At 37.3% G+C, this 72,089-nt stretch overlaps 1 long non-coding RNA gene across 1 annotated transcript; it reads left to right on the top strand.

Annotated features, from left to right (window-relative positions):
• Positions 1-51,057: 51,057 nt before the first annotated feature.
• Positions 51,058-66,959, top strand: LOC109494321. Its single transcript, XR_002149087.3, has 2 exons — positions 51,058-51,201; positions 65,822-66,959. It is a non-coding gene; the product is annotated as an uncharacterized LOC109494321 (long non-coding RNA).
• The last annotated feature ends 5,130 nt before the right edge of the window (positions 66,960-72,089 follow it).

Here is a 72,089-nt window from a genome sequence, read left to right as displayed (position 1 = left end):
CCTGCTGATAAGCAGAGCTGGGATTTTTGCTTACCTTCAGTAAAGGAAGCAAAGACAGAATCTTAGTTCTGTCTAGAAGTGTAGATGGGGGAAAGACAAGACATTTACAAGATTCAGGTCTGCCTTCCATTGTGAGGACTGATGTGAATGGTGCAATTACGTGATAAAACAGTTTAGAATTGGTAGACCCAGCCAGGGCAGCTTTTGGAAACAAGTCTTAAAGAGTAGAAGTTGTTTGATAAACCTAGTTGAACTACCTGTCCTTCTCAAGAGTGATTATTTACTCTGATAAGAGCTTGATGAATAAATAGTCTATTATTTGGTTAATGGATTTGTAGTAAGTTCCTGAAGCAAACAATAAAGTTATTTTCATCTTTATCTTCCTAGGCAAAATTCTCCTGGGTTAGTAAAATCCTATTACTATACAGTTAGCTTTGTCCTTGCAGATGGCTTCTGTTCTCAGATGGCCCTGTAGTTACTCTTTGGGCTAAACTGAATAATACACCATTAAATAGAGAACAAGAGTAAGTGAAATTTCACTGCTATGTGAATTGTCATGACTGCACATGAAGTTTTAGTAGATGGCCATTTCAACTTCTAAGAAGTATTAGATTTTCCCATACTCATGTGTTGGATCATTGGGTGAGACAGTGACTGGGGGACAGCATTATGCTTCAGTGTTTAAGACTGGAGATCAGAGAATGGAGCATAGCAAACAAATACTAAGAGAAGGATTATGGTCAGACTCTGTATGTAGTACAGTTCTCAACGAGGAGACAAGAATGCTCAAGTATGCCAAGAGTATATCCTGGCCCCAGTTTGAAGAAACCACAGCCCAGAAATGGGGTTATTAGCCATATTCCATAATTATATGTGTGATTTCTCTAGTATTTGCTTCTTGGGGCATTTTCATGATATTAAAGATCCCAGAGAGGTCACAAGAGATATAAGCATAATATTCTTCCTTTAAAATGGCATATGTTCCTCCATGAGAGGCTAAATTATTTCCAATGAGGTTCTGTTCTAAACTACCATCTGTCAAATTTGATGAACCTCTCTAGTGAGGAGGTTTATAGTCTTGGGAGCATTGTCTTGTTCATCACCTACTCTTTAAAACTTGTACATAGAAGTCCCCCACATTTTGGGCCATTTATAAAGCATGAAGTAATAAAAAAAGCTTGATGGCAGAAGAAAGCTATCCAAAATTCTCCTTTGCTGGCTAGTATTTCAGTCTTCAAAATAAGGCTCTTGGGGCACCTGGGTGGCTCAGTCGGTTGGGCGTCCGACTTTGGCTCAGGTCATGATCTTGCGGTTTGTGAGTTCAAGCCCCACGATGGGCTCTGGGCTGACAGCTCAGAGCCTGGAGCCTGCTTTGAATTCTGTGTCTCCTTCTCTCTCTGGCCCTCCTCACTTGTGCTCTGTCTCTGTCTCTCAAAAATGAATAAATGTAAAAAAAAAAATTAAAAAAAACAAAAACAAAATAAGGCTCAGCTTACTCCCCCCACCCTAACCCAGCCTTTTTGAATTAAGAATCTAATTATCTCCTCTTCAGCAAAGGGCAACTGAAGGATCAAAAAGAAACCTGGATGCAAACCATGAAAGAGAGAAAGAGAAGAAAGGTTCAGGGAAAAACTACCAACAAAACAAAACAAAACACAAAACAAGTAGCAAAATGTCAATAAATACATGTCTGTCAATAATTACTTTGAATTTAAATGTATTAAAGGCTCCAATCAAAAGACATAGGGTGACAGACCAGGGAAAAAAACAAGACCCATCTATATGTTGCCTATAAGAGATTCATTTCAGTCCTAAAGACACCTGTAGGTTGAAAGTGAAAGGATGGAATAACATTTATCACACAAATGGATGTCAAAAGAAAGTCAGAGTAGCCATACTTTTATCAGACAAAATAGACTTTAAAACAAAGACTGTAACAAGAAACAAAGAAGGAAACTAATAATAATAAAAGGAACAATCCCACAAGAAGATCTAACAATTGTACATTGTAAAGGAAAACTCCCAAATACATTCTGTAAGGCCAGCATTACCCTGATACCAAAACCAGATAAAGATGCTACTAAAAGAGAGAACTACAGGCCAGCATCTCTGATGAATGTAGAATCAAAAACCCTCAACAAAATACTAGCAAACCAAATCCAACAATACATTAAAAAAATCATCACCATGATCAGGTGGGATTTATTCCCAGGATGCAAGCGTGGTTCAATATTTGCAAAACAATCAATGTGATACATCACATCAATAAGAGAAAGGATAAAAACCATATGCTCAGTTCAACAGATGTGGAAAAAGCATTTGACAAAGTATAATATCCATTTATGATAAAAAAAAAAACTCAACAAACTAGGATTAGAAGGAACACAGCTCAACATAATAACGACCATACATGAAAAACCCACAGCAAGCATCATACTCAGTAGTAAAAACTGACAGCTTTCCCACTAAGATCAGGAACAAGATAAGGATATCCACTCTCACCACTTTTCTTCAACATAGTACTGAAAGTCCTTACCACAGCGATCAGACAACAAAATAATAAAAGGCTCCCAAATTGGTATAGAAGAAGGAAAACATTCACTATTTGCAAATGACATGATACTTGATATAAAAAACTTTAAAGACTTCACCAAACAAGTACTAGAACTGATAAATGAACTCAGTAAAATCGCAAGATTCTAAATCAATGCACAGAAATCTGTTGCATTTCTATACACTAATAATAAAGCAGCACAAAGAGAAAATAAGAAAATAATCTCATTTACAACTGCACCAAGAATAATAAAATACCGAGGAATAAATTTAACCAGAGGTGAAAAGCCTCTGAAAATGATAAAACAATGAAATAAATTGCAGATGACACAAAGAAATTAAAGACATTCCATGATCATGGGTTAGAAAAAAATTGTTAAAATGTCTATACTACTCAAAGCAATCTACATACTTAATACAATCCTTATAAAAATACCACCAACATTTTTCAATAAATTATAATAAACAACCCCTAAAATTTGAATGGGACTATAAAAGATCCCAAGTGGCCAAAAAAATCTTGAAAAAAGAAAAATAAAACTAGAGGTATCACAATTCCAGACTTCAAGTTATATTAGAAAGCTTGAGTTACCAAACCAGTATGGTACTGGCACAAAAACAGACACATAGATCAATAGAACAGAACAGAAAACCCAGAAATAAACTCAAAATTATGAGGTCAATTAATCTTTGACAAAAGAGGAAAGAATATGCAACGGGAAAAAGACAGTTTCTTCAACAAACAGTGTTGGGAAGACTGGAGAGCTACGTATAAAAGAATGAAACTGGACCACTTACTTATACCACACACAAAAATAAACTCAAAATGGATTAAGGAACTAAATGTAAGACCCAAAACCATAAAAATCCTAGAAGAAAGCACAGGCAGCCATTTCTCTGACATCAGCTATGGCAACATTTTTCTAGATAGGTCTTCTGAGGCAAGGGAAAAATAAAAGCAAAAATACACTATTGTGACTACATCAAAATAAAAAGTTTCTGCACAGTGAAGGAAACATCAACAAAACTAAAAGATAATCTAGTGAATGGAAGAAGATATTTGCAAATGACATATCCTGATAAAGGGTTAGTATCAAAAATATATAAAAACCTTATATAACTCAACACCCCAAAACCAAATAATCCAATTAAAAGTGAGCAGGAGATATAAACAGACATTTCTCCAAAGACGAAATACAGATGGCCAACGGACACATGAAAAGATGCTCAATATCATTCATCATCAGGGAAATGCAAATCAAAACTACAATGCGGTATCACTTCACACCTGTCAGAATGGCTAAAATAAAAAAACACAAGGAATATCAGGAGCTGGTGAGGTTGTGGAGAAAAAGGAACCTTCTCGCTGTTGGTGGGAATCCAAACTGATGTGTCCATTGTGAAAAACAGTAGGAAGGGTCCTCAAAACATTTAAAATAGAACTACCCTATGATCCAGTAATTGCACTACTGGGTATTTACCCAAAGAATACAAAAGCACTATTTCTAAACGATATATATAACTCTATGTTTATTGCAGTATTATCTATAATAGACAAATTACGGAAGCAGCCCAAGTGTCCAATGGTAGATGAATGGATAAAGAAGATGTGGCACATATATATACACACGCAATATTACTCAGCCGTAAAAAAAAAAAAAAAAAAAAAAAGAACAAAATGGTGCCATTTACAACAACATGGATGGAGCTAGAGAATACATTGCTAAGTGGAATAAGTCAGAGAAAGACAAATACCAATTGATATAACTCATATGTGAAATTTAAGAAACAAAACAAACTAGCAAAGAGAAAGGGAAAGAGACAGAGAAACTAAGAAACAAACTCTTAACTAGAAAGAACTGAGGGTTACCAGAGGGGAAGTGGGTGGAGGATGGGTGAAATAGGTGAAGGGGATTAAGAGCACACTTATCATGATGAGTACTGGGTGAAGGATAGAACTGTTAAATCACTGTATCATATACCTGAAACTAATATAACACTGGATGTTAACAATACTGGAATTGAAATAAAAAACTAAGAAAAAAAAAAAGCACCTGGGTAATATTAGGGACTATCCTGAAGGCAGATAGTTTCTAAGCTTACAAAACCATTTTTGTTTGCAGGTAATTATAGCCAGTTGACTTCTGTGCCACAATCGAATGTCATCTAAGGTCAACTAAGAAGCTATTTCTCACCAAAATATACATATAAGCCTGCCAAATAGTTTTGCATGAAGTTTATCATGAAGAGATTAGATAAATCTAAATCAAAAGAACTTGGAGTTGAATTTAACCAATATGTCTGACTCCTGAGGTCCATGGAAGTAACCTCCAAAATAGGTAACTTCTATTCCCTAATTATTTTCCAAGTCCTATGCTTGCAAAAGTTCAAAAAAAGTACAAAGTTCAAAAAAGGTACAAAAGCTATCTTCCATGACAAGCCCCGTGTTGTTGGTAGAAACAGGGACCTCTTTCTGTAGGCATGAAAATTTTAGATTTCTAAATTTTACATCTCTGTCTGGTCTGTTGTGTATGCAATCTAAAAACCCACGTAATGGCCAAGTCCAGTGATTCAGGAAACCAACAGATTCATATCAAGAAAGTGATAGAAAGGGAAGGAAGCTAAATGGCTCCCAAAGGAAAATGTATACAAACCCAAGCACGGGTTAATTTCATTCTTTTATCAACAGAGAATTAAAATGTAGTCGGGTATTATACTGACAGCAAACATGACTAAAGATGCAAAAACCAACATTAAGAATAGGAGCCTTATAGATAATATAACTGAAACTGTTCTCATTAAAGCAGAACAACTTGGAGTCCACATTGTCATCGGATTTTGTCCCATGAATTTGGGTTGGAAGATTCAGTCTACCCTTATTACTTGCAGATTTCATTTTTGCAAATCTGCCTATTCACTAACATTTATTTGTAACTTCTAAATCAATATCCACAGTGCTTTTGTGGTCACTGGGGACATGACCAGTGCAGTTTTCCAATATGCACCTTCCCAGCTGTGGTTGGGCAAGATGACACTCTGCCTTCCTGTTTCAACTCGCATACTGTAAACAATGGTCTTTCTTGTGTTCTATTCAGTGCCATTTTTGTTTTTGTTTGCATTTTTGTGTTTTTTGTTGGCAAATCTGCTATTTAAGATGGCACAGTGCTCAAGTGCTAGAGTTCCTAAATCCAAGAAGGTTTTACATGTGTCTTATGAAGAAAATGCATACATTAGATAAGACAGATGTCAGAGCACTGCTGACCTCGAGTTCAATGTTTATGAATCAACAATATATATTAAATAAGGTTTATTGACATAGAAACACATACAAAACCAATTTATGCATTGATAAATTGACAAAACTAGGATCAGAGACTGGCAGGAACTTAATCCTATATTTCAATATCGGAGCAATGGTTTAGTATCAATTAATTCAGTACTTACGGCAACTTTATAGAACTTAATTACCACAAAGTATGAAAATCTACTATATAAACATAACATACCACCATCTATTTGTTCAAAAGGTCGCAGATAAAAGTTGTCTTCCTTCAAAGACTGATTCTTAAAAATATGCTTGGGACTTCTGACTCAAAGGAAATCAAATAAACACAGTATCATTTGTTTAAAGTCTTTCCATTGCTAGAAAACTTTTAGTCAACAACAATTTATAATGCTATTTAAACCTCAAGGTACATCAACTATTTGGATAGGATTTTTGCTGTACTTAATTCACAGGATTTATAAAAATGATACCACTGTTTATTTATTACCATGATTCCTTCTCCTCAAAAGTCTATCCTCTCCGGCATCTGTTTGTTGCCTGCCTTAATGAACAAGAAAATCTATCCAATTCATTTTGATATGCTCCTTCATAAATTGAAATAACAACTTTCCTAAAATCCCATTAAGTTATGTTCCCTTCCAAACAATAATAGACATATGTGAAATTCAGTATTTCTACTATTTGCAAATCCTTTATTTTTTAATTAAGACTTACTAAATTATGCTAGGCATTGTCAGAATGGTTAAACTGAGTTTATTTTTCTACTAAGAGGCAGTAATTTTTAATAAAACTTGCATTCTGCTAAATTTAATGGAACCCTTTCATTCCTCTGTTTCCTTAATAGTTAGTAGCACTTGGCATCACTGATCACTCCCAGATTTTTAAAAAATATTTTCAATGCATTGCTTTTACCATAAAGCTAATATATGCTATTATATGGAAATGCAAGTACCTTAGAAATATAGAAGATAAAAATAAAATTCCTATTAACTACTCTATTTTCATTCCTCAGAGGAAATGCACGCATGGTGAAGTTTTGAGAATGAATATATCCACTTCATCTATCAATAAGCAGAAAGCATGTGTTTGTGTATATGTTCATGTAAGTTTAGACTTCCCTTGGATGGGAATCCTCCTATAAAGTTGTGTTTCCTTGATATATACTTCTAATTCCTTTCCAAACTTGTACATTAAAAAACTGTCTTCTTTTTTGTAATAAATATCCTCACCTTTGTACTAAATATCCCTCTGAATGAATGTGCCATGATTCAATGGTTATTGTTTATATATCCCGTAAGACCACAACCTTAGGGTAAAAATGTTCTTATTTTCCAGTGAATCACTAGCCATCATTGCCCATCTTGATAGGAAATCTCTATCTTGATAGGAAATCTCCCTCTTGAAGTTTCCCCACTGAAATATCTAAGAACCCAGGTAGGTTTATTTAGAAATATGTTTTCCCTTAAGACGCCAAGTGGAGGTAAACTAAAGAGTACAATCAGCCCCCTCCAGGCATTGTTTTTGCTTCATCAGCATGCCATTTTTGTCAAAAGCTGGTCCAACTGATGTGTATCTACCAGTTGTACAACACTTGCTCAGGCTCCAAGTAAAACCTCAAAACTGGGTTCCACATTTATATTTACCTCAGTTGTTCCCAAATCAGGCTACTCTGGTCTGATTACTGGGTCATCTTAGGGTTTTTAGTCTTAGCTCCTTGGTTTACTGGAAGCAGACTTAAAGAGACTCTAGTCTAGACCCTGGTGTCACCCTGACCTCTGTTCTAGACCCTTTCTCAAAGTTATACCCACACTGAGCTGGACTGTGATCTCCAGCCAGAATTTACATGAATCTGATGCCATCAGCAAGCTCTAATAGATCTATGCTTCAAAAGGAAAAAATTTGGGATCTCAGTATAATTGGGGTCCTCCCAAGAGGTTACATGACTGCTATGGAAATGTACCCAGCTTCTTCCCATAAAGCAGTCTTCAGGATGGAGTAGTCAGGGAACCCTTTGCCAAGTTATAAGTCTTGCTCTGGGGTGCCTGGGTGGCTCAGTCAGTTAAGGGTCTGACTTCGGCTCCAGTCATGATCTCGTGATTCTTGAGTTCGAACCCCACATTGGGCTCTGTACTGACAGCTCAGAGCCTGGAGCCTGCTTCAGGTTCTGTGTCTCCTTCTCTCTGTGCCCCTCCCCCGCTGGTGCTCTGTCTCTGCCTCTCTCAAAAATAAACAAACATTAAAGAAAATTAAAAAAAAAAAAAAGATTAAAAAAAAAAGAGTCCTGCTACAGATTTATTCAGGGGTAAAGAGTACTTGCTTAATATGGGTAACCAAGGGGGAGGGTCCTCCTCTTAAGTGTTTCAAGAAGACGTTAAAAAAAGCATATTTCAAAAGTCCATCTGCCATTTCCATTAGATAAGAACAAGAAATGAGATATGAATAGTGGCAAAGAAGAAGTGAAACTTTTATTTGCAGCTGATAAAACCAAGGAGAATTTATTTAAAACAATTTAGAAACAAGCCACATGGAATGACCACATGGAAGAACAAGGAAGTATTCTAGTTGGTACTTCCAGCTTATTTCTCAGCCAGGAATCAGTGCCAGCCTCCAGTCATACAATGAACCGTCCCAGACACTGTAGCTTAAATTAAGCCCCCAGATGAATGCAGTACCAAATGACATCACTTCAAGCAGAAGAACTACACAGCTGATCCCAGTCAGCCTACATAATCATAAAAGATAACTGAATGGATGATCTCACTCATGTGGAATTTAAGAAACAAAACAAGCAAAGGAGAAAATAAAAAGAGAAACCAAGGAAGGGACTCTTAACTATAAAGAACAAACTGATGGTTACCAAAGGGGAATTGGGTGAGGGAATGGGTCAAATAAGTGATGGTGATAAAGGTATACACTTATCATGATTTAAAAAAATCAATTCTTTAAAAGATAACTGAATGGCTATTTTAAACCATTAAATTATGGATTGGTTTGTAATATACAAATTATCAAAACAATCATGTTTACAGAAATAGAGTATAAGTATTTAAGAAAGTATTCAACATAATATTGGAAGTCCTAGCCAGAACAATTAGGAAATAAAATAAATTTAAAGTATCCAAATTTTTAAGGAAAAAGTAAAATTATCTGTTTGCAGATATTTTATATGAAAGCAACCATCAAGACTCCACACAAGTAAACAAACAAAAACTGTTAGAATAAACTCAGCAAAGCTTTATGATACAAAATCAAACACAAAAATCAGTTGCATTTTCATACACTAACAACGACCAATCCAAAAAGGAAATTAAGAAACCAATTCTATTTATAATAATAACAAAAATAATAAAATACTTATGAAGAAGCTAAACCAAGAATGTTAAGACTTATATATTGAAAATTACAAAATACTGCTGAAAGTAGATAAGACAGAAATAAATGGGAAGACATCCCATGTTCATGGAGTGGAATACATTATTATTAAGGTACCAATATTACCCATAGCAATCTATAGATTCAATGCAATCTCTATCAAAATCCCCAATTTTTTTTTTCTTTTTTGCTGGAAAAGAGAAATCCATCCTAAAATCCATATGAAATTCCAAATAGCCCAAACAATCTTGAAAAAGAACAAAGTTAGGGGTTTCATGCTTTCTGATTTCAAAACTTAATTCAAAGCTAAAATAATCAAAACAAGTTTGGTAATGACATAAAGACAGACATACAGACCAATGGTATAAAGTAGAAAGCTCAAAAAATACCTTATACATAGTCAAATGCCTTTTCCAGTGGCTATCAAGATCATACAAAAATTAAGTTGGATCCCTACCTTACACCATACACAAAAATTAACTCTAAATGGATCAGAGACCTAAATATAAGAGCCCAAACTAAAAATTCTCAGAAGAAAACACAGGAGAAAAGCTTCATGATATTGTATTTGGTGATGACTTCTAAATATAGCACCAAAAGCACAGGCAACAAAAGAAAAAATAGATAAATTAGACTACATCAAACTTTAAAAATTCTGTGCAGCAAAGGACACAATCAACAGAGTGAAAAAAGAAACTCTGGGATGGGAGGAACTATTTGCAAATCTGGTAAGGGGTCAATATCCAGAATATACAAAGAACTCCTAAAGCCTAACAACACAAATCAAACAATTTTATTTTTTTTAACTTTGTTTTAAATGTTTGTCTATTTTTCAGAAAGAGAGAGAGAGAGAGAACACAGAACATGAGTTGGAGAAGGGAAGACAGAAAGGGAGACATGGAATCCAAAGCAGGCCCCAGGCTCTGAGCTGTCAGCAGACAGCTCGACATGGGGCTCAAACCCACAAACCGTGAGATCATGACCTAAGCCAAAGTCAGATGCTTAACCAACTGAGCCACCCAGGCACCCCACAAATCAAACAATTTAAAAACAGACAAAAGATATGAATAGTCCAGAAGAGAGTAATATTTTTAAAGTGCTGAAAGAAAAAAAAAAAAAAAAAAAACCTGCCCATGACGAAACCTATACTCAGCAAAATTATCCATGAAAAGTGAAGGGGAAATTATAAAGCATCTCTAAGTAAACAAAAGCTGAGAGAAGTCATCACTAGTGGACTAGAGAAGTCATCACTAGGATAAATACTAATAGAAGTCCTCTAGGCTGAAATAAAAGAACACTACACAGTGACTCAAACTCACATGAAGAAATAAAGAACTCCAGTAAAGGTAACTCTACAAGTAAATATAAAAGCCAGTATTATTATACTTCATATTCACAACTCCTCCTTTTATTTCCTACATGATTTTTTTTTTAATTTTTTTTTCAACGTTTATTTATTTTTGGGACAGAGAGAGACAGAGCATGAATGGGGGAGGGGCAGAGAGAGAGGGAGACACAGAATCGGAAACAGGCTCCAGGCTCTGAGCCATCAGCCCAGAGCCCGACGCGGGGCTCGAACTCACGGACCGCAAGATCGTGACCTGGCTGAAGTCGGACGCTTAACCGACTGCGCCACCCAGGCGCCCCTTCCTACATGATTTAAAAGACAAATGTGCAAAATAATTATGTCTAGATTAATAAGCATACAATGTATAAAGATGTAATTTGTGATAATAAACAGTATTAAAAGAGGAATAGAGCTGTAAATTTTTTATATGCTATTGAAGCAAAGATAGTATCAATTCAAAAAAAATTGTTATAAATTTAGTATGTTAAATGCAACCACTGAGAGAATAACTAAAATATGTACATAGGAGAATGAATCAAAGTGGAACACACAAAGTATCAATTAAACACAAAAGGAGACAGTAATGGAGGAAATGAAAGTCCAGTAAGCTATGACGTACTGGAAACAAATACCAAAATGGCAGAAGTGTGTCCTTCCTGTAATTAAAAGCAAATGGATTAAATCCTCCAATCAAATGTCAGATTAGTAGGATGGATTTAAGAAAAAAAAAAAATCATCCAATTACATGTTGTTTTTAAGAGACTCATTTTAGATCCAATGATGCAAGTAGATTGAAAGTAAAAGTGGAAAAAGCTATTCCAAGCAAACTCTAAACAAGACAGCTGGGTGACTGGCTATACTAATATCAGACAAATTAGACTTTAAGTCAAAAATCGTTATGAAAGACAAAGAAGGACATTATATACTGAAGGACATTACATTACATTCAGTTCATTAAGAAGACAGAATAATTATAAACATAAGTCCCAAACAACAGGGCTCCAAAATATATGAAGCAAACATGACAGAACTGAAGGAAGAAATACAGTTTTACATTAAAAGATGGAGAGTTCATTACCCCTTTCCAAAAATGGAATCATAAGAAAGACCAAAGATCAATAAGAAAATAGAGTACTAGAACAACATTATAAACCAACTACACCTCACAGACATATGTAGACTACTCCACCCAATAGTAGCAGAATGTATATTCTTCTCAAGGGCAAAATGTTTGAAAAGTTCTGTGTCAGATTTTTAAAAATTTTCTTAGTGTTGCTATTTATGACCAATTAGGCTGAGACTTGCCATTAATAACAACTGGTAATGAAGTTTTGGAAGCTGCTTTTATCTACCATGTCTAACTACTTTGGAAGCTACTTTTCTGCAATAAAAAGAAGCAAACTCTCTTAGGTCAGTTTATAACAGGTCAGACAGTAGTTTATCTATCTTTCCATGCAAATAACCAGATTTTAGATTTAGTTATTTGTTTTTTCCTCTTCTTTTTTTTTTTTGTTTTCTATCTCATTTACTTCTTTTTCTTTATTTCCTCTTTCAGTTTTCCTTAAGTTTAAAAATAATTTCCCAACTCAGGTTTTAGTTAATACTTAATTCTTTTTAGGGGCGCCTGGGTGGTGCAGTCGGTTAAGCGTCCGACTTCAGCCAGGTCACGATCTCGTGGTCCGTGAGTTCGAGCCCCGCGTCAGGCTCTGGGCTGATGGCTCAGAGCCTGGAGCCTGTTTCCGATTCTGTGTCTCCCTCTCTCTCTGCCCCTCCCCCGTTCATGCTCTGTCTCTCTCTGTCCCAAAAATAAATAAACGTTGAAAAAAAATTTTATAAATAAAAAAAAAATACTTAATTCTTTTTAGAATATTTAGTGACACAACAAATGCCTAAGCAATGAATTTCTCTGAGTACAATTTTAACAACATATATTGTCATATATATGTTTTATTATATTTACTTTTTAGAGTATTTTAATTCACATTTTAACTGAATGTCACTTAGTTTATTTTGTGTGCCTTCTAAGTAGTTGTTTTTGCGTTGCTTTTTCTATTTTTATTAGTAATTTCTAGTTTCAATACCCTCAGCTTGGAGAAGGTGACCTTTATGATGACAACTTTTGGAAATTATTATGTATTTTAGGATATAGATGTCTATGTATATCCTAAAGAGAACAATGAGTTACATATACATATATGTATATAGAGAGAAATATGCATGATCTTTCAAAACAGCAAAATACTTGTGTATGTGTGCTTCTGTATGCACTCACACACTCTGGAGTTGATTAAATTGGAAGGGCAATTGTTAGCAAGTCAGTCTGGAATATAGATATATATGATAAACATTTATCCTCCTTAATTGTATTTGTTTTTATTTTTATTTTTGTCTGTGTTTGTCTTTGTTTTATGTCACTGCTGAGAGATAGGTCTATGTCAATTTCTCTATTTTCTTTCTTCTATTTTTGCTTTATGTAGTGTGTTGGTATTTTAGTAGCTATATAAAGACTTATGACACTCATATGTTCCTTGTGGATTATATCTTTTTTCCATCAGAAAGTGCCCCAGTTTGTCTCCTTTCAAGCTATACCTTGCATTCAGTCTTGTTTGAAGCTAACATTTCAATCCCTGATTATCTCTGACCACATTTGGCTTTTATCTTTTTAATGTCAACTCTTGTGAATGTGGGGCAGTTCACACTTGTCTTTGTGATCATGACCCTCAATTCTCCACACTACCACACAAAGATACACAGGTGCATCCGATTTGAGCAGCTATTCAGCTATTTGACAGTAAACAAATGAGTTTATAATGTCAGAAAAGAAAATGAAAAACAAACACTAGAGAGTGGTTATCACTGTCCTTGGGAAAAGGGAAACTCCAGGATAAAAAGTAAAACTCAGTATTGTGCCCTCTGACCAACATTTCTCAACTCCTCTGGATAAACCCCCCTTTCACACGCCTGCATCCAACCTCAGGATACTTCTTTCCACCGCAAATCTGAGAAACCCCACATTCTTTCCTCCTTTCATTTTTGCCTCCCTACACAATCTGATCCATTCTATTTTCCATGCCATCTACATGCGTGTGGTCCCCAAATGTATCTCTCCAGACCCCAAGTGGCCTCTGAGCTCTAGACTCATCGATGTGAATTCTTGTTTCCCACTCCTCAAATCTGTTTCCCTTCTGTCTTCCTCATTTCAGCAACTGGCCCAGAAACCTAAGATTCACTCCTCACTTCTACTGAATCACCAAATCCAGACAGGCCCACTCCTAAAGAGCTCAAAACCCACCCACCTCTTTACTTTGCTGCTGCCATTCCCTTTGGGAAATCATTAATCTTTTCCGAGGCAATTAAAGGGATCTTTTTAAATGCAAATCTTGTCATGCCTACCATTTCCCTTCGCCCCACTACACACACACACACACACACACACACACACACACACACACACACGTGCTTAAAATTATTCAATGGTTTTGGATCAAATAACATGGTTCCTTGATTTCTGGTAACTCCTCAGTTTTATCTGATTTTATGCAGTTAAATATATTTTATGCAGATATAAATATCTGACTATTTTATGCAGTTACCCTGGACATTTCTGTGATCTGGAATAAGGGAAGTTCTCTCCTGCCTCAGGAAAAATGCTGCAAGTTTCTCTTCCTTTCTCTCCAGCCTCTGCTCTTCATTCCTTGAAACTTTAGTAAAATTTAATTTTTCAAGGAAGTTTTCATAGACCAACCTAGATGGCAGCCATCATTGTGTGTCTTTCTTATCCTTTAAGCTCCAAGAAGACAGAGAGAAACCCTGACCTGGACATTACTATGTTCCCAGCACCTGTCACACTTCCTGGGATGTAACAGGTCATAATAAATACTTACTAACTACACAGATTGTACATATACTTATGTATTGTTTCTATTTTAAAATTAATGAAAAGGTTATTTACCCCAACACACAGAAACCCATTTGCTCACATCATGAAAATAATCTCATCTACTCTAAATTGGAGAATTACTGCAAATGTCAGAAGCACCTATAATTATAAGCTCTTTTTTCCTTGGCTCCTTCTTTTCTATCAAACAATCTGATAGACTCCTAGAATGCTGGCAAGTAATTGTGTCATGTTGTCTAATGATTTCTAACGATTTCACACTTATGTATGTTTCTGGTTGACATGCTTTGGGTCTTACAAGAGATCTGCACCCTTCACAGCTGTATAAAATTAAACATATTTTTAAATAGACACCTTAATGACAAATAGCTTTTTCAAAGAGACAGAGTTATACTTTAAACAATTTTAATGGGTATAGAAATTAAATAGCAACATTTCCACCCATTTTTTATCTAGAAATTAAAAAAGAAGCTGATATTTAGATGATATATAAAAGAGCAAACTCCGCTGATGGATTTTTTTTTATTCTTATTAAGTGAAGGAAGTGCACACAAATGTGAGATGAGCTTATTTATAGAAATGTCAAAAATAACTTTCAACACATGCTGAAAACCCTTTTCTTTGCAACTACTTGAGCTGGCTTTATACTGTGGTTTGACACTTTCCCCTGAAGCTTTCTCTATTTTGGATATAAAGGGAGTAGAAGAGAATTAGATATTCTTTTTAAAAAATAGATAGCATATAAAGTTTTTGTCACTGGCCATGTCTGTGGACTTAATTTAAAGGTTTAATACTCTTCAATAGTTTCCAAGCTTTCCAGAATTCTAGGAATGTGTGTTGCCAAACTCTAGCACTCAACTAGGCTAAAAATGGCAAAGTCATTAAATAACAAAAACTAAGTTTATTTTTAAAGTATAAGCACTTTAATATTTGTTAGGTTTGAGAATTCTAGGAGGCTAAGCTGCCATCTTCACCTAGCCAAAAATCCTTTGCTGATAATAGCTGTGGCTTTCAAATAAGTCTCTCAATCTTAGAATTCTACAGACCTATTCCAACAGCTGGCACAGGTGAAGAGGGGGGTCAGGACTTCGATACATGAATTTCAGGGGCCACATTCAGTCTATAACATCTATCTTCATAGGGATAGTTGGATATACAAATCTGATGTCTGGAGGAAAGGTATGAACTAGAAATACAAATTTAGGAGTCATGGATATGTAGATAATATTAAAAGCCAAGAAAATAAGTGAAATTAAGTGGTGAGTATAGAAAGAAAAAGAAGTTGGGAATGCAAACTGGTATAGCCACTCTGGAAAACAGTATGGAGTTTCCTCAAAAAATTAAAAATAGAACTACCCTACAACCCAGCAACTGCACTACTAGGTATTTACTCAAAGGATACAAAAATACTGATTTGAAGGGGCACATGCACCCCAAGGTTTATAGCACTGCTATCGACAATAGCCAAAGTATGGAAAGAGTCCAAATGTCCATCGACAGATGAATGGATAAAGAAGATGTGGTATACACACACACACACACAAATGGAGTATTACTCAGAAGTCAAAAAGAATGAAATCTTGCCTTTTGCAACAATGTGGATGGAACTAGAGTTCATTATTCTAGGCAAAAGAAGTCAGAGAAAAACAAATATATGATTTCACTCATATGTAGAACTTAAGATATAAAACAGATGAACACAAGGGAAGGAAGCAAAAAATATATAAAAACAGAGGGAGACAAAACCGTAAGACACTCTTAAATATAGAGAACAAACTGAGGGGTGCTGGTGGGGTGTTGGGTAGGGGGGAAGGGCTAAAGAGATAAGAGGGATTAAGGAAGACACCGGTTGGGATGAGCACTGGGTGTGATATGTAAGTGATGAATCACTAACTTCTATTCCTGAAAAAAAATCTATATATTTTGATTAAAAAATGAAAAAAAGAAAAGGTTTACCTGAAATACTGGTTTTGTATATTAAAGAAAGGAGAAAAATAAAAATTAAACATAAAGTTGTAAAACCATTTAAAAAAGAAAAAGATCCTTTTTGCCCACGTTAATCTAATTATTCTGTAAAAAAGCAACAACTCCTGAATAATGGAGAACTTTTCTACTAGTATTAGTCTGTTATTTAGATAGCTAGAATAAAATAGACAAGTTTTTAAAATACTTTTTTTTTCCGACTGAATTTTTCACTCTGAAAAAAGCATAAAATAAAGAAAAAGAAGAGATCTGAAGATTATAGCTCTGGACACTATAATAGAGAACAAAGAAATTAACTGAAACTGGTAAGGGAGACTAAAAAGGAATGGCCAAAGGGTGTGCAGAAGTAGAGAAATTGTCCTTGACTAGGAATGTGGAGTAGTCATCTGCCAGGACAGAAGAGGCAGAGGATATGACGCAGGCGGCTGAGCTGTGGTGGTGGAAGCTTGGTCATTTCTCTTCTGAATACTTCTATTTTCTCAGTCAAGTATGATACAAGGTCTTTAGCTGAGAGTAAGAATGTATCAAAAGCTCTGGGGGGATTTGAGGAGAGAATGAATAAAAGGTGTTTCAGGCAGCAGGGGACTGAATAGATCAAGGAAAAATAGTCTGACAGATAGGCAGCATTAAGTGCCCACATGAGATCACAATCATGAATTTCAAGGAAGACCATTAGAATGGGTGTGTGCTTCCTCCAGATGGGTTCCACCCTGTTCAGGGGCAGAGTACATGGCGACTTGGGGTTCATGAGGTTTAGGACGGGAGCGACTACAATGTTTGGGTAAGAATATGCCTTGCATATGTGAGTACTGAAGCAGGGTGAGAGATGGTGAAGAGACAGATGACTCATGGATTTTAGGCATGAGTAAAGGTTGTTAGGGATGGGGCACTAGAGGGGATGAGCTAAAAAGATAATAGGTGGTAACAGAGGAGTGTAATGTTTAAAGTAAGGTACGAAGGGATCTCTATTATTGGTACTGACAAGGCTAGCAAATGGTTATAGAAAGGACTGGTTTAGAGCACCAGAGAAGAATCCAGAAACTGAGAAGTGAGGATCTTAATCGTTCCTTACAACGTTGCTGTTGTGGAGACAACAAGGACCAGTACATGACTGTGGGAATTAGTGGGACAGTGTGAAAGACCAGGTCACTGTGGTCATGAGACCTGGTCTTGAGGTTTGAGAAGAAAAGGGTCCTTTGTGGATTTGGCAGTCACTCCGGTTGCTTGTGGAGGATGCATAATGAGGTGAAGAGGAGATCCATTGAAAAGGCAAGGAGAGTATGGCAACAGTCCAGGAAAACTATGAGAACTGCTTGATCTGAGATGGTTTCCATGAAGGTTATGGCAAGTAGTCAGATTTGGATATCGTGCCAGATATAGTCCTTTTACCTCTCCTGATGGGCCTCCACCATTTGCCTCTTTGATGACAGACTTGTTTGAACTGCCTCTACTCATTACACCCTAGTAGCGGGTTGAAAGGGGAGAGGAGGTGATGTTGAGCTATCTATTCCCCCTGGTTCCCTCCCTGGCCAACTACTGCATCCATCCACCAAAAGTGCTTCTAAAGCCCCCTCCCCCAAACATCTCCTCCTAGGTGTCAGGAACTGTTCCTTCCCTGCCTCTTCAATGCTGGGGTTGGTGTTCATCCCAAGGTGCTGCACTATCTCTGTGGTTTCACAAACAACCTGCCCACACCCTTGTAAAAAAGCCTTTTTATTAAATACTCTCTCAAAACATTGTGATCTAAATGCCCTGTGTCCTTGGAAGACCACAACTGATATACATATTTAGCACAGAAAGCCACAGGATTTAGTGATAGATTTGAATGGAGTATGAGAGAAAGAAATCAAGCAAATACCCACCTACCTGCTACTTTACCTGCATTTTCATAAAGAAAGGGGTCTACTATCATATAATAACTATCAGATTATTTTCTATGATCTTTAAAATTATGTATATTTATATATTATATATATAGAATTTTTAAAAATTGTGATCATTAGAATCTCATACACTAGAAAAGCAATTAAACTTGATACACTGGAAGCTAAAAAAACACAGGGTCCCCCAAAATGTTATGAAGTGTCATTGAGGCAATATTTTTATGAATATTAGCCCACTTAGCTGCAGAATTAAAGCACAGAAATAAATTCAACTCTCCAAAAATTATTATCATACTGAAGCTATTAATAACACTTGCAGGGGTGCCTGGGTGGCTCAGTCTGTTAAAACGTCTGACTTCAGCTCAGGTCATGATCTCACAGTTCTTGAGTCCAGTGCTGCGTCTGGCTCTGTGCTGACATCTCAGAACCTGAAGCCTGCTTTGGATTCTGTGTCTCCCTCTCTCTCTGCACCTCCCCCACTCGTACTCTGTCTCCCCTCTCTCTCAAAAGTAAATAAACATTAAAAAATAACACTTGCAAAGGATGGCATTTACACTAAATGCAAACATGCTGAGTGCAAGGGATGATCAAGTTAACCATAGGCAGAATTAAGAATTAAACTGAGAAATCTTTAGAAGAATGTGATCTAGTTTTTGGAAATGGTGAACAGTATAAAATGGTAGAAATGAAAGTGAGGAACTAGTGTCTCTATGAATATAAAAATTAATGGTGATTCCTAGAAGGCTCCATAAACCTTCAAAGTAAAACCAACTAATGGGAAGGAGAGGAAATCTATGAACATAGAACATACCGCATATGTTCACAGGGCGTGAGTTCTGTTTCCCATCCAACGAGAATCCTATAACTTTTCAAATTTATTACTTAATATCTCTAACCTTTCAATGCATCCTTAATAATGTTCATGCTATTTAATTCAGAACTATTTTGAGAACTAAAAGATAGAGGGATTTTATAGCACTGAGAAAGTTCAAACAAGTCAGACTGTGTCTTCTATGCGTGTAACTATTACTAAAATTATTTCTACAGTTTGCGTTTATACATCTTTCCAGGGTATCATCATTTCCTGGGACACATCTCTGTTGAGCACCCTGAGCCAACAGTTTGGTGGAATCACTTATCAATCAAAACTTAACTCTTACATTCTTCATAGCATAGATTTGCCCTTCTTATATTCCCCTAGGACATCTCTACACGTCCCAGGGGACAAAACAGACTCTGGTGATGAGGCAGAAAAGGGATTACGAGAAGGATGGTAGGTAGCCCACATGACGGTCAAGAGGACTGGAGAATCCAATTCCTAGCTAAGCTGCCAAGAATAAAGGCTGAAACCTTACTGCAGAACTGGCTCCACTGCCCTTGTTCTCCCCCCAGTTCCAGATGCTACAGTTTGCACTGCCAGTTGGGAACAGAATTTACTATCAACACAACTGCTAACAGCATCAATGCCACTTTTGTGCCAAGAACTTGACCTTACACCCACCACCTCTGTAAAAGTTGTGTCCCTCTCCCCACTCATACAAAACAAATTCTGTATGGAGAGCAGGTTGCTCATTTCCAAACAGAAGAACGGGGCAGCGTATTAGTCCGCTCGGTCTGCCATATAGTTGACCATGGTATAGCTAAATATCACAGACTGTGTGTCCTAAACAAAAGAAACTTATTTTCCCACAGTTCTGGAGACTAGACAGATCAAGATTCTGCCAAGGTTCAGTTTCTGGTGAGAGCATTCTTCTGGCTTCTTGTATATGGCTTCTTTTTACTATGTGCTCAAATGCCCTTTCTACATACTTGCAGAAAGCAGGAGGGAGAGACAGGACACTTAGGTTGGTGAGAAATGCAGGTAAATTTTCTTCCTCATAATAAAAGTTTTTTGCCAAAAAATTTAGAAGGGATTTTGTAAGCAGTGTTGAATGGCAAGATGTAATGGGGTCCTTTTATATTCCATATAAATCTTTTTTCAAGTGATTTTTCTTAATTAGAAAATATGTGAACTCAGGCATAAAACACATGCAATATTTTTTTAACGTAGATCTCAAAGCTCAATTTTGATTTCTCCATTTTCAAAGTTCCAGATGAAAGAAATTCATCAGTGCAATGAATAAAACTTTAAATTATCACCTGAAACCAGCAAAAGAACACAGCTATGTGTCTGAAAATTTATACGTTTCAGCAGGAAGTAATTTGTCCCAGAGCAAAGTGAGAACCCTAATGCTGGCATTCATGGACTGTGCCATTCAGGAAATGTGCCAGTGCATACTGCCTGCAGTAAAGAGGAACTAACACAGTGTTCCAGGGATCATCCTTCAGCTATCTCACTGGATCACTGTGAACTGCTCTCTCTTGAAAATGAACCAATAGCAAACCACTGGACATCTGAAAAGACCCAGGAGTTCAAGCACAGACCACTGTGAGGATGGAGAGCAATGGCACCTTGTAGAACAGATCCTGTGGGAAACTGACACACCCACCTCGTGTTTCCATACCAGAGACAGATGGCAAATGTTAGCCGATAATTCAATTGACAAGTATCGCAGTGTGTGTGATTGGCTTAATTTTCTGTGCCTGGCATATTTCAAACATGAAATCAAAACATGTTGATTGTATTTTTTCCAGTATTCCCAGGGGCAAAACAAAACTATCCTAATTTAGTTGAGGCCACTTTTAACCTTTCTATTTCAGATCACAGCAGGAAATAAAATAAGAGCTGAGCTTTTCTACCCTTTTGGCATAATGGAAATCGTGAAACCATTTCGATCTCATTTTTATCAGTTAGATTGGTAACCTCTATTAACTTTTCCAGTTTTCTGTAATCTACGCTTCTAGTCTCCATCCTACCCACCCTTCATAAAGGGGCTACACAACCTTGGGGCATGTACCTGGAAGCAAATAAAGGTGTTTGCCTGCTCAAAGTGAGTGGTGGTGAAGGACTGAAGGGTGTTGCTGAGAAGTCACTTTGCATTCTCTGGGGCCTGAGCTTCCCTACCACCAGATATCCAAATTTTTTTTAAATATATGAAATTTATTGTCAAATTGGTTTCCATACAACACCCAGTGCTCATCCCAAAAGATGCCTTCTTCAATACCCATCCCAGATATCCAAATTAACGTGACTGTATTTTAATATGGATGAAGACATGGCTGCCATTAGACAACACAAACTCACCTGAGCCAAAGAGCTTAATCTAATTCCTAAATCTTTCCCCATGTGGGTTTTGGCGGTTTTTGACTCTAGAGTTTGGCAGTGGTTGTTTTGTTTTCCAATCTCTATGCTACGTCCTTGCTACTCAAAGTATGGACCAAGAACCAGAAGCTTTGGCATCACTCAGGAGCTCGTTAAAATGCAGCCAGGATCTGGGGTCTCAATCAAGACTAATAAATCAGAATCTGTGTTTTTAACGTTTATTTATTATTGAGAGACAGAGCATGAGCATGGGAGGGTCAGACAGAGGTAGAGAAACAGAATCCAAAGCAAGTTCCAGGCTCTGAGCTGTCAGCACAGAGCCCGACACAGGGCTCAAACTCATGAACTGAGAAATCATGACCTGAGCCGAAGTCGGTCAGTCAACCAACTGAGCCACCCAGGCACCCCAATCAGAACCTGTTTTTAAACAGATCTTCAGGTGATTCTGTGTTCATTATAATCTGAGGAGTACTAGGCCAACAAACCTGTGTGCAAAGCTTACAAAGCATTTGTGAATAACACAACATTAGCTGAAAATACAACTGTGGCTGAAACATGAGTTAACATAAGAGCAAACTGTCAAATTAAAGTGACTCACACAGGTAATCCATCCATCAGTCAGTAAAAGACTACATTTAGCATTTTGGGCTTAGGAACAAATATTCTGTTATAAATTTGAATAATTCTGTTTTGGTCTTTACTTAGCTAAGACTCAATAAGCAACATCTAGTTTCTACCTTCCCTTATACAATGTAGCCTGAGAGATAAGGGTTGGGCTGGTTATAAAACGCATTATACCAGGGGTGCCCGGGTGGCTCAGTCGGTTAAGTGTCCGACTTCAGCTCAGCTCATGATCTCACAGTTCATGAGTTCGAGCCCCGCGTTGGGCTCTGTGCTGACAGCTCAGAGCCTAGAGCCTGTTTCACATGCTGTGTCTCCCTCTCTCTCTGCCCCTTCCCTGCTCATGCTCTGTCTCTCTCTGTCTCAAAAATAAATAAACATTAAAAAAAATAAATAATAAAACGCATTATACCCAATGGAGTACTACGTGGCAATGAGAAAGAATGAAATATGGCCCTTCGTAGCAACGTGGATGGAACTGGAGAGTGTGATGCTAAGTGAAATAAGCCATAAAGAGAAAGACAGATACCATATGTTTTCACTCTTATGTGGATCCTGAGAAACTTAACAGAAAACCATGGGGGAGGGGAAGAAAAAAAAAAGAGGTTAGAGTGGGAGAGAGCCAAAGCATAAGAGACTCTTAAAAACTGAGAACAAACTGAGGGTTGATGGGGGGGTGGGAGGGAGGGGAGAGTAGGTGATGGGTATTGAGGAGGGCACTTTTTGGGATGAGCACTGGGTGTTGTATGGAAACCAATTTGACAATAAATTTCATATATTTAAAAAAAACGCATTATACCTATTCCCATCAGCCAAGAATCACTGAGGGCCTACTGTGTTCAAGACATTATGCTTGGCTCTGTGGTACTCCAGCTGCACAAAGCTCCTGAATTGCAAGGGGGAGGGCCTAACCAATACTTGAAATCAGCAGCGTCTACCCAACACCAAAGACCTGATCCAAAACTGAAAACTGAATTAAAAAGTACAGTTATCTTGCCTGTCCTTAAGAAATCATCTAGATGGTGGGAAATATTCCAAAACTGATTACCTAGATTAAAAATAAATAAAAACAAAAACCAAAATGAAAAAAAAAAATGACAGCATCCAACTGCTCCAATATGAAGTGTAACCTAGCAAAAACTTAAACAAACAAACAAAAAAAAGAACGGCTATTCTCTATTAAGACATGCTTGAGCACTACTTGAGTAGAGTAATAAATTTATTTATTCCTTCTCTTTATAAGGGGCATTGTGGATGAATGTACTAAAATTATTGTTGTTCATTATTCAGTAAAATGGAGGAGCAAGAAGTACAACAATTATGTTAAAATGTAAACACTTGCTTATAAATTTGTTACATTTTGTTCATTCTTTTAACAAACAACCATGACATATTAAGTTCCTTCTTTATCAATCACTAGATATATAACTGTGTAAGCCTGGGTTCCCCGAAAGAAAAGCCTGCATCCATAGCTTATATTTCACTCTAGGATTGGGATGTGCACTGCTGAATTGAGGAAGGAGAGAAAAGGGTTTGAAGAGAAGAGAGAAAATAAACAAGCAGCCATTTCTAAGTTGCTCTGTCATCAAGTGCAAGACATTCCTTGGTCTGGTGGGACCATCTTCCAAGCGCTCATAAGAAATTCTGCATTGCAGGACTGTCCTCTCAGCCTTTTATCCACTTGCTCCCATCCTCCAATAGTCAAACTTTTGTTCCGTGCACACTAGCCTCCCCATACCTCCAGGTTACACACATGTGCAGAGAGCAGCCCCTGACCCCTGCATCTCTTCATTCCACGGCAACATGGGACCCCTAGCAGAAAGACAGGTGCTGTCAGTCTGTGCCTGCTCAAAGCTGCGTAATGCCCACACAGACCGGGTCACTGTGGCTACAGCTATAGCTCAAATAGGAATTCCTTTCCTTATCCTTCCATTCATACTCCAGGCTGTGTTCTCAGCCTGGGATACAAAGATTAAAAGGCACAGTTCCTGCCCTAAAAGAACTGCAATGTAGTAGGGAAACAAACAGAAAAAATACTAATGTTACAGGGTGTCTAGTACCAAAGTGGGAAATAATACAAATAAAAGAAATCTCTAAGTCTGTCTGCTGGAATCAAGATATTTACTGCACAAAAATGTAATGGAGTAAAGATTCACCATACATAGTGTCTGGAGGGAAACTCTTTAGTCTGAATTTGTGAGATGGACTGTGGCATGTGCAGGGCAAATGGGAGCTTCATATATGTTAAGGGGGAGGGTGCGTGATAAGGCTAGGCAGGTTCACACAGACCAGATTATCACTGACATTCTATGAAGGTGAAATTTATGCTAAAGGTAATGGAGAGCCATTTAAAAAAAATAGTTGAGCAGGAATAGAGTTGATGAAATGTACATGTTAGAAAGATGATTCTTAACTGAAGTGTGAAGCATAGACTAGGAATGAAACCAGAATTTAAGTAGACCAGAAAAAAAAAAGACTAATAAAAGTCTCGAGCATCTATTCTCTCTGCTTTACATGATTGTTGAAAGGCTTAAATGAGACCAAAGATGTGATGCCAGAGGTAAGTATAAAACATCAGGGGGCGCCTGGGTGGCTCAGTCGGTTGGGCGGCTGACTTCGGCTCAGGTCATGATCTCGCGGTCCGTGAGTTCAAGCCCCGCGTCAGGCTCTGTGCTGACAGCTCAGAGTCTGGAGCCTGTTTCAGATTCTGTGTCTCCCTCTCTCTGACCCTCCTCTGTTCATGCTCTGTCTCTCCCTGTCTCAAAAATTTAAAAAAAGAAAAGAAAAAAAATTCAGACAAAAGTGATAGGAAATAACAAGATGGTTACAACGTTGCTTTTGTTTCTGTTGACCTTTTTCCAAACAGGATCTATACCTGCTGGTCCCTTACTTCCAGAGATTCTGACCAAACACTGAGGTGGGCCATATTTTGAAAGAGCTCCCCCAATGGACTCTGATAAACACAGATCTAGTTCTTTGAAGATAAGACATTTATTACAAACCCCGACAGGGCAAACTCAACTTTGGATTTTTCTTCTCAGAATCAACTAATGATTTCTCCTAGCGATCATCTAATGTGCAGTCATCTACTTATTACCGATGTAGGGTGAGATCCTTGAAGTCTAACACGTGAGGTCACCATAAGCCTGGATGCACTCGGCCCAGGGTTCAACAAGAAAAGATGACACAAGGTTCACTTGCAAAACATGCCTCTTTCCTCTGGAGTCCAGTTAGAAGTATTCTGCCCAAGTTTTTCAGCAGTTGTGGCATAAAATCTTTTAGGTCTGCTGAGGGATAATGTCATTTTCCTCAAACCAGATGGATTCTATTCCTGAGAGACATGTATAATTTTATTTTCGTCAAAGGTCTAGAGGAATCAAGAAAATGGCAGGATAACAGCAATTAGTGTTCCCATTTCCACTCAGGTATGTTCATACATCTAAGAGGAATCAGAGGCACATTGTGCTAGCAGTCCTGATGGACTTCTACCTGACTTGATTTCACTGGACTGTTTTTTTTTAATTCAGGGACTCCATTTTGATTTTCCACCCTTCTCTGGATAGGCTCCCATACGTTTAGAGCTTAAACAAGAAAGCATCAGTTTCCAAATGGAAACTTGGCAATTCAAACTTAAGTGAGGCAAAATGTAGAGATAAAAAAGCATTTAAAAATTTTTTTTCTAAAGATTCAAAATAAGCGGTATATTGAAATCTATAGGATCTCGGTCAATTTCAGCAAAGATATGCATAAATGAAACACCAGAAAATGCACATTTCACAAACATAGGATAACATATGGTGCAGCTCCATAATAATTTCAAGTCTTTTGTTTTAATAAATCTTCATCAGATTCTGCATATCTCTTGGGAAGGTAGAGATTTATACAGAGCTCTGGGCTGGGCAGAACCTCTCTAACAAGAACTCAGTAGAAAGGTATTAGCTGAGGGTGATTTACACACCCATTTGATACATACAAAGTAACTTCCACATCTCTGACAATCATGCCCATCTGCAAAAGCCACTATTAGTCAAGACCAAATGAAAATTTTGGTTAAAATGGTTCTGAAATACACCTACCTGTATATTCCTATTTCTTATCTACTTTTACAACAAATTTCAACTAAGCAAGAAAACTCGGGAGTAATCAGAAGCTGAAAGAGAGATATTGTTGGGTGACAGGAAAATACTAGCCTGGAAGTTAGACTATCTAGTCTTGGTTGTTCCAGTCTTGGTTGTCTAGAAGACACAAGTTGTGGCTGTACTGGAGAGTTATCATGTCTAGGCAATCTTCACAGGTAAAAATTTCCACCTATAGGCAGAGAAACATTAAATTTCTTTTTTTTTTTTTTTTTTTTTTTTTTTTTACATTTTCTCTACATCAAACTTAATTTTGATCTTAACCTCTTCTCTCATTGGACTGGTGGGAGGCAATCTCAGACAATCCTTAGTTACACCTAAGCTATGCCACAGCTTTGGGATCAGTAACAGCAGTTCCAAGAAATGTGTTATTGGTTGGCTGTCCAGCCTAGCCCCGTTCTGAGAAATTATCCCTGTTGTATAAGCCATTCAGTTCTGAGCATCTCATATTGTGACCTACTCCTGAAACATAGTTTTTTTGTTTGTTTGTTTGTGTTTTGTTGCAAAGTTGCTTGGGTTCTCACCCCCTCTGCAGTCTCCCTGAGGCTCTGGGCTCTCCTTAAGTCCCCACAGCTTCACACACTGTTCTCTTCAGCCTGTGAAAATCTTCTTCAAAGCTGATATGCACAAAACTGCAAGTTTAATTTCTTGGAATTGCTTAGATTTTGCTCTTGAATTTCCATGTTGGTAAAAAAGGAAAAATCATGTTAAACTCATTAAGAGTAATTCAGTTTTCTCCATTCTGTATCTATTGACTAAAATGTTCATTCAGGGGTGCCTGGGTGGCTCAGTCAGTTAAGCATCTGACTTCAGCTCAGGTCATGATCTCACAGTCTGTGAGTTTGAGACCCACACTGGGCTCTGTGCTGACAGCTCCAAGCCTGGAGCCTGCTTCCAATTCTACGTCTCCTTCTCTCTCTGCCTGTCTCCCGCTTGCACTCTGTCTCTCTCTCAGAAATAAGTAAACATTAAAAAAAATTAATTAAAATGTTCATTCAAAGTTCAAATTTCCTGTCAGGGCCATTTTTATTTTTTCAAGGACTGTCTTCTGCCTTTTTCTTCTCAATGCAGCAGTGAGAGATTTATCTATAACCTGGCATTTTGTGGGGAGCTCACTTTCCTATGTGCTGCCCCCTGAGTTCTTGCCGACCTTCTCTGAGACATTTCAAACCCTGCCTGGTCACTAGGCATCTAATGTTAGTGTCCACTCAGGTGTGGCTGGTCCCATCTCATCATCTGAGCATCTGCTGGCACCAGCTGTTAAAACCCACAGCACCTGCCAAAACCTGCAGAACTGAGGTTCCCAAATTTGGCTTCTTTGTGTCAACTCTAGGCTTCGACCAAGCCACTAATTTCCTGTTAGTTTCCACAACCCCTTGGAGGTTTGGGCACTCTGGCTGTGTTCTTCACACCTTGCTGGAAAGTACAGAGCTCTGTGAAGCTGCTTTCAGGTCCACGCATTTAGGCACCTTCTTGAACCAGAACCAGATTACCATAAAGGAAAACATTTCTGGAAGGATGTTAAAAATATTCTCCCTGTTAGAGTAATAACTGAAAATATCACCCAGCCATATACTTAACTTATTTGAACCTCAGTCTCCTCCTTTATACGAAGAGAAGCTTGTATACATCTACTCTGAACTCTCTTCCATTTCTAATATCCTCTATCCATAAGTTCTGTGCCCAGGTGGGGCCTAGGAGGAAGTCCAACAAATGGATATGTCAGGAAAAGGCCCACATGGAAACAGACAGCAGGTGGAAACAGAGAATAGCAACTGGTGTTAGGAACAATGAAAACTAACAAAAGTTACCGTAGAAATGTTGGCAGGGAAGGTATCAGGTAAAATACACGTAGATATTACCTTGAAACCTACTAAGATTAACTGTTGGATCAAGAGGGCATGTTAGGTGGTAGCAAGAGCTCAAAAACCAGACCAGCGTTTAGATAAATGATGTAAGTAGCCGGGGAAGCAGGAGAAATGGAGAATAGACAGGCAGGGTGCCCGTCTTACAAAGAATAGTGTAAGTGACAGGTCACAACGTCAGGAGTTAGATATAGTAAACAAGACAGAAGTAAAGCTTTCAAAACCAGGACACATGATCAGAGCTGGAGTAAAACAGCAAGAGTAACCAGAATCTGAATCCCAAAAGGTTAGGTTAAATCTCCTTAAATCCCTCCTGCTTAGGAATTAGTTCAAAAGACTTTGACAGACTGCCATCAGGAAGCAAGGTCAAGTACCACAGCTGTGAGAACAAGCTTGCAGAGTCTGGAAAAGAAGCAGAATAAGACTTAATTTGAAATATGCTTAGGGGATTCCATTATGAACTCCAATACAAGAGATTTTTTAAAGACCTGTGACCTTTTTAAAACTGAGAAATATCGGCCAAGGCATCTAAGAGACTGTATTGTTTTATATCACAATTATAATCCACATATGTGTAGAATAAACAGTATAAATTTCTGTTTTAAAAATGTACTCCTCTGCCTTGCATTTTTACTTTATAACCTTTTAAAATTACAATTTAACACACATACAGAAGAGCGCATAAATCACAAGTGAATTATTGCAACGGGAACACACCTATGTAATCCTTACCCAGATCAAGAACAGCACATACTCAGCAAATCAGAAGCTCTCCTCATGCATTATCCTAATCATCTTAAATGTGGTTTTGAAAGTGTGTTTTGGGAAAGACACTTGTTCCCTTTAAGAATCAGAAGGAAATGTGAAAATGCTTGAAGAGTGCAGAAATCAGTGAAGAAACTAACTGAAGGACCATTCCAGATGAACTGTTATACCAAATCCAACTTTCCAAAGGTAAATAGCTGGAGGCAGAGTGATTTGAGGTGGAAGGATGGTAATCTCTTAATAGGAAAGCGCCATTCAGTCATACTTTCTCTGCAGAAAAAAGAAACAAGGGTGTTATTGAGAAATGGACTTAGGTTTGTTAAAAATGTCTACTGTAAACTTTAGAACCACCATTAAAAAAATTGTTAAAGAAGTATAACTGACACTCTAAGAGAGAACGGACATAAGATAAAATCATATAAAATGTTTAACTAAAACCAGAGAAGTGGGGGGGGGGGCAACAGAAACAAACAATAGATACAATGAAGACAAAACAGTTATGGTAGATATTAATTCAACTGTATCAAAAACCTCTTCAAATGTAAATACTCAAAACACACCAATTAAAAGAGACAGACTGAATTTTTTAAAAAGATCAATATGTTATCAATAAGAAATCTATTCTCTTATAGTGACTCACATACATTAAATGAAAAATGTTGGAGAAAGATTTACCATGCAAACACTACCAAAAGATGAGTGATTGGTTACTAAGCAGACTTTAGAACAAGGAAAATCATCATAGATTTAAAAAAGGGTATTATATGATAAAGAGGTCAATTCTCCAAGCAGACATAACAAACCTAAGTGGGCGTCTTCGTAACGATAGAGTCCCAAAATAAATAATAGAAGTGAAAAATAGAAAAATTCACTAGTATAGTTGGAGACTTCAACACCACTGCATCAATCAGTATTTGATAGATCAATTAGGCAAGAAATGAGTGTAGTCTGCAAGACCAAGGGGGAAAAAAAGGATCTGTACCTAGTATAAAAGCATTATTCCAGTTGATAAACTTGGTTCCCATGGAGGTATGGATTAGCAATTCTGAAAAAACTATACACATACACTTGATTTAAACAACGAAGCAAATGGATGCCAGATGGAATCAGGTTAATCAGTGTTGGAGTTGGGATTACAGATAAACAAGGGGAAAAGGCAAGAATAATCCACATGTTAATGATTTGGAGATTGAGACATCAATACAAACTCATATTTAGTTTCATATAGATACGGATGACTACATATAAAGATATTTATAGATTGTGCATATATACCAGTTAGTATATATACATATATATTTCCTTTCCCTGTCAACTAAGAGGACCTAAAAACTATGACTCCCTGGTAGCAACAAGAACACCTAGAATTCAGATCTTGATTTCTTTTTTTTTCTTTAAAAGTTTAATTTTTGAAAGACAGAGAGTGTGAGTGGGGCAGACAGAGAGGGAGACAAAAAATCTGAAACAGGCTCCAGGCTCTGTGCTATCAGCACAGAGCCCGATGCAGGGCTTGAACCCATGAACCACAAGATCATGACCTGAGCCAAAATCAGAAGCTTAACTGACTGAGCCACCCAGGCACCCCTCCAGATCTTGCTTTCTAATGCCATCTCCAAAGAAAATAAACCAAGACTCTTTAGAGAAGGACTTGATTTTAGCACTGGAGCAGAAAATATACAAAATGAGCCTGGAGCATCTTGTAGTGCCAAAATGTAAAGTAGTATTGAATTAAACACGTGCACGTGCGCACGCACACACGCATGCAGATACAGTGATAGGAATTATGTCAAAGGGACACAAGAGCCAACAGAAAGAGTGCTCAATTGCTAAAGCAGAATAATTTGAGCATCAAAGTACTAAATAATAAAGCAGTATTGGATTCTGACATAAAAAATAAGTACCCATCAACCCATACTGAATGATTGAATATATAAATCAATGGAGGACAACAGACAAATCTTCCATGCAGAGACATTCCACATAATTTATGCACATACATATAATTCTTTACAAAGATGAAGCATAGGGGCACCTGGGTGGCTCAGTTGGTTAAGCGTCTGACTTCAGCTCAGGTCATGATCTCACGGTTTGTGAGTTCGAGCCCCACGTCGGGCTCTGTGCTGACCACTCAGAGCCTGGAGCCTGCTTCAGATTCTGTGTCTCCCTCTCTCCGCCCCTCCCCTGCTCACGCTCTGTCTCTCTCTGTCACTCAATAATCAATAAATGTTAAAAAAATTTTTTAATTAAAAAAAGAAAAAGATGAAGCATAACTTTCCATTACTTCAGTGGGGGCTTTGTACAGTGAGTGCTTCCTAAGAGTACAGTATAGAAAAGGGTGAGGGGAGAATAACTTTACAGTGGAGACACTTGTTACAAAACGCAACCTCATGCAGGCTTGATCAAGGTTAACCTCAGCAGGTTAAGCTACATAAATAGTATGTCCCCTTGATATGATGTGATGAGAATGGCACATTACCTCTGTGATTATTCCTCCCCAAAACTCATAATGCCAATCTAATCATGAGAAAAACATCAAATTCCAACTAAGGGACCTTCTACAAACCATCTGACTACTTCTCAAAACCCAAGGTTATCAAAACTAAGGAAAATTTGAAAAGTATGACAGCCAAGAAGAGCCTGAGGAGAAATGACAATTAAATAGAATACGGTTTTCTGGATGGGTTCCTGGAATAGAAAATTAGGTAAAAACTGAGGAAATCTGAATAAAATATGGACTCCAGATAATAATAATGTATCAACACTGGTTCATTAATTGTAATAAATGTACCATATGAACGTAAGCTATAAATATAAAGCAAAGTGGCTGTGGAACATACGGAAACTGTCTATACTATTATCACAATTTTTCTGCAACTCTAGACTATCTGAAAATAAAAAGTTTAAACAACTTTAAGCCTCTTTCTTTAGTGATAAAGAAAAGCATCCTCAGACTTTAAAATGAAAATCCCAACTCCACTCCTTCTACCCATCAAGATATGAGAAAATCTCACCATTTAATCTTAGCCTGAACACGAGGTTACAGACTTCAAAAGATCGTTGGAAAGTCCATGTCGTGGGTGCTGAGGATGAAGCAAGTTGATGTACCCTGTGTGGCTTATATGACAATAGGACTACATGGTAATTGGGATCCCATGCCTAAATCATTGACTGCCATGGTGTGGGTGCTTCGAACATGTTAGCTAGAGGAAAAACAAATACATGTATTCACAGCATCATTCCAATAATCCAGGGGAAAAAAATAAATTCATTCCTAACAAATAGCAACCAGCCTCTCTGTCATAAAGCTAGAAATTAATCTTAATGTGTAATGAAGTAGACTACAGATCTTAAAGGGAAAAAAAAAAGTATGTGTGTGTGTGTGTATTTGTGCTACTTAAAGAGTAAACCTAATAGGTGGTCAACATTAATTAAACTATTAGTTTAGTAGAGAGAGTCAGTTAATGGAGTCAGTTAGTTGCTATAGTATTGTCATTAAAATTAACTGACAAGACTCTGTAGAGGATGTTGTCAGCATCCTGTTTTGGCAGCCATCAGCGTTGGTTCTACTCCTGGACATAGCTGGAGCCCCACCTGTTCTTAACAAATAGGTACAAGCAAGAATTTAAATGCTTCTGACCCATAGGCCAGTATTTTTCTGCACGTATTTGGCTAATCATCGGCAAGGAAGCTGGAGGCCCTAAAACTTTCACAGAAAGGAAAATTTAAAATTTCCACTTAAATATGATAAAGAGAAGCAAGACATGGATTAAAAAAGTATCTCAATTTCATCTTCATTCGATTTTTGTTTAATTGTAGCCCTAGGGACACCAAGGTGGCTCAGTCAGAGAAGAGCCTGACTTTGGCTCAGGTTATGATCTCATGGTTCATGGGTTTGAACTCCATATCAGGCTCTGTGCTGATAGCTCAGAGCCTGGAGCCTGCTTCAAATTCTATGTCTCCCTATCTTTACAGTCTCCCTCTCTCTCTGCCTTCCTCCTCTTGTGCTCTCTCTCTTAAAAATAAACAAACATTAAAAACTCTACTGTTGGTGACAGGTAATGATTTGTTAATTAAAAAGACTTAAAGTCCTTACAAGTATTTTCTATTCTTGTAGGTGTTCTAAAAATTGTTCGTTTTTAAAAAATGAAACTACGGTGTTTTTATTTTGTTTCTTTTGGTTTTTTGTGTTATTTGTTTGTTTGTTTAGACCAGCAGCTAATAACTGATTTAATCTAGCTAACCAGCAGACATGACTTACTAACTTATACAAAATTATTACTTTTCTTGGATCAAAAAATTTGAAGTAAAAGCATTATAGAACTTGTAAATATAGATGGCTACCATACACAATATACATTTTAAATCCAATGTCTGACACACATAGGAACACAATATTATTGAATTAATTTGTGTCATTTGTAGATTTGCACCTTTTGTTAAATTTTACAAGTACATAAACCTCTTGTGAAAAAGAAAAAAGATAAAACCATATCCTGCATGAGGATATGGTTTTCTCAGTTTGCACGTATCAAGTAATGGCAAATATTACACTATACAGTCTATGTGCTGTCATGCGAATACACTCTCTGAACAGGAGCCACAAACAGGTCTCCAGGGGCTAAGCAGGGAAACGTGTGTCAAGCAGCAAGGATACTAGGCAAAAGGGCACGCACACATACATACATCCTCATTGGTGTCATGGGGGATAAATGTTAAATTAAACTTCAGTAGAGACAAATGTATAAGTAGAGGGCACATAATCATAAATTCCTATTATTCCAAAAGACAGTCTCTTCAGCAAGTGGTGCTGCGAAAACTGGACAGCAACATGCAGAAGAATGAACCTGGACCACTTTCTTACACCAGACACAAAAATAAACTCAAAATGGATGAAAGACCTAAATGTAAGACAGGAAGCCATCACAATCCTCGAGGAGAAAGCTGGCAAAAACCTCTTTGATATTGGCCGCAGCAACTTCTTACTCAACATGTCTCTGGAGACAAGGAAAACAAAAGCAAAAATTAACTATTGAGACCTCAACAAAATAAAAAGCTTCCGCACAGCAAAGAAAACAATCAGCAAAACTAAAAGGCAACTGACAGAATGGGAGAAGATATTTGCAAATAACATATCAGATAAAGGGTCAGTATCCAAAATCTATAAAGAACATATCAAACTCAACACCCAAGAAACAAATAATCCAGTGAAGAAATGGGCAAAAGACATGAATAGACATTTCTCCAAGGAAGACACCCAGATGGCCAAACGACACATGAAAAAATGCTCAACATCACTCATTATCAGGGAAATACAATCAAAACCACAATGAGATACCACCTTACACCTGTCAGAATGGCTAACATTAACAACTGAGGCAATGACAGATGTTGGCGAGGATGCGGAGAAAGAGGATCTCTTTTGCATTGTTGGTGGCAATGCAAGCTGGTGCAGCCACTCTGGAAAACATTATGGAGGTTCCTCAAAAAACTAAAAATAGAACTAACTATGACCCAGGAATTGCACTATTAGGCATTTATCCAAGGGATATAGGTGTGCTGTTTCGAAGGGACACATGCACCCCCATGTTTATAGCAGCACTATCAACAATAGCCAAAGTATGGAAAGAGCCCAAATGTCCATTGATAGATGAATGGATAAAGGGATAAAGAAGATGTGGTGTGTGTGTGTGTGTGTGTGTGTGTGTGTGTAATGGAGTATTACTCGGCAACCAAAAAGAATGAAATCTTGCCATTTGCAGCTACGTGCATGGAACTGGAGGGTATTATGCTAAGCGAAATTAGTCAAACAAAGACAAAAATCATATGACTTCACTCATATGAAGACTTTAAGAGACAAAACAGATGAACGTAAGGGAAGCGAAACAAAAATAATATAAAAACAGGGAGGGGGACAAAACAAAACAGACTCATAAATATGGAGAACAAACTGAGGGTTGCTGGAGGGATTGTGGGAGGGGGGATGGGCTAAATGGGTAAGGGGCACTAAGGAATCTACTCCTGAAATCATCGTTGCACTATATGCTAACTAATTTGGATATAAATTTTAAAAAGTTAATAAAAAAATCTACAAAAATGTTGAAACAGTATAATAAATACCCGTAAGCTGTTCAAAAATAAATATATAAATAAATAAAGCTGCTTATATGAGAAGAAAAAAAAAGTTCATATTACTCCAAAAAGAGGAGAGCTTGAGGTGGCATTGCTGGACTCTATGCACAATGTAAATACTTTGGCGGGGGGGGGGAGGGCACAGGGAGGGAGCTCTGCATTTCTAATGCTCCACATCCGTGGTTTTCAAAATGTGGTCCACCATTGCTCTGTTCCTACCCCTACCATGAACCAGCAACATCATTATCAACTGGAAACTTGTAAGAAATGCAAATGCTTGGACACATTCCAAATCTATTGATTTGATTTCCCTTGAGACTTCCTATTTGACCCATGGAATATTTAGAACTATGCTTTTTTAATTTCCAGATGTTTAGGGTTTTCCTGTTATCCTTCTGGTACAGATTTCCAATTTGATTCCATTATTGTAAAAGAGCATTTAAAAAAAATATTTCACTTCTTTAACTTTATTAAGGCTTTTTTTTAATGGCCCAGGACATGGTCTATCTTGGTAAAATGTTCCATGAGTACTTGAAAAGAATGTGTATTCTGATTTTATTGGATAGCATTGCTATAAATGCTAATTAGATCCTGTTGTTGGTTGAGCTCTTCTAGATCCCTGATTTTCTGTCAAATGTTTCTACCAGTGATTGACATAGGGATATTGAAGTCCTCAACTATAATTGTAGATTTGTGTATTTTTCCTTTGTTCTGTCATTTTGGCTTCATGAATTTTAAAATTCTGTTGTTTGGTATTCATATTTAAAATTATTGTATCCTCTTATTAAACTGAACTTTTGTTATTACTTGATGTCCCTCTTTATCCCAATAATTTTCTCTGCTCTGAAATCTACTTTGCAGTACATTATATGGTCATTCTAGTTTTCTTTTGACTAGTGTTTGCATTGTGTATCTTTTTCCATTCTTTTATGTTCAACCTGCCTACATCATTGCATTTGAAGTCAGTTTCTTAAAATTATAACTGGGTCATGCTCAAAACAAAAACAAAAACAATTTTACCAATCTCTGCCCTTTCCCATCTGCTACTGAGTCCATCCACTGAATTTTTATTTCATGTATTATATTTTCAGTTTTAAAATTCCCACCTTAGAAGTGAACATTTCCCACCCCCCTCCCCGGACCCCCCCCCCTCCACTCCAGTTTCAGCCATGTCTTCAGATAACAATCCCAGGTAGCCTCTGGAGTGAACCTTATGAAATATCATTAATCTAAACCATTCCTGGATTCCTGACTTGGAATCTGTGAGAGAATAAATGTTTATTGTTTTAAGGCACTAAGCTTTGGTGGAACTTGACATGTATAAATAGATAATAAATACACCCTTTATGCTGTCTATGCCAGAGTTTATGGAGACAGATATATTCACACAGGAAGACAACAGGAACTATTTCATTGTACCACTTTCACCAAATGGATCAGTCTTGAGGAATAGTATCCCCAAATTGTACGCAAATAATATCAACATCAACCTAAAGTTTTTGTCTTTTTTTTTTTGATAGAAGAAGTCTACAACCCCAACATATCTGTTAGAAATTAGGTATATGCTAAGAACTTAAATTCCTTTCTGCCATGAACAGATACTTTTATCTGTTTCAGGTCCCTGTCCACTTGGAAAATTACCAAACTATTTCAACAAAGAAACAAATCCCAAATAGCCGAAGCTCTTTTCAGACTGAGCTTTTAACCCCAAATCATCAATGGACACCTGAGATTGAAAACAGGAGGACTTAGTTGACTGGACAGTTACAGTAACACAGCCATATCACAAATAATTACTGTTGCTCTTCTATCACAGCCCACCTGTCCATGCAGAGAAAATTAATAACAAAATGGCCAAATGTGCAGGCCAAAAAAAAAAAATCTGTTTTGAGAAACCTCTGAGGAATCTGGAAATCAGGATTTCTAGTTTGAAGTGTCTGAAAGCACCTGTTCCTTGTATAAACCATGCAGATGTAAGATGATGTTATAGTTTATCCTGGGACTAAAAAGATAATATCTGATCATTCTATGTCTATGAAGTCGTGGTTATGCTTCTGTCATTCAAAGTCATACAAAGAAAATATAATTTGTGTGTATCCATGCGCTGCTTAGACAGATGGAAGCACAGCAGGTAGTAAATACTGACATTCTCTTCCATGAATACCTTCAAAAGAAAGGTCAAAGATAAGATACTAAGAAAAGTGAATGCAGATTAGGCAGAACATCTGTTTAAATAGGATAACAGAGGAAATATTCATTGTTTTTTCATGTAGAATTTTCACTTCTAAGTTATCAATGAGCATCTGGTTAATTCTCCATTCCTTGCAGCCTACCACATTAGCTTTCTGATTAAAATTAATAGCTTGATAAAGTACAATTAGCCACAAGGAATAATTTGTGCCTTCCCTTTTTTTTTTATTAGAAATCGCTAATCTTGTAGGCATAATGGAATATTGTCTTTAGAGATGGCCTAACTCAGTTTGAGAAACAAAGGCATTTTAAGAAAAGCAATCTTTGAAATATCAAGCTATTCTTATAAATTCTCAATGGCAAATGAAAATTTCCATGGACTGAGTCCTAATTTTTTATAAACTCTACTTCTGGTTTACAAAAGAGGAGACTATTGGGGCATCTGTTAAGCATCCAACTTTGGCTCAGGTCATGATTTTGCGGTTTGTGGGTTTGAGCCCCATGTTGTACTCTGTTCAGACAGCTCGGAGCCTAGAGCCCGCTTCAGATTCTGTCTTCCTCTCTCTCTAACCCTCCCCCACTCATTCTCTCTCTCTCTTTCTCTCTCTCTCAAAAATAAAATAAAACATTAAAAATTTTTAATTAAAAAAAACAGAAGAGGAGACTACTTTTTTACGAAATAAAGAAACCAACATGATTTTATCTTAGTTTATACCCTGCCTCATCTCCTATGCAATATTTCTCTTCCTTCCTCATTTCACCTCCCTAGCATTCATGACACAAAACAATCTTGTTTCTTTCACCTTTATTATGTTCCTTCTTTTCTTCACATGCAACCTCCTCCATTTAAACACTTTCTTGCATATAGCAGTTCCACACATTCTGATTTAGCTATTTCATGTGTGGCCCAGACCCAGGCTTACTTTATTCACATATCTTATGATTTTCATTGTATTCTGGACATTGTATATAAAAGCACAGTGATGACAGAACATTTTGTTTTGTTCCTTCTCTATGTCTGAAGGCTATGGCAGAAGGCTGAGCATTCCCATCACTAAACACTTGAGTTTGGGGAAGGGATGCAGTTTTAATCAGTCTGAGCTCACCCCATTAGCCTAACCTCCAACTTCCTGCAACAATATCAAAAATCAATCCTTTTGATCTTGACAGTATTTGAAATGGAAGTGGGATTGGGCCACATTTTTAGATAGTTTTGGTTCATCATTTAATCCAAATCCAAAAGAGTTATAGAATCTAAATAATGTGAGAATGTGCACATTTCTGTAAAAAAAAAAAAAAATTATCTGCCTTCTAGACCTTCCTCCGCATATTCTTTTTTTTTTTTAATTTTTTTTTTCAACATTTATTTATTTTTGGGACAGAGGGAGACAGAGCATGAACGGGGGAGGGGCAGAGAGAGAGGGAGACACAGGATCGGAAACAGGCTCCAGGCTCTGAGCCATCAGCCCAGAGCCTGACGCGGGTCTCGAACTCCCGGACCGCGAGATCGTGACCTGGCTGAAGTCGGACGCTTAACCGACTGCTCCACCCAGGCGCCCCCTTCCTCCACATATTCTTGGCAAAAATTGAGGTGGGAGGAGGGTATAGCAAAGGAATCCAATGTTTAGAATCAGTCTGATTATGTACACATTCCAGTGTATTCCACTACACTATTGTTTAAAGCTTCACCTGGTTTTTCCTCATCCCTGCAAAATTTTACGTAATGTCAGATCACCTGGAGATACCCAAACCAGGCACCTTCTCCACTCATGTCTAAGGGACTGCTTGCTCGCTTGCTCTCTCTCTCTCACACACACAGGAATTCAGTTCATCAAGCCTTCCTTGTTTACTTCATAGCCTGATTGAAAAGCACACTTTCTGTGTTATTTGTTTTGTTTCTTGTTTCATCTGGTACTGAAAAGCCACTCCTTCCAGAGATGCTCATTTATCAACTCATGGACCTTAATTTGAGAAATCTGCTAGGAAATGGCCTGGCACCATGGGCCACTTCTAGGGAAATCTGCTTTAGAGTCATAACTAGGAGTTTTATAATCCCTATAGTAAGCCTGAGGCATGCAGATAAGCCAAGTAACAAAAATGTTCTCATCCCATAAAGATATTAGAATTATCAGCCACTAAAATCTCTTATAAAACATTCCCTCTTTATTTGGGTAGACTTTACCTTCAGTTTTATTATTACTTATCCAGAGCCCAGCCCTCTTTGATTTCAAATATTAAGGGGTGCCTGAGTGGCTCAATCAGTTAAGCGTCCAACTTCGGCTCAGGTCATGATCTCGCAGTTCTGAGTTCGAGCCCTGCATCGGGCTCAGAGCCTGGAGCCTGCTTCAGATTCTGTGTCTCCCTCTCTCTCTTCTCCTTCTCCCACTCACACTCTGTCTCTCTCTCTCTCAAAAATAATAAAATAACATTTTTTAAAAATTAATAAAAAGGCTTGTCTTCAAAAAGTGCACATTAATGACATCTATTTTCCCTCTCAAAGTTAAATGGATACTTTAAAAATTAATAAATTCTGTCTCTAATATATTCAATAAGGAGTAGGCATTGGGGCACTTAGTATTTACTCAGTAAATATTTTTAATGAATGAATGCTTTGTTACTCTGGCTTCTCCCATTTGTCTTTTTTTCTCTTTCCTTACTTACCAGTATCATCTCTCCAAATCCTAGCCAGAATAATCTTCTTATTCATTTCAACTTTCTATTTAAAAAAACCTTTAATAGCTCCCCTCCACACACTGAATTAAGTTGAATTCTCAATTCGACCATTAAGGTTTTCCAGAACAAACTTATTTCTTTGCATATATCTTGCATTCCAATCAAACTAAGAGTAGTCTCTGGATTTTCTGAACATGTTCTTTGCTTTTCCATCTCTGCTTGATTATGTGTGCTCCAGATAAAATTCTCTTTTTTCTCATTGCACTCTATACCTATCAAAATCCTTCAGTACCCATCTCAAATGCCACCATCACCTTGACATGAAGCCTGATCCATGAAGTTGGACAGAATTCTTTTCTCCTTAATCTTCCCACAGCATGTGTCTGTACCTCTCTAAAATATTTGCTTACCTCTGTATCATAGTAGTAAATTGTTTCTGAAACTAGTGTAAGATCCTTGAGAGCAGGGGCTATGCTAACTTGTATCTACATCCCACATCACTATATTCCCACCAGTAACAATCACACTACATCATGCCTACTATGTTTTACACAAATGTTGCTTTAAAATATGAGAATTTTAGGGGCGTCAGGGTGGCTCAGTTGGTTAAGCAGCCAACTTCAGCTCAGGTCATGACCTCACGGTTTGTGAGTTCAAGCCCCGCATCAGGCTCTGTGCTGACAGCTCAGAGCCTGGAGCCTGCTTTGGATTCTGTATCTCCCTCCCTCTCTGTCCCTCCCCTGCTCATGCTGTCTCTCTCTCAAAAATAAAAAATAAATAAACATTAAAAAAATTTTTAATAAAATAAAATATGAGAATTTTATACATGGAAAGGTATAGGTCACCATGAACTTCTGTATTCCCACCTAGTTCATTTCATAGACAAAATACATGAGGCTCCAGAAAGTGTAATGAATCGAATTAAATTTCATCAAATTTAAACAAAATCAAATATAGACTACTAAAATGATTCTTAAATGATTTCATGTTGGATAAGACTAAGCATGGTGGATAAGACTAAGCATGACTAATATGCCCCACAAATTTTGATTGTTTTCCATGCAATAAATTTACCATAGCAGAATGTTCCACTTTACTCTGAATTAAATACTAGTCCTAACAGAGCCAATCAAGACTAATCTTTATTCATTTTAATGGGTCGAGTGGGGTAAAAATGCAGTTTATAGAGCACTGATGTGGCTAAGACAGTTCAGGACATGCATTATTACCCAATGACGCATCCTGCAGTAATAAGAACTTTTATATATTCTTATTCTAGGCCTTTTGAACAGTATTAAAAACACTAATCAATTCATTAAAATTAATGCAAAATTTTAATTCTGAACATATTGTGTAATATTTTGACCTGTGTAACAGCTGCTTCCTTACAAGCAATCAGATGGTATTGTTAATACTATGAAACTTTGCATTAACATGCCTTTGTGTGCACGGTTCCTTTAAAGGCACAGCAGTGCTTCTGTGCTGGGTCCTCAAGAGAAATCCAATGTGTGAAAAGGACTGGAGGAATGGTAAGTAGCCATAAACAAAAGGGTGTGTGTGTGTGTATACATATATACACACACACATGTATATATATATATATATATATATATATATATATATATACACACACACACACACACACACATATATGACATATGTATATGTCTCACCTGTGACATATGAATCCATATAAGCTTGCTTCAGAAGTAGAAAGCATGGGGTGCCTGGGTAGCTCAGTCGTTTAAGCGTCTGACTTCGGCTCAGGTCATGATGTCATGATGTCATGGTTCATGGGTTCAAGCCCCACGTCAGGCTCTGTGCTGACAGCTCAGAGCCTGGAGCCTGCTTCTCTGATTCTGTGTGTGTCTCTCTCTCTGCCCCTCTCCCGCTTGTTCTCTCTTTCTCTCTCTCTCAAAAATAAACATTAAAAAAAAAAAGTAGAAAACCCTATGAACAAACATAAATGATTCACCTTCCACTCTATTTTGTATTCAGTTTCAGCTGCTCTAAAGCTGTTCTTTAATTTTATAGAGCAGACTGGAATTCATCAGAGACAACGAAGGCCAGCACTGAAAAAAGTCAATACCCCTCTAGGTACCTGTTCCCTTGTCACCTCCAACTTCTCCTGTGTGCCACTACACTGTCCTTCTAACAAGTAGAGTAGCATGTGAGGCATGTGTTTACATGTGTATCTGAGAGCAGATGTTGCCTCGTGGAATCAGAGGAGTTTGGACTAATTCGTTTGCCTATGAAGTCAAAGGAAATCTCTAGCCTCAAACTTACAAGCAGTTACTCATATGGAATCACAATCAACCTTCTGGAGCCTGGGTAGAAACTTCTTTTAAACCAGGGCTCTCAATATAAGGGAAAGCTTGAAATATATATAAATATCTGTATTGTTGTTAGCCTGGCAATTATGGATGGGTACATACATAATTAGTGTTCAGAAAGAATTCTGAGAAAAATAAGAAGTTACATTTAGTCCTGGTAAATAACCAATATTTATTTGTTCCCCAAATAGAAAAAAAAAATTCAACACTGATTTTTTATGTTCAGGGAAATTTTTAACTATCCATTATTTGACTTTACAAATATTGTTTGGTATGGTGTAAATTAAAAGATCAATAGTTAGAACACACACAGCCCCACGGACATGGCCACACTTAATGATGGGAAGGAGGAGGAGGAGTGAACAATGGACCTGGGCTTGCACATCAAGTAACACTGGAAAAAAGCCAGGGAGTTTGTCCTGGAAGTCAAATAAAGAAAATTCTTCAATTTAAATACTGCCAAGGAGAGGCCAATTGTATGATTACAATTGAAATATATATTGACCATTGGATATAACACTGAAGTCTTCAGAAGCCTTAACATGAGAAATCTGAGTGCAGTGAACTGAGAAACTATAGGAAAGTGAGGCATGGCAAGCAGAGTAGGGGATCAGGGCAGGAGCTGAAGAGATACACAGAATTAAGAAAGGGCCTGGTTAAGAAACAAGATATTCAAGTATGACTGTGTGGCGTATTAGTCATCTATTGTTGCATAGCAAATTATCTCAAAGTTTAGTAGCTTAAAGCAATACATTTATTCCCACACTGTTTCTATGAGATAGGAAACTGGGAGCAGTTTATCTGGGTAGTTCTGGCTCAGAGGTTGCAGTAAAAATGTTGGCTATGATTACAGTCATCTGAAGGTTTGACTGGTACAGAGGATCTGCTTCCAGCTTACACGCACTGCTGTTGACCAGACGTATGAGTTCCTTACTGGGTGACATGTGGTAAGAATGACAGCAAGCTTCCTCCAGAGTGAATGAGGAAAGAGACAGAAAGAAACCTCAGTGTCCTTTATAACCTAATTTTAGAACTAACATATTATCACTTGGGCTACTGATCATACAAACTCTTGTACAGTGTAGAAAGAGACTACACTAAGGTCTGAATACCAGGAGACAAGAATCAAAGGGGGGGTCATCTTAGAGGCTACCTATCACAAAAAATGAAGTAAGTGCATTTTGGCAGGGGGCGGGGAAGGGGGTGAGGATTCAGGAAAAAAAGGGAATGAGTAAGTGCAGGATTAAAGTCCTTGAATGAGAAAGAATGTCATCTAGCACATAAGTGGAAGGATCAGTCTTACATACAGCAGGCAGCCAATGAAAGTGTAGCCATCTTAACAGGGAAGAGAAAAAATACATTAGATGAGGTAGTTCCTTATGACTCCTTTTATCTTATTGCTGACATCAACAAGGTCAAGTTAATAGTGAGAAAAAAAATTTGAGTAATGGTGTGAAAATAGCCACTTTCAAAAAGCAGGAAAGTTGAAAACAGAATTGACTAGAAAAAAGTAACAGGATTTAAGGAGCAGTATGGGAAGGGAAAAACAATCTAGTAAGTGAAACATAAGGGAAACACCTATCCCCTCTTCAAACCTCCATGGAACACAAGATACAGAAAGAAAGAGAAAGGAAAGAAAGAAAGAGAAAGAGAAAGAGAAAGAGAAAGAGAAAGAGAAAGAGAAAGAGAAAGAGAAAGAGAAAGAGAAAGAGAAAGAGAAAGAGAAAGAGAGGAAGAGAGGAAGAGAGGAAGAGAGGAAGAGAGGAAGAGAGGAAGAGAGGAAGAGAGGAAGAAAGAAAGAAAGAAAGAAAGAAAGAAAGAAAGAAAGAAAGAAAGAAAGAAAGAAAGAAAGAAAGAAAGAAAAGAAAAGAAAAGAAAGAAAAGAGCCCCCAAACAGTAGGATAGCAGAGAATCAAGGTCCTTAAGCATAGCAAAGTTTCAATTAGGATAAGAAAACCCATGAAGTATTCATACCACAGACTGAGGGTCTAATGTATCTTACTGATGGGTTCCAGGTGACTCTCTGGACTAAAGGAAGGATGGAGGATTAGATCAGACTGGAGATAAACAGAGTAATAGTTCAGATGGGAGTCTTGGACTGCTGAGGTAATGGAAACTACAATGATGAAATCAAACCTGATGACCCCTTAAGGTAAGCTAGAAAGTCAAATTATAACCTTTCTTGGGATTAGGCAATTTACAGAAGTGAGGCAGAGAAGTAGACAGCATATCCCAATGAAGAATAAAGTAATGTGGCACTCTTATATCTTACTAAGAATAGTACTGAGCCTGTAAAGTGTAATCAACATGCTCAGTAATTCTGAATGTATATCGGAAACTTGGTTAACAATTTAGTCTCAGATATAGACTAAATATGTACCTACATTTTTTTTTTAATTCATTGAAACTCTCTGGATTTATCATTGGACCTTGATTTGATGATGGAACGTTCCTACTTTGTAATTTGTGAAGTAGGAGAACTCAGTAGAAACCAACCTGATATGTCTTTGGTCAGATTTCCTCTAAGAAATAGAAAACAAGGAAAAACAAACCTCAATTGTCTTAAAGATCTAAAAGGATGGAAATATGATTAACTTTTCATGCATTAAAATGGAATTTTCAGGGTGCCTAGCTGGCTCAGTCGGTAGAGCAACAGACTCTTGATTTCGGGTCAGGTCATGATCTCACAATTCGTGAATTCCAGCCCCACATCGGGCTCTGTGCTGATAGAGCTTGGGATTCTCTCTCTGCCCCTCCCCCACTTGTGCTCTCACTCTCTCTCTCTCTCAAATAAAAATAAACTTATTAACAAAATTTATTTATTAAATTTTATTAATTTATTAAAAATTTCAAGAAGTAACATCAGAGCATAAAACCAAGTGTGGAGGCCTTAAAAGTGTGGGTCCCCACATGACTAGACAGGTCACACACCCAGAAGTTGGCCCTATCTGAGCTTCTTGTAAGAGTCAAGGTCTTAAAACTTAAGATTGAGGGGGCGCCTGGGTGGCGCAGTCGGTTAAGCGTCCGACTTCAGCCAGGTCACGATCTCGCGGTCTGTGAGTTCGAGCCCCGCGTCAGGCTCTGGGCTGATGGCTCAGAGCCTGGAGCCTGTTTCCGATTCTGTGTCTCCCTCTCTCTCTGCACCTCCCCCGTTCATGCTCTGTCTTTCTCTGTCCCAAAAATAAAATAAAAACGTTGAAAAAAAATTAAAAAAAAGACTTAAGATTGAGGAACTGCTCCAAATTGAAGGTGAAAGAGACACGACATCTAAGTGCAATGCATTATTCTGCACCATATCCTTTTTCCAGAAAAGACATTATTAAGACTAATGGCAAAATTTGAAAAAAACATTTGAGAATGTGATGGTAGCAATGTATCAATGTTAAATTCCTCATTTTTATGATGGTATTTTAGTTCTATAGAAAAATGTCCTTGTTTGTAGGAAATACACGTTCAAGTATTTGGAAGTGATAGCAATTTGCTCTCAAATGGTTTGGAGAAAAAGGAAGTTCTTTAAACTATACTTGCAACTCTTCTATAAATTTGAGATTATTCCAAAAAGTGATTAGATTTTTGGATAAAGTGCTCTGTGGACCCATCCCTAAGTCTGACTTCCCACTGGACCCACATGAAAAAAAAACAAAAACAAAACAAAACACAACCAATTAGGTCATACATGATCATGAAGTTGCTGCAAGCCCTTTTGTAAAATTACCAAAAGTCTTCATATAAGAAAAGCATAGATCCAATGACAAAGAAACACTATGGTCTCATTTCCCAGCTGCTTCAATGTCTAGGTTCAAAAGTCTCTGAAATCATACCACATCCTCACAAAGGGAATGTTTCATTGAAAGGCTGTCATCCCTTCCTCCACAACCCATACCTCAAAAACAGTGATTTAGTTAAACCTTCTGGGCTCACTCTAGCAAATGTTATGGGGTTTACTGAGTATCTGACAGAGTCAAGGCCAATAAGACCAAACCATTGTTTGGGACACCATGCCCCTCATTCTTTCGGTTGCTAATTTTCCCTCACTCTCTCTTTCTCTCATTTTCTCTCTCTCTCACTTTCTCACACACACACACACACACACACACACACACACACACACACACACACACCTTAAGAGAACAAAATGACAATAAAAGTGAAATCAGAGAGAGTATAATCCAGACATGATGACAGAGACTTCTTTTTTCCCTGTTCTTCCACTATTAAATACCATTATAATCCCTGGAAATAAAGCTTGACTCTTACAAGATTAAAAGAGAACTCTGAAAGGTGGTTAGAGGAAGACAAACTTGTTTGCCAGGACTAAAGGAACAACACAGCGAAAGGTATTCTTAAGACACCCTACACCCTACTTACAATCCAGCAGGAAAAAGCAACCAGGACTGCTATTTCCTGGTCACAGACCTAGCAACAGAAGGCAGCCCAGGTAGGCTTGTTCCTCTTCTGGGATCAAATGGGAGTCTCTGGACAACACCTGGAGAGCATGCATCACTGGCGATGAACTTCCTTTTGTCCACAGACCCTTTTCCAACTAAGAGATAGCGAGGTGGCACAGCCTAGGGAAGTTCCTTCTGCCGTCCTCAGGCAACACCAGCAGGAAACAACAGAGTATAAAAACACAGGGTATAGACTCTGAATATTAAACTCTTATTGGAAACACACCCCATAAAAGTTAGCCAAGACATGCATGCTAAACCTTAAACAGGGTGACTGCCTGCTAAAGTAGAAGATTTAAATAAAACCTAGAGTGTCCTAATGTAATAGGCAAAGTGTCCAGGATATAGATTAAAAACTCATCATACCACGGATCAGGAAAATCACAACTTGACACAGAAAAGACAATCAACTGATGCCAAGGCCAAGATAAATCAGATGTCAGAATGATGTGCCCAGAATTATAAAGCAGCTATCATAAAAAATGCTTCAACAATCAATTATAAATTCTCTTGAAGCAAATTTAAAAAACAGCAAATCTCAGTGAAAAAAAAATAGGAAGAAACAAAAGGAAATTATACAACTAAAAAATAAAATAACAAATTTTTTAAAAACACAGGGAATGGACTAAGTAGTAGAGATGACAGAGGGTAGAATCCATAATCTGAAGATACATCAAAAAAATAGACCCAATCATAACAGAGAGAAAATGGGAGGGTGGGGAGGGGGAGTACAGCCTCAGAAACCTGTAGGACAGTAACATTTGGAAATATCCAGTATGTGTGTCATTGGAATCCCAGAAGGGGCTACAGGGTAGGGCTGAAAGAACATTTGAATAAATAAGCTTTGATACCTCATCCCTCTATTTCCAGGAAATAATTGCTTTAAAAACAATCAAGTGTCCTTAACTCCTATAAACATCCAAGAAACAGAGAGATCTGGGTTGGTTTCGTTTCTTGGTTCTGTACTAGCTCATGGTGTGATTATTAGGTAAGTCACCTTATAACCATGGCTTATGAGATTTCCACTTTTTCATGTTTAAAATGAGAGGGGGGCTAAGGGAGACAATCCCTAGGGTACCATCTAACCCTCCAAATCAATGGTAGTTTTTCATTTTGTCAATAGTTTCCAGAGCCCTGAAGGGTATATGTCCCTGAATCCTTCCTATTCAGTTCTTGGCTTCCCTTTGTCTATAGACTCAGAGCTGATAAAATGTTAGGTCTCTAAGATCTGGGTTACATCTGGACTATTTCAAATCCATACCTATCAACATCTTGACATTTGTAATCAGCAGTTAAGCATTCCCATAACCTCATGAATGTGGGGTAGAGGGGCACAAAAAACTGCCAGATGCCTACTGGGGAGTTTTGTGCATATAATGTCAGGACTCACTTACATTAGATTTGCTAGAAAACTATAGAAAATCACTTAGCCTCTCCCTGCTTCATTTAAACACTGACGAATAGGACAACATTGGGAAGCATTCTAGGTCCTTGGTTAAATGAAAATCCACTTGGCACTGAAGACCATTATTATCCCATTTGTGAAGCCCTTCATCTCTCTGTCTATAAGAGAGCTTCTGCCTGCACTGGATTTCAGCATGTCTACAAGCTGCCAATGCCCTGCATTAAGTATTTCCTGTCATCTGTGCTTGTTAGAGATTAGTTTGCAGACATTTTGCAAAAAGCATGCATAATACATACTGCTGAATACAATATTTATCATAAAACAGTTCCAGTGATTGAAAAGCATTACCCAACAGCATCCTCCATTGTGTGACTTGCCTTTCCATCAATGTACCCTAAGTAGGCAGTATGTCCCTAACTGTTGAGTCATATCTAGTCTAACTCCAAAGCCAAGACTGGAATTGGCTCAATTTCACAAGAGCATCATGGTGTTGTCTGAACATATTTGTATGGTATGTGCTAAGGAAAAACTGAGGATGCCACATAATTTATTTTTCCCCATCAAAGAATACCCTGCTGCCCATTTCAATTGAAAGTCAACTCCTTTCTTATGGTCATGAGTTAGAATTAGGGGAAGAGATATATTTAGTTACAAGGAACATTAAGCAGCACCTCATTTTCCTTTTCCTAATACACATGCTCCTGGATAATAAGATTTTGAACAAATTACTCTCTTTATTTCATGAGTGCCATGAATTCTGGCAGGGTTTACTCTGACAGCTATTTTAACAGCACCGTTAACTCTAAACTCTGTCAGACCAAGCTTGTCTCCCCTCTACTAATGACATTCTTGCCAAGAGTCAAAGTAGGTTTTAGCAGGAGGGGAGGAGATGCTGGAACCAAACCAGCCATGGAAGCTGGAGGGACCTCACATAAAAGATGGAGTTATCTGCTGGCCAGTGTTCCTCACCTCTCTCCACTCTCCCACAGGAAAGACATTTCAGGCCTGTGTGTCAACAAGCAAATGCTTCTTTTCTTGTTCTGCTCAACACACAAAATGGCAAGTATATACTAATCCTTTTATTGACTTGGACTTATAGTCATAATTTTTTTGAGTTTTTTAGTGTAGGGCATTCAGTTCTTTCCTGTGTTACCTCTCTGTTGAGGCCAGCAGGTAACAGGAACAGTATCATATTGGAGAAATATTCTGATACCCAAATGGAAAATAAAACTTCAAGATAGATTAGAAAGAAGGCATGAGGCAGTTAACAGTGGAGAAGCAGGATGAACACCTCAGGAGTGAATGCAAGACAAAACTCTCCTTCCTAAAACATGAGTAGAAAGTGACTCTAAGAAAAAAGGGAGGAAGAGCCTTGGAATGTATCTACTTTTTCCTCAAAAGTGTTTTGTAAACTGCCTGTGCCCCCTCCCCAGACTATAAACAACATTTATGAGAATATTTCTACATCAGTTCACAGATACCTACTTCATCTTGTTTGACATTTGGATAACAGTAAGAATTCCTTCCCCCTATAACTTATTTAATCACCTGTTTAGGGGCATTTAGGCTATTTCTAGTCTTCACTGTTATAAACAATCCTACACATAATTACTTAGTTCCTCAAAATTAATGTGTAAATAACAGAAGTAAAACTGACCAGTGGAAGGATTTGCACATAGTGCCAAAAACATTGAATACTTACAACTGGTCCTGAAAAAAAAAATGTGTATACAGAGTGTTTACCTCCCAACATCTATGTCAACACTGAGCATTAATAATTTTTAATTTTTAGTCTTAATCTTTACTTTTAAAACATAAGATACTTTTAAAACACTTCATAATTTAATATTTCTTTGATAATAAAGAGTAAACATTTTACCCCATGTTTCTTGGTCAGTAGCATTTTTGTGTGTGGATGTATGAGATACTTTTTTTCTAACCAATTTTTCCATTAAGGTATTAATATTTTTCTTAGTGATTTACAAGCATTTTTACTTACTAAGGATAGTAATGTTACCTATACAGTTATTTTTTCCAATTTGCCAATTATCTTTTTAATCTTGTTATGATGATTTTGCCATGCAGGCTTTAAAAAATTATATAGTAAGATCTTGCAATCTATTCTTTGATGGTTTCTGATTTTTGGCCTTCTCCAACTAAAATTATAGATAGCCCTTAACCTTCCCATGCTTAATTTTCACAAGGTGGGGGTGTCTATATTACAGTGCTCTTCTCAAACTGTCCTACCAATGATGAACACCAACATTCAGACATTCAATGTTTATGACAATTATTTTTCCAAATTAACTAATGTAGGCAATTGTCAAAATCCTTGACCAAAAAGTAACGTATTAATTTGACTGAAACAGAATTAAATTTATATATTAACATAGGGAGAATTGATATTTTTAAAACATTTTTTACGTTTATTTATTTATATTGAGAGAGAAAGTGCAAGTCAAGGAGAAACAGAGAGAGAGAGAGAAGAGAGACAAAATCCCAAGCAGGCCTGCACTGCCAGTGCAGAGCCTGACGTGGGGCTTGAACCCATGAGCTGTGAGATCATGAACTAAGCTGAAGTCAGACACTTAACTGACTCCTCCACCCAAGCATCCGCCATCTTTTTTAAACATTTTCCTTTTTTTAAGTTTATTTATTTACTTTGAGAGAGAAAGTGCAAGTCAGGGAGGGGCAGAGAGAGAGAGAATCCCAAGTAGGCTCCACAGGGAGAATTGGTATTTTTAAAAGTACTGGTCTTCCCATCTGGAAATACAGTACTTTTCTTAATCTGTTCATTTCTTCTTTCAGCACTAGTGGTAGCCAGCCTCCAACATGGTCTCTGGTGATACATATCTCCTGTTGTTAGTGCCCTAGTGCAGTCCTCTTCTACACTTCATCTGGGTTGTTCTGAGCGATTCCAGAATTCCAGATTTGAGTAGAAGTCACAATATAGAATTCCAAAAACTTTGTTCCTACTGTCTCTTGGATTACTCATTCTGGAGGGAGCCAGTCACCATGTTGTGATGATACTCCAGTAGCTCTTAGAAGAGAGGTCCGGTTAATGAGGAACTGTGGCCTCCTGTTGACAGTCAATACCAGCTTGCCAGCCATGTAAGTGAGCCATCTTGGAATCCAATCCTTTAACCCCAGTCAAGCCTTTAGAAAACTATGACCCTAGCCAACATCTTAACTGCAACCTCTCAAGAAATCCCAAGCCAGAAACATCCAACTGAGCTTCTCCCAAACCCCTGACCCTCAGAAACTGTGTTAGATAATTAACGATTGTTACAGAATTAGTTGTTAAAATTTGGTGTAATTTTTTATAACAGTTATAGACAGCTAGAATGGTCCTTTCGTTTTATAGTTTCTTCATAATGTCTCCTATCTATTTTAGTAAATTCATCCTTTGGCATTTGACTGTTGTTGTTTACAATATCCTGAAGAGATAAAATGTATTCATGTCATTTACAAAAATCACTCTAATATACATTTCAGATACTATATTTGTTGTAATGCTAATATAGATTTCAGGTATTCTATTTATTGAGGACAGAGGAGCTGGGTCACCTCAATGTCATGAGGATAAACAGTGAAGACACAGAACACTCTATTATAGATTCTTAGTAGTGTCCACCATTTTAATAAAGGTAGATAATGGAATGAATAAGCTCAAATCAAAAGGAATGAACAAAGTATATTCACTGCAACATCTTTCTCAATCCCCAGTTCACTTTTTTCCTGCCACTATGCCACATTCCATATAAAGCAGCTGGGGCATTTGCTGAAAGAGTTGAGAACTGCAAACCTAGAAAGAGAGGGTTTCCCATGGGGTCTTATCCAGTATTTTGTTTTAACTTCCTCACAATAGGTTCTTTAAAGTTTTATTTATTTAAGTAATCTCTACACCCCACATGGGCCTCAACTGAACTCATGACCCAGAGATCAAGAGTCACATGCTCTTCCAACTGAGCCAGCCAGGTGCCCCAACTTCAAGACAGTTTTCTAATGTCTAAAAAATACATAACACCCGTTCATTAGTATCAAAGGTCCTGCCACAAGATCAGGCATTCCTGGCATCTTGGTGACAAGGGTAGAATACAGAACTGACTATATGGGCTTTTCCCAATATCCTAAGCAATCCTAAGATCCTTGCTCAGACAAGTCTGTCACAGAAGAAAATTCTAGAAGCACTCTGTATCTGTCAGAGTGTCCAGTCAGGAGACAGAAACTACATGAGCAATTTGCCAAGAAAAAAAAAAAAATTAAAGAACTATTACCCAGTGAAAAGAGACTAACTATTAAAGGGGGTAAAGAGAACTCTAAACAATAGCAAATATAGGGAACTACAACCTCTAGGACTGAGAGAAAATACTCAAGATAGAAACAAACTGGGAAAGAGCCTCCCTCCCCAGGGCTGAGATTCAGATCTCATTGAAGAGGGTAAGGCTGTGGCCCATTGGTTTAGGAAGACTGAGGTGTCAATGGTGGAGGTTAGCAAGGAGGGAAGGGCTGCTGGGGTACTCCCTGGGAAGCCACCCACTGCGGTGGTGGTGGTGGTAGTGACATTCCTTGGGAAGCTGCCACCATTATGGGAGTAATGCCCTGCTATAGGAGTAAGAAAAACACTAGAATCAAGAAAAACTGGGTCCTCTTGCAGTGGTCCTCCAGCACCCTCTACTGGCAAGGACTAGCTAGCATTATTCCAGCCGGCAACGGAGAAAGTTTCTACTCCTCAATTCTAGAAATATGAAGGACAAAGAAAAGTGGATTTGGTACATACATACAATGGAACATCATTCAGCCATAAAAAGAATGAAATCTTGCCATTTGCAAAAACGTGAAGCTAGAGAGTATTATGCTAATTGAAATAAGTTAGTCAGAGAAAGACAAATACTGTATGATTTCATTCATATGTGGAATTTAACAAAACAAATGAGCGAAGAGAAAAAAAGAGAGGCAAACCAAGAAACAGACTCTTAACTGTAGAGAATTGATGGTTACCAGAGAAGGGGGGTGGGGGGGAACGGGTGGATGAGTGAAATAAGAGACAGGGATTAAGAAGTGTACTTACTTGCTGTGATGAGTACTAGGTCATGTGTGGAAGTGTTCAATCATTGTATTGTACACCTGAAACTAATATTACACTGTATGTTAATTAAGTTTAACTTAAAAACTTTTTAAAAAGTGGATCTGGAACTGTGAGGCCATAAGTTGATGACTGGTATACACTCTAAAGCACAATAAAATACAGAATGTTAAAGATCATTAAAATTTTTTTTAGAAAAGAAGAGAAATCATAGTGTAGCTGGCCTCAGATTCCACCTTAAAACCGGAAATTCAATACAGCTCATCCAAACTCTCCATCATAATCCTCCTCCAAGAGCCTTCCCTACACTAGTATTTTCCTTTTATGGACAAGGTATCTAGTAAGTCAAAGAATGTTCACAGTATATTTCCTTTTCCAGCCGTCAGTCACGTTCTCTGACTGAGAGGCAATGAAGTTCAGGATTCCTGCGAGACCACAATTCTCTGAAAATAAAGACTCTCCTGAAATACCAAATTATTTTTATCACAATTTCTATTTTCCTTTCATCTCATTTCATTATGTGAAATTAAATACATCAGCATGGATGCAATAAAAAGAGAAATAATAATGAATTTCTGACCCATGGGGAGCGACCATGAGCCCATCACCTTCATTCTGCAGTTATTATCATGCAGGGGGGAAAAAAAAACACAGCAATCTCTACTCTTGCTTGGAAAAAGCACTCAAGATATATATTGCACCTGGAGGATATAAGTCTATGATCAGACCTGCTTTGGGCAACAAATTCTTGCTTCTTTCTTACTTCTGTTGGCGTCTTCAGCATAATAAGCAATTTAATCAGCTCAGCTTCATGAGAATGCTTCAGATATTTGCATTTTAGCACTACTTGTCTTCCTTTTTCCTTATTAAAATTGGCATCTACCATGTTATGACACAAACTGCAGAGCCAAGCACCCTGGGCCAATGACAGCACAAATACAGCTGTTTGCTCTACATCCTAAGCTTTGGTCTCTGCCACTTGTCCTTGAGACCTGCATTTTTCCAGATATAGAAAATCGATGCTGCCTCTGCCCTACCCAAAACAAATCTGCAGAGAGATGTATTTTATTATTGTTAATAAAACTGCTTAAATAAGAGTTCTTCAGCAAAAAAAATATCTCTCTTGCATGTTAAAGCACTGACAAGGCAGGGAAAAGGTGAGAACATTACAAATAATTGCAGCAGTGATGTGACACTTGCAGAATTTATGTTACTATGTTTGTACACTGTATTCTACAGACAGTGAGAAAGTGTGCATATCAATAAATTAGATACTAGGTTGGAAGCACCACTAAAAAAACATCAGGTTGCAGTATATTTGCAAAATGAAATCAAACAATCAAAGGGGCTTAGTTTTCAAGCAGCCATCTCCCTTAGCAACTAGCTTCTAGATATATCAATTCAGAATTACTATTAAAATGCTAACTTATTGATTTTTTTAAATCTCATATGTAAAGTGTGGGAGAGACCTCCTTGTGTACATAAAATCCATTTTCCCACACAGTCCACCTTGCGTCAATGGGTGGCCATCGAATAATTCTCATTAAAGGAATGGGGGGGTGATTTATATCACTTTCCTGACAAAGCTTTTTGGAAATGGGTGTGGCTCTTTACCACTCGATTTCTCCTTCCATCAGCCGAATGCAAAAGAGACAATGGTCACAGGACCTGAAGAACCAGAGAACTGGAAGGAGCCTGGGTCCCTGAGTCACAAGAAGGTCAGACTCTCACTGACCAAACCTATTATATTTTCTTCATGAGTCAGACAAACTTTTATTGGGTTTGAGCCATTATAGATTTTGAGGACTCTGAGTATTATATATTTATTTATATATTACCAAAAGAGAAGAATCATTTTTAGGTCAATTAAAACGTCTGGGAATCCGATCTCTTCTCAAATGATATTTTATCCCAGTCATCTATTCTTTCTAGCCCTAATTTTATCCACCAAGAGTGTAAATTTATTAGACATGCCCACAAAAACATCTTCAGAAACACTTAAAGTGCAATTTTTAAAGTATGGCCAAAAAGTTGTTTTATCAATCAATATTGCATGTTTTGAGGCAGTCTGGGGATGCACCAGATGACAGAGAATTTTTATTACATTTGGGCTTTTGGCATGTGCCAGCACTTTCCCACTGACATTTATTCAAAGTGACCAGTGACCTACAAAGCCACCAAAATATCCGTCAAAGCAACTGAATCATGTTCCAAATCACAAACACTTTATGGCAACATGAATGATGCTTTTCAAAACTCAGTATTTTCCATATTGTGTTTCATGCTCAATACATATTTATTGAATTTAATTGGTCAGATAGGAAAAGGCATCCATTTCTCTTAACTTAGATTTGATTGACTAAAATCATCATTCCAAATATGCTTTGTAGTTTTGATAATGGATTTCACATTCTTTTCTATACCTAATGCCACTTAACTTGGTTTTCAAGGTATAGGTATAAGTAATTACCTTATAGCTTTCCTAGTGTCAAATCCAATGACTTTTCTCTAACCTCATTTCCTCTTTTTTATTTGCTTTAATTTTGTTTTTGAACCTGCAGAACACCTCTTTCCAAAATTGTATTTCTTCCTGGTTGTAGCAATTCTATGTAATAGTAGCACACCTCCCACTACATCTATTTATTTTTCTCTTTTGGTCACTGTTCCTCTTTCTTTTCTTACAGGCTTTTCTGTGAAGCTATTTTTCTCTCTCCCACTCTTTAATCCATGGGCTGATGATGCCCAAATTTTTGTATCTAGTTATGCCAATTTTCCTGAGATCTCAAATGCCTGTTGTCAATCACTTAAAGAACGCACATTTTCCTCACCTTCTCTTCCATTTCTACACGCCATCTTTTCTTCCTCAATATGGATATCTATTCCCTTACATACCTGTTCATATTAGTCTGTGACATCAAATTCTGCCAGTTTTGAAGCCTTTGAATAATCACTGAATTAGCTGCCTTCATTTTCCATTTAATTTTTTGCCAAGTCTTTTCAGTGTTCCCTGCAAAGTGTCTATTGAATTCTCCTTTTATTGCTGTGAGCGGCATCTTTACAGATGCTCAATCCTCAAGAGTGGGCTTGATAATCTTATCTGAAGTGACTATAACTCCACAGGTCCTCCAGCCCCAACTCAAAACAGAGGTTACCAGTGGTTCTCAAATCTGGCTACATGTTGAAATCCCTGGGGAGCTCTTAAGAACAGACCAATGTCAGGGCTGAGCACTAGCATTTTTATTTCTCCCAGATGATTATAATATACAGACAAAACTAAGAACAACTGAAGTATTCCATTTCTAGGCTATGTTAATTCTAGGGGGGTTTAAATTTTCTGTGGATGTAGTATATCAGATTCATTCTTTCATTATATTTGCTAAGTAACTATTGTTGATGTATTAAAAAAAAACTATTGATTTCCACATACTGATTTATAGGTACAAATCCTTTTGAATTTTTTTCATCTCTAAGAGACTTTAAGTGATAATTGTGGGCTTTCCAAAGAAATAAATCATATTTATTAGTTCCCTATTGCTCCTATAACAAGCTACAATAAACTTAGTGGCTTATAGTGGCACAAATTTTATTATTCTGGAGATCAGAAGTCTAGCATGGGTCAGCAGGGCTATTATTCCTTCCTGAGGCTCTAGAGAAGAACTTGTTTCCATGACTTTCTGTGCTTCTAGAGGTCACCTATATTCCTTTGCCCATGGCCCTTCCTCCATCTTCAAATCCAGCAGCTTAGCCTCTTCCTTCTTCTCTGACCTCTGCTTCCATCCTTCCATCTTTTCTCCACTCTAATGTTTCCTTCTCATAAGGACCCTTGTGATTACTCGGGCCTACCTGGGTAACTCAGGATAATCTCTGTATCTCATGATCCTTAACTTAATCCCACCTGCAAAGTCCCTTTGGCCATTTAAGGTAATATATTCACAGGTTCCTGGGATAGGATATGGATTTCTTGGAGAGAGTGATGTCATTATTCTTCCTACCATATCATCTTAAGACATATTGCCTACTCTGATTATATTTTTATACCCCTCCTTTCTCTTGGCTTTGTCAGTCCTTCCCCCCTTACTGTTGATAGTAATGACAAAGATAGAGAGATAGAGATAGAGATAGAGATAGAGATAGAGATAGAGATAGAGATAGAGATAGAGATAGAGATAGAGATAGAGAAAGGAAGGGAAAGGAAAGGAAAGGAAAGGAAAGGAAAGGAAAGGAAAGGAAAGGAAAGGAAAGGAAAGGAAAGGAAAGGAAAGGAGATTGATTTATGTATAGGTATATATTCAGCTCTTCCCTCTTTTTACAGTTTATAGTAATGATACAGATTCCCATATTGTTTGTAGGTTATTGTTTATCCATGAACATAGCCATTTTTATCTGGTCCTACTATTTGCTAAAAATATTGTTAGGTTGAGTGGGGAACTTAGAATAGTGTCCTCTCTCTTGGGGGGAGACCTTCCTCATTTCCAGAGTTCCCACTTTTGGAGTTAAGATTATTCAAAGATCCCAGGCCCTCTGCGTAGTTTAGTATCATCGATCTTTGCCCAGCTGAATCAGAAGAGGAGTTCAAAAGCAGAATGCTGCTTCACCCCAGTCATGTGACTGGGCACCTCAATCTTCTTCCCAGTCCAATGGGCCACAGTCTTACCCTCTCCAATGATATCTGAATCTCAACTTTAGGGAGCGAGGCTGTCTCAGGAAAAGGAAAGATGGCATGCATTACTAATAGTATGAAACTGGGCTTCTAAGGATGGGTTTCTTATTTCTCTTGAGGCAGGTTCACACTCTGATCATCCTCAGTTTTACTAAAGGACTCTTTGTTTAGGACTTTTAGGACAAGTTCACTAATATTTAGAAATTTCTTACCCCTGTTTAGATTTTTAAAAATAGAAGTCTATGAAGGAGTCAAATGATTAACATCTAGATGCTCATACTCCTTCTCAAGCACAAGTTCTCATTTTCTGTACTCTGAGTAAAGTCTGTTTCTTGCTAGATCACTTTCTAGACTTGTACGATGAGCAACTGAGAGAATAGACCAGACAGACTGAAAAGGGGGTAGGAGATGGGGGGAAAATGGGAGGAGAGAAATCAGCAGAGGTGATCTTACAAAGTGCCACATAGGATGTGTTATTCATCCATTTATTTGCTTGTCAAATAATCTATTGAGCATCTTCAATATGTTAGGCACTCTTCCAGGTCACGAGGACATAGCAGTAAACAAACCCATCAGGTTTCCTTTCTCTAGCTTACATCCCAGTTGGTGACGAGATGGTCAATAAATAAGCAAACATATAAACAAGATTAACTTCAGTGTGGTAAATTCTAACAAGGAAATAAGCAAGATACTAATATGGAAATGATGAGGCACGGGGCAGGTGAGGCAGTCAATGAGGTCCTCTTGGAAAAAAGCAACATTTCAACTGCTGCCTAAAGGATTAAATAGAGCTCCCCTTTGAAAATCCAGGGAAGGGGTATTCTGTCCAGGGGACATGAACCCTAAGACCAGATATAATTTGCCTCATCTGAGGCAAATGGAATGCCTCAGCACAGAAGGATGGGGGGAATATGTAGGAGAATCTAGTAATCCACAGGGTGAGGTTGGAGACAAAGGCAGGAGGCAGATGGTATACAAACTCAAACTCATGTGGTCCAATCTTGGAGTAGTAGCTCAGTCTAGGAGCCAGAAACAATTAAGAATTAATTCAGTACTGAATGGGTTTTTTTTTCCCCCTTGGAAAAGTCTAGTTCGTCCATTTGTAATCTGAATCTCTCTAACCCCCTCTATTATCTTATTAGTCTTCAGTCCTACTGTTAACCTTCTCTTTCCGGCATCATGTAGCCTGCTCTCTCATGGGATCAATCTAGTTAACATATAAACATATGTTCCAGTGAACTATAAACAAAGAAAAGCCAAGGACTAGGTGGCTTTTCAGTGAATTCTACCAAATACATTAAAAAAGATTTATTGCACTCCTCAAACTCTCCCCAAAAATTAAAGAGGCCAGCATTACTCTAATACTTTAACCAGATAAGGGCACTAGAAGAGAGGAAAGCTAAAAGCCAATATCACTGATGAATAGAGACACAGAAATTTTCAACAAAATACTAGCAATCCAAATTTAATAGCACATTAAAAGAATCATACACCATGATCAAATGGGATTTATCCCTCCTAGATGAAAGGATGGTTCAATATATGTGAATCCACAAATGTGATATACCACATTCACAGAATAAAAGACAAAAATCGTATGATCACCTCAATAGATTCAGAGAAGCATTTACCAAATTTCAACATACCTTCATGATATAAACTTTCAAGAATTTGGACACAGAAGGAACAAACCTCTACAGAATAAATGTCACATATGACAAGCCCACAGCTAACATCATACTCAACAGTGAAAGGTTGAAAGTTTTCCCTCTAAGATCAGAAGACAAGATTGTCCACTCTCACTACTCCTATTAAATAGAGTACTAGAAGTCCTAGCCAGAGCAATCAGGAAAGAAAAAGAAAGAAAAAGCATTCAAATTAGAAACAAAGATGTAAAACTGTCTGACGACATGATCATTTATACAGAAAATCGCAGTCGCCAACAAAAAACTGTTTAGACGTAATAAACTAATTCAGTACAGTTTGAGGACATAAAGTCAACATATAAAAATCAGGTCATCTTCTATACATTAAAAATGAACTGTCTGAAAAGGAAATATGTAAAAACAATCACAATCCCACTTATAAGAATATCAAAAGCAATAAAATTTTCAAATAAATTTAACCAAAGAAAGTCAAAGATCTACACACCAACAACTGTAGGGCATTAATGAAAGAAACTGAAGAAAACACAAATCAATGGAAAGATAGCTTTTGTTTATGGATCAGAAGGTTAATATTGTTAAAATGTCTGTACTACTAAAGCCATCTATATTCAATTCAATCCCCATCAAAATTCCAATGGCATTTTTCATAGATTTAGATTATAAAATTCATATGGAATAAAAAAACATATAACCAAAGCAATCTCAAGAAAGAACAAAGCTGGAGGCATCACACGTCCTGATTCAAACTACATTACAAAACTTTAATAATCAAAATAGGATGGTACTAGCATAAAAACAGACATGTAAACCAATAGAACAGCATCAAGAGCCCAGAAATAAACCACACACATACAGTCAATTAACATTTGACAGGGGAACCAGGAATATTCAGTGGGGAAAGGATAGTCTCTTCAATAAATGGTGATGAAAAAACTGGATATTCCCATGCAAAAGATGGAAATTGGACCTCTATCTTATACCACTCATAAAAATCAACTGAAAATAGATTAAGGACTTAAATATAAGACCTGAATCCATTGATATTCTTGGGAAAAACAGAACAGAAAAAGCTACATGACATTGGTCTTGGCAATGATTTTTTGGGTATGACATCAAAAATACAAGCAACAAAAGCAAAAATCAACAAGTGGGACTACATCAAACTAAAACACTTCTGCAAAGCAAAAGAATCAACAAAATGAAAAGGCAACCTATGAAATGGGAAAACATATTTGCAAACTATCTACCTGATAAGGGATTAATATCCAAAATATATGAGAGACTCACATAACTATCCAAAATATATGAGAGACTCACATAACTCAATAGCAAGAGAAAAAAATCCAATTAAAAAACGGGCAGACTTGAATAGATATTTCTCCAAAGATGACATACAAATGACCAGCAGGTACATGAAAATACGTTCAACACAAAGTCATCAGGTAAATGCAAATCAAAAAACCAATAAACTATCACCAAACCTGTTAGAATGGCTGTAATCAAAAAAATAAGAGATAGAAAATGCTAGCAAGGCTGTGGAAAAAAGGAAACCCTGGTGCACTGTTGGGCAGTAGGGAATGTAAATTGGTATAGCCACACAGAAAAAACAGTAGGGATTTTTTTTCTTTTCTTTTCTTTTTAATATATGAAATTTATCGTCAAATTGGTTTCCATACAACACCCAGTGCTCATCCCAAAAGATGCCCTCTTCAGTGCCCATCACCTACCCTCCCCTCCCTCCCACCCCCCATCAACCCTCAGCTTGTTCTCAGTTTTTAAGAGTCTCTTATGCTTTGGTTCTCTCCCACTCTAACCTCTTTTTTTTTTTTTCCTTTCCCTCCCCCATGGGTTTCTGTTAAGTTTCTCAGGATCCACATAAGAGTGAAAACATATGGTATCTGTCTTTCTCTGTATGGCTTATTTCACTTAACATCACACTCTCCAGTTCCTTCCACTTTGCTACAAGGGGATTTTTTTTTTTCATTAAAAATAGAACTACCAAATGATCCAGCAATTTCACTTCTGGATACATTTCCAAGGAAAATGAAATAATTATCTTAAAGAGGTATCTGCACCCCAGGTTCACTGCAGCATTGTTTACATTAACCAAAACATGGAAACAAAACTAAGTACCTGTTGATAGATGAATGGACAAAGACGTAAGACATAAATACAGATATATCATGGAATAGTATTCAGCCATGAAAAAAGAAAATCCTGCTATCAGAAACGACATGGATAGACTTTGAGGGCATAATGCTAAGTGGAAATAAGACTGAAAAAAGCCAAATACTGTATGATTTCATTTATATGTGGAATCTAGAAAACCTGAACTCACAGAAGCAGAGAGTAGAATGGTGATTTCCAGATGATAAGAAATGGGGAAAAGGGAGCAATGTTGGTCAAATGGTATAAATTTTTCATTATAAGATGAGTAACTTCTGGGTGCAGCATGGCTACTACAATTAATGACACTTTATTATATACTTGTGAGTTGCCATGAGCATAGAGCTTTAGTGTTGCCACCATAACAACAACAAAATGGTAATTACGTGTGGTGAAGGATAAGCTAACTAACCTTACTGTAGTAAACATTTCACAATATATACAGATATATCATTGCCTACAGTTTAAACTTGTACAGTGTTCTATGTCAATTATACCTCAGTAAAGCTGAGGTGAGGAGAAGAACTAAAAAAACATTTCTGGGGAAAGACAGTCAAGAAATGAAGTGCAGTTAGAGAGGATTGTGGGATCAAGGGCATGTTATGATGTTGGCACTAACTTGTTCATATGCTCACTGACTTGATCCCATTAGAGAGGGGGATGCATAAAGCAGGAAAGAGGGGCTGGGTTAACTATAGGACTGAATTCTTCTAAGAAGATAGAGAGGATTGGAGAAATTCAGATTACAAATGGAGAAGGTAGGCTTTCCAGAGAAAGTGTAGCACTGACTTCTTAATTGTTTCTGACTGCTAGATTGAGATACTACTCCAAGGCTGGACCAAATCACTTTGAGTTTACATTTGAATCACATACTGGTTTTTAGTTGCTACATCCATTATTGGCAAATCCCCTTCAGAGTTAGTGAATTTGTAGCTATTTCTTAATTTTATTGTGGAGAGAGATTACAGTTTTATTCTTTTACTGTTTCAGGCTGAAGATAGGAGAAAAGAAAAAAACACCATCCGTTCTCAATAATATTTGCACAGAAATTCTTTACAATTTTAAAGTAAGATCAATGGCACTATTATTTAGTTTTATGGTTTTCTCCAGAAACTCAGTTTTAAGCATCTATATCATACTGGCATCATGGATTATGAATTTTAAAACTAAAAATTCTCTCTCTCCCTCTCTTCATCTCCTTCTCCCTGCCCTGCCTTCCCCACCCCAACACCACCCCCCCACACACCCCCTGACACCTCTCTGTCTCCCTTCCTCAAAGACAACACAGTTTAAATACTATTGGCTTGAAAACCAGAGAGCATTTTCCTCCTCTCAGTGTTTTCTCTAAGGGTATCCTAGGAAGATGCTTAATTAGAAAATATAGCGATTTAAATGTTTAATTCTTTTAACTAGGTCCAAAACAACATGACTATATTGCTGTAATTTATTTTTTACCAACATTTTCAAGCTAATTTTCTAATTAGTAGGACTGAGTTGAGATATTATCGACTAATTAATGAAATTAACTTATTATTTTCATAATAATATCATATAATCATCAATCACACTTGAATATGGGTTAAGAATTTTATGCTGGTTTATTAACAGGCAGTGTAGGATGTTTTGTATCATATAAAAGCCCAAAGAACAAAGATGGCTTCTGTGCATGTGTATTAAAAAGCCTGACTTTTTAATCCAGACAAATGGACTCCATCTTCTTCTCAGAACTGTTCCTTAAAATTCAAGGGATAATTCATACCTCTCTCATATCATTTATCCAAATTCAACCTCAGAATATAGGAGAAATAACAAAGTGTAAAATTAATAAACCCAGGTTTATATCCTAGCTCTGCTTCCTAAGAGCTTGGAACCATGGATAAATCAATTCTCAATTATCCCTAAGAATACCTGCCCCACCAAATTATTGTAAGAACTAAATGTGAAAATGTTTGTAAAAGCATTTTAAACCATCAACTCATATAAAAATATATTGTCTGTTATATTTATCATGTCTTTATCATCATCATCATTTGGACACATCCCAGAACTTGAGCCCTCATTTAAAATCATTAAAAATAATGCCTTATATAATGATTATTTATGTGTATATTTATACAACTCCAGATACCAAGCAGCTTGATATTAAGTTAAAACCAGGTCTTATTTTTATTCTCTCCCATACACACATTCCCATAAATGTGTGTTGAAATGTTTATTAAGTGTTTTATAAGCTTGTTCCCACATTTTTAAAATGTTTCCTATCCACACAGCCCTCAATTTTAAAGTAACTCACACTTACAGAGCTCTTACTTCCAGCTAGAAACTGTCCTGAGCATTTTAGATGCAAAACCTCACTTAATCATCCTAACAGCTCTACAAGGTATGGTACTGTGGTAATCTCTTCCTTTAAAATGAGACTTTGCTATGGTAGACAATTTCAAATTCTGTAAACATTGTGCTTACCTTAAGACACTAGAAAGACAAATGGATCAGCTGGTGGTCCCAGTCTTGGGGAATGTGTCAGGAGAAGAGATCTGTATCACATCTTTGACATCAATTACAGTTAACACAGGAAACTTCAACTTCCTTGCCTAGCAGATTTTGTGACATTTTCACTAACCTCTTAACTAAGAAAAAGCTGAGCCATTGGTTTGTCAATTTAGATAATTTTAAAGACGAGAGGATAATTCGTGTCAACTTCACTCCAAAAGCAGCATGATAGGGATACAGGTTTCCACCAACACAAGCTTTGGAAAACATGCCCCATAGGGGCATAGTTTGTAACTCTCACAGGGCCCAAGACAGTGTAAACAACATGGGCTCTCAATGCCTAATGAATGTAAATGAATCAAGATTGCTAAGTTAGATGTAATAACAGCAGAAAAGTCAAAGCAAAAAATGACAAGCAGGTTATTGGAGAAATAAAGAAGATAGAAGGCAAATTGCCTTTCATTTCAGAAGTAACAAGTGTGGTAAATTGACATGGGGTACACTCTGGGAATGTGCTTAATGACAGATAATTTGAGTTATTTCAAAACTTGCCAAGACAAGAGAAAGATGAGACAGCACTCAGAATAAATTTGAACAAAAAAATGTGAACAAAAAAGTCTCTATTTGATCAAACCACAAGCTTTGTTAAATGGGAAAACTGGGTGAAAATACCTCTCAGTTTTAAAATATTCATCAAATGTAAAACATTAATAGTTTACAGCATTTGGCCTCTCACCTTTGCTAAATCATTCCTTCTGTGAGAAGGTGGGACTACCATAAGTGGAGGGAGAAAAACACGGGATTTCAAGTCAGACCAAGTTCACATAGGATCACTCCTACTCTGACCTTGAATAATTTACTAATCCTCTCTCATGGTGCTTCTCAAATTGTAGGGGAGTTATAAGAACCATGTAGGATGCTTGTTAACATATGGATTCCCAGGTGCAACTCACAGAGATTAGTGATTAATAAGTATACGGTAAGGTCCTGGAACCTGATTTTTAGTAGGCACCCTAAGATATTCTAATAATGATGGTGGCCGGTGATTCTCACTTAAATAGTGCTCTGGGCATCAATAATTTCTTATCTCCATGGAAGAAATGATAATACCCACAGGACCAGGGGTTTTATTGTGTTTTTTTTTGGGGGGGGGAGGGGGGTGTACAGATTACCGAGATAACCAATGTGAAATCCTATAGTTCAGTGTTGGCACTTTGGAGGTGCCACATAAATGTTATCAGGAGTACCCCAAAGGTACATAGGTGTCATCTAACAAATCCATCCCCACTGCTTCTGCTGCCCCCAAGCATTAAAGCTTTCCTGACAGTCCATACCGTTGCTGCCATCAGCACAAAACGCATCAGAAAATTATCTAAATGAGTGAACCAAATTTCAATGTCTTAAACATATCTGAAGAGGCAATTCATGAAGAAAAGTGTACAGAATTGCACCTAAAACCTGCTGTCCTAAACCCAGTTACATACAAATGCTCAAACTCACCTATACCTCAGTGTCTAGTCAAAATAACAGAAATGGCTTCAGTTATTTTAAGTAGGGAGAATTTAATACTGTTTCTCCAAAGTGTTGGAATGACTGCAGGAAAAATTAAGAGAATAGTTTTTTCAGTTATCAATAATGACAGAAGCCTCTCTTTTCTAATAGGATTGGAGGAGTGAATGGGAAAATTATGTTACTCAAAGCCCGTAATTGCTGTGTCATTGATGTTGGAAGCATCCACTGTTGTTGTTGGAACGACAGTTCTGCTACTTGGTAGAACGCTAAGATACCACCCCTCTACCGATACTGCTGGAAGTCCACAGACACACTCCACCGTTGCCCACCATCACCGATTCTGCCGCAGCCTGAGCCCATAAGAGCTATGCTGCTGAAGCACTGAGGTGTCTGCTCCTGCTGCCATATTGCCCTACCACAGCCACAGCAGGCAGACACGATGCTGCTGACGTTGCTGGACTGTCTGCTGCCACTGCACTTCACGGAACCCTCTACCCAAGCAGGACCTCAGGAGCTCATTCTTCTTCCGAGGAATCACCAACATAGGAGTATCTGCTTCTTTTTTCCTGTATCTTCCTTTTTCCTACTTTCCAATATCCCTCTAGTGTCCCCCACTGGAAGAAACTAACCAAAGTCAGCTGGCCAGGAATTCTGAGAACTGTGGTTTGTAGGCTTTTAACCTCTCCTGATAAAGAGGAAAGCACAGAAGGGACAGAATGTTGCTGAGATCCAACAAGACATCAGAACAACCTGCCATGTATCTCTTACCGGATAGGAAATAAGTCCATTTGTGAGAACTGTCCAGGTATCAAATGATCACAAGACTCTCTTTTTCATTCTTTCTTTAGCTGACCAGAGGAAGAATAATAGAAAATCTTAGGAATAAGGCCAATACATTTGGGATTTTGCAGTGTGAGTTCATCAGAATTTAGGTTTTAGAGATTTTACCATGACGGTGAATATTTTTTAGTTGGAGTTTTCCAGCATAGCACATGGTGGTTACTTCCTTGAGGACTCACTATCTGCAACTTATCAAATTAGTTCAGCCCAGGAAATTTCCTTCTCCCCTGAACTCTTACCATACCTATTTAGCATCTAAAATACACTATTTGGGAAATATTTGCTATGCCTTCTGGAAAACTGGATCCCATGTTTTATGACTTTTTAAGATCTAATACCCAACAAAGGTCCTTAAACATGGTAGTCATGTGATAAATGTTTGAAAGAATGATATTACAAAACAAATACAACTTAACTAAGGAATTTAAATAAAGAAAAAATTGGAATATTTGCTTTTCTGCTACATTTTCCTATTCCCCTCTCCTTTCTGAACTATGTGCAGTATATAAAAGATATAATATTTCACCCCTAAATACCTGAGCATGTATCTCCCATGAACAAGTACATTCTCCTAGATAACCACAAGGTCATTGCAAAGTCAAAAAATTTAATATGGACTCAATAACATTATATAAAAATTCCATACTCAGGGCTCCTGGGTGGCTTAGTCGGTTAAGTGTCCAACTTCGGCTCAAGTCATGATTTCCTGGTTCGTGGGTTTGAGCCCTGCATTGGGCTCTGTGATGACAGCTCAGAGCCTGGAGCCTGCTTTAGATTCTGTGTCTCCCTCTCTCTCTCTGCTCATCCCCTGCTCATGCTCTCTCTCTCAAAAATTAACATTAAAAAAATTTTAAATCCTGTTCAATTTTTCCCAAATGTCCTTTATATCTGTTTTTCCCTCATCCAATGGAGAATCTCATCAAAGTTCATACATTTCATTGGTTATATATTTCCAGTTCCCCATAAACCAAAAGAATCTCTTTTAATCTAAAACTAGCTTTCATGATATTGACATTTTTAATAGTTTAGGTCACTGGACTATTGGACTGTCCCATATTTTGGATTTGTCTCATTACTTCCTCATGATTAAACACAGATTAAACATTTTTGGCAAAAATACTGCATAGGTAATGTGTAATTTCTTCTGAATCACATATGAAGGCACATATTGTCAATTTGTTCTACTAACGGGCTAAGCTCGACGATTTGATTAAGGTGGTATCTGCCAGATCATTTCATTAGAAAGTATCCTTTCCCTGTCATTTAATAAGCAATCAGTTGAGGGATAATTTGAGACCATGAAATATCCTGTTCCTTAACAATCTCTTATCAAGTAATTTTAGCATCCTTGATGATTCTTGCCTGAATTACCACATAGGTAGTACCAAATTGCTTATTATTCTAATACTATCATTTCTTCTATATATATTAACTGGCATTCTTCTATAAAGGAAAGTATTTCAGGATGCCTGGGTAGCTCAGTCAGTTAAGCGTCTGACTCTTGATTTCGGCTCAGGTGATCTCACTCGGTTTGTGAGTTCGAGCCCTGCGCTGGGCTCTGTGCTGACAGCACTTAGCCTGCTTGGGATTCTCTCTCCCCTTCTTTCTCTGTCTCTCTCTGGCTCAGGTGCGCTCACACTCACTCTCTCAAAATAAATAAACTTTAAAAGAAAAAAAAGTATTTCAATTCTCCTCCCTCATTTTTTATCATTGTAGGTTCATATATTTTTAATCATATCATATTCCATAACCATAATTTTTCATGCTCAAAGCGTCCCAAATTTAGCCAGTGGGAGACTCAAAATTTTGGTTTGCATCCATTTCACATGTTCTCAATACTTTCTGAACACTTCCCTATCTTCAGGCACCAAAATATTCCTAGATTTACCTTATACTTTCTCTGCCCCCATTCTGGAATTATCCATTCTCAAAAGAGACTTGCTCCCTTTGAGTATTTAGGGGCCCAATTTTCTTAATGAAGCCCTTTAATTCAAGCTTTCAAACCCAATTTTGAGAAAGAATTTCTCATTAGCCACTTCATTGTCTTCACATAATTTCAAGATAGTATTGATTTGAAACTCAAACACTGACTGAAATGGTTCAAGAATGGTGGATGTTCTCAAATTTTCCCAGTCTGTGCTCTAAAAGGTCAGCAATCCAAATACAGGATAGAAAAGCAGAATTCCACTGTTACCTGAGAAGATATTAATTGTATCTACCTAAATTATGCCATGTGCATTCCATAAATAACAGTGTTTTATGGGTTCTTCCCCCCCAATACCTCCAGTATGTCTTCAAATTGTGCTCAGATTCAGTTGGGTATACTATTCTAAGTATACTATTCTTCAGTATACTATTCTAAAGCAGGGATCAACAAAGTTTTTCTATAAAAATCCAGTCAATAAGTGTATCACATTTTCAATCTCTGTTACAACCACTCAACTCTTCAGTTGTAGCCAAATCAGCCAGACAATATGAAATGAATTGGCGTGGCTGTGACCAGTAAAATTTTTTTTTTTTTTGGAAAAACAGATTTGTTTGCCAACCCTAGTTCTAAACAAAAGTAACAATAATTATAACATAAGATATAATAATAATATATAATTATATCTTATTTCTATTACTACAATTATAAATAAAATGTGATAGTCCCAGAACCCAAGATATTCACTTCTAATGTTTTGCTCTGCTTCCTTCCAATCTTTGATGACTGTTTGTTTTTTTACATAATGGTGATTGTCTCCATACATAGTTTTTCCCAGTATTTTCCACTGAATTTTATCATCAAGACATTTCTCCTTCATAGAAAATACTGATTTTCCTCTGCCCCATATCACTTCCACCCTCTGACTCCACCTGCAGTGTCATGGACAGCTTCCCATCCTGATTAGTATTTCTCTGCTTTTCCGAAGACTCTCTCCAAGCTCATAGGAGCTTGCAGAGACACCTCAAAGTCCCATGATTCAACCCTCCTAAGGGCAAACTTCAGTCAGTGAAAGACTAGAACTTGTGCGTAAGTGATCCTCCAGTTTCCCTGTTCTTTAATGTCCATTTTTACAATGTATCACGTTATATTCTTGGCATATTTTCTCCAGTTTGTTAATATATCTCCATTTTGTTCATTAATGTTTTATATGTATTTAAGTATTTTATTGATATTGATGGATCTTCACTGCTTTGTTGGCTTTAAGTTGATAAAATCCTCTCCCGGACAGTGATTTTATATATATTCATTTTAACTTTGGGATCACTTAGTCAAGTTAACCAAAAACTATATATATGAATGCATGTATCTTTGCTACATTAGAAAAAGTTGAACTTTTATATAAATGAGAATTTAAATATATATGATGCTACAACTTTACCATACTGAAACTTCCTATCAAATTTAGGTGGACTTCCCAATGTTTACTCTTTTTTTTTTTTTTTTTTTTTTTTTGTTCTTTAATGTCTCTCAGAAACATTTATAGATTTTCTTGATATAGAGGCCATGTGGTCTGGGTTAAGGTTATTGCTGGGTTTTTAGTCTTCTTTATTGCAATTGTGAAATAAGGATTTTTTTTTCTCATCCATTATATTCTGTAAATTGTTTCGTTCACAATTATTACCAACTTTGTAGGTTTACCTTGTATCTAGCTAAATTTCCACATTCATTCTGATACTATATAGAAGTACATGCACATAATTGTGTTTTGTTGAGATGCTATCAACTATATACAAGGACTATACAGGGACAAGCTTTCTGAAAATCTTTATTATAATGATTTAAATATTTTAAGAAGGCCATTCATGACCCATTTACAACAATATAATATTTTTTTGGTCTGCATTTTTTTTTAATTTCTGGTTTCATTTAATATGCTTAGACTCTATGTTAGCTTTCTGTATTTTATATCCTCTTATAAGTCACCCTAAGTAATTTCTAGAGGTTGATTTCTTTATTTTCTAACTATGAAAAAGAAACAGAAATTGGTATCTTTTTCAATATAAACCAAACATTAAAATGTACTTTTCTCCTTTAAAAAATATATTCCCAAACAGTGCAGTGGCTTTTTTTCACTAGTTTGATATTCCAATTTTGTTTATAATTTTTGATGACTATAGGCTTTAAGTGTTTATGTATTTATATCAGCTTATTTTTACTGCCTTATCAGCTTCAGACTTATAAGACCCTTTCTTGGGTAATAAAGATTTGACTCTTAGAACAAATGCCAGCTCTACAACTTGGAAGAGTTACCAAGCTTCTTTGTGCCTCAGTTCCCTGATCTGTAAAATGGGGTCATGAGGTCATTAAGATGGTATATTCTAATGTGCATGCTACACATTCACATTATTTATTATTTTTAGGCTCTTCTTTATTTTATATTGAGTACTTAAAATACAAATACTACCTATGCTATGTAAAAGAAAAAATTTAAGTGATGACAAGGTTTACAAACATTTACTATGGGAACCAAGAGGAACCACCATATTTTATTAAAGCTAACATATACAATTATTTTATGTACCATTATGAATAAAGACAAAATGTAAACTATTCATCTATGATATCCTCTCAAGTAACAGATATATGCCAAGTTCAAAGGTGTAAAAATGGAGGAGGCTGCATCTTAAAATGAATGATAAGCAGTAAGTTCAAATGTGTTTTCCTGCTGGCCAAGCACCATGTTAGCATTTTACATGTGTTAGTTATTCTGCTGCGTCTCTCAGCACTGGCATCACTTCACAGTTGAAGAAACTCAAGTTTCTCTAAGGTTAAGCCCTTCATTAAAAATTTTTAATTGAAAAATCTATCAGATATGAACTACTATGCTAGATGCTGAAGATACAGTGATGAAAAAGAAGAACAAAATCTTTTCCCTCATTTACGAATGATGCGTGTTACTAAAGGGTGCTATGGGAGGCCTTCTCTATGGGAGTGGGAAGATTTAAGCCAGACCAGGGCCTCAGGGAAGGGATCTCAGAAGAAGTGGTGTTTAAACTGAGATCCAATGGTTGAGTAGCCATCATCTAGAAAAATGTAGCAAGAGTGTTCCTGGCACTGAAAAATAAAAAAAAGTAAGTAGCCCAAGGAAGCAAAGAGTGGAGCTAGGATTTAAATCCAAATCTGAATGACACTAAATCATGTTGCAAGTTCACTTACTATCTATAAAAGCAAATCACACTCTGCCCCTGCACACTCCTACCTGCCCCTTGCCCAACATTTTCATACAGATTAATGTCTAAGACAGCTTTCAAGGGGAAAGGTATAGGACAGTCTAAGAGTTGGATTAGCTTCCTTTTTTTTTTTTTTTAAAAGGAAGGAACCAGGGGAGTTACCTATCTCGTCCCCTGCCACCACCTCTTCTACATCCTTAATAATGCTACCAAACTATTCAAGGAGGCCCAAAATGCAGCACCAAAAGCAATCAGCCCGACTAACTGGCTAAGAGAAGACTCTGGCAAGGGCACCTATCTGGTTGGTATCCCTACAGGATTCAATAGAGACTCCTCGATCCTCATATAAAGCCCTAAAAGAGACAGCAATTTGAGAGGACTCAGAGCTGCTGAAAGAATGCAGAAGACCAAGACTGCTCTC

This window comes from Felis catus, chromosome E1 (assembly GCF_018350175.1).
Source record: "Felis catus isolate Fca126 chromosome E1, F.catus_Fca126_mat1.0, whole genome shotgun sequence".
NCBI lineage: Eukaryota > Metazoa > Chordata > Mammalia > Carnivora > Felidae > Felis > Felis catus.
Note: the sequence above shows the minus strand (reverse complement) of the source record. Positions and strands in the feature narration are given on the sequence as shown.